The sequence below is a fragment of the Cheilinus undulatus genome, linkage group 3, assembly GCF_018320785.1.
Source record: "Cheilinus undulatus linkage group 3, ASM1832078v1, whole genome shotgun sequence".
Lineage (NCBI taxonomy): Eukaryota > Metazoa > Chordata > Actinopteri > Labriformes > Labridae > Cheilinus > Cheilinus undulatus.
This window is the reverse complement of record NC_054867.1, coordinates 3,268,034-3,333,384: the sequence shown is the minus strand read 5'-3', so window position 1 is coordinate 3,333,384 and position 65,351 is coordinate 3,268,034. Positions and strand designations below refer to the sequence as shown.

General features: G+C 40.1%; 5 protein-coding genes across 5 annotated transcripts; all 5 read left to right on the top strand.

The window, feature by feature from the left end:
• The first annotated feature begins 10,580 nt into the window (after window positions 1-10,580).
• On the top strand, window positions 10,581-14,292 carry LOC121506727 (odorant receptor 131-2-like). The gene is made up of 2 exons (XM_041782579.1): window positions 10,581-10,730; window positions 13,516-14,292. Exons 1-2 carry the CDS (start codon window positions 10,581-10,583, stop codon window positions 14,290-14,292), a joined length of 927 nt encoding a protein of 308 aa, XP_041638513.1.
• A 4,855-nt stretch (window positions 14,293-19,147) lies between these two features.
• On the top strand, window positions 19,148-26,466 carry LOC121506726 (odorant receptor 131-2-like). Its single transcript, XM_041782578.1, has 2 exons — window positions 19,148-19,288; window positions 25,639-26,466. Exons 1-2 carry the CDS (start codon window positions 19,148-19,150, stop codon window positions 26,464-26,466), a joined length of 969 nt encoding a protein of 322 aa, XP_041638512.1.
• A 10,965-nt stretch (window positions 26,467-37,431) lies between these two features.
• On the top strand, window positions 37,432-38,480 carry LOC121506725 (odorant receptor 131-2-like). The gene is made up of 2 exons (XM_041782577.1): window positions 37,432-37,581; window positions 37,656-38,480. The coding sequence occupies exon 2, from the start codon at window positions 37,665-37,667 to the stop codon at window positions 38,478-38,480; it is 816 nt and encodes a 271-aa protein (XP_041638511.1). The 5' UTR covers window positions 37,432-37,581; window positions 37,656-37,664.
• Window positions 38,481-41,348: 2,868 nt separating this feature from the next.
• LOC121506724 (odorant receptor 131-2-like) lies at window positions 41,349-44,887 on the top strand. The gene is made up of 2 exons (XM_041782576.1): window positions 41,349-41,501; window positions 44,081-44,887. Exons 1-2 carry the CDS (start codon window positions 41,349-41,351, stop codon window positions 44,885-44,887), a joined length of 960 nt encoding a protein of 319 aa, XP_041638510.1.
• A 6,018-nt stretch (window positions 44,888-50,905) lies between these two features.
• LOC121506723 (odorant receptor 131-2-like) lies at window positions 50,906-55,881 on the top strand. The gene is made up of 2 exons (XM_041782575.1): window positions 50,906-51,061; window positions 55,060-55,881. The coding sequence occupies exons 1-2, from the start codon at window positions 50,906-50,908 to the stop codon at window positions 55,879-55,881; spliced, it is 978 nt and encodes a 325-aa protein (XP_041638509.1).
• The last annotated feature ends 9,470 nt before the right edge of the window (window positions 55,882-65,351 follow it).

The following is a 65,351-nucleotide window of genomic DNA, read 5'->3' as shown; positions in this document are numbered from 1 at the left end:
TTTTTTAAATTTGTGACTCTCTGCATCATCATTGTGAGAAAGTCTGCCATCATTTAGTTCCAACTTTTCTCAGTTCTTTGGTTTCAGAGTGAAAGTCCAGTTAGAGAGAAGAAGTTGAACATGTTTGGAACAGAACTGCTCTCCTCTGGGGTAATGTTGGATAATTAAAAACAGGTCTGCAGAAAACATTTGGTTCAAACATCCACTTCAGTCCGTTGGCCCTCTGGGAACACTGCAGCTTGTTTTTAATTTAGTCACAAGGTAATAAATCACAGCTAACAGTCCAGAGGTTTCTATTAGAACGGGTCTTAATGACCAGAGAAACTCTCTGTAGACCTGGGTAATAAACCCCTCTGATGCTGAGCGTATGTGTCTATGCTGCATAACAAGTGCCATGTGGGGCTGACCTTTACTAACACACGCTAATGAGGGCTGATGGGAAAGAGGCTCGTTCTGGGTCCTGCAGCATCGTTTACTTCCTGTAAACACTGAGGAGAGAAAATGTCACCAGGTCCCAAAAGTCCTTCAGGAGCGAGAGACAACAGGAAGTTTACTCAGGGGAGACGCCGTAGTCACCCTGCTGAGGAGAAGTTTAGATTCTAAGAAAGTGACAAATGTTTCTGAGGAAAGTGACAGAAGAAGGGATTAAATCTCCAACTACGACCCCCTTTCCAAAAAAGTTGGGGCGCTGTGTCAAATGTAAATAAAAAAGAACGCAGTAACAGCAGAATCTAATAAACCAGATTCGGCATTTTTTCACAACAGAAAATTAAAAACAAATCAGATGTTGAAACTGAGACTTTTTACCATTTCATGAAAAAAAAATTGGTTCACAAATCTCGAAAAAGTAGGGTACTACTAATGAAAAACAGCTCAAAGAGCATTTTTCAACTAATCAGGTTGTAAAAACGGGTGGAAGTTTATCAAGCTGCAGGAAAAGCCCTAAATACTGGGAACAATTTCAGAAAAATGTTCTTAACAAACTGTGAAGACTTTGAATCTCTACCATCTACAGTCCATTATATCATCAAAGATTGAGAGAATGTGGAGAAATCTCTGAGAGCAAGGGACAAGGCTGCAGGGGCCCTCAGGGGCCCTAAGGGGCCACTGCATTAGAAACAGGCATGATTCTGTAGTGAAATCACAGCATGGGCTCAGGAACATTCCAGAAATCATCGCCTGTCAACACAGTTCATCCACCATCCACCAATGACAGTTAAAGCTGGATGATGGAGAGAAGAAGCCATATGTGAACAGGATCCAGAAACAGCGACGTCTTCTCTCGACCAAAGCTCATTTAACATGGACTGAGGAAACATGGAAAACTGTTCTGTGGTCAGAGGAAACCACAGATGGCATGTCCTGTGGACTAAAGAGGAGAGGGAGCATCCAGCTTGTTCTCCTGGCTCAGGTCTAAAGCCTGCATCTCTGATGGTATGGGGTTGCATTAGTGCCTATGGCGTGGGCAGCTCTAACATCTGGACAGGAACTATCAATGCTGGAAAGTAGAGAGAGGTTTAAGAGCAACATATGCTCCCATACAGACAACGTCTCTGTCAGGGAAGGCCTTGACTATTTCAGCAAGACCATGCTAAACCACATACCACATCCATCACAACAGCATGGCTTCATGGGAGAAGAGTCCAGGTCCTGAACTGGTCTGTCTGCAGTCCAGATGGTTCACCAATAGAAACATTAGGAGCATCAGAAAAGGAAAAATCCAGCAGAGAAGACCCAGGACTGTTGATTAGCAAGAATCAGAAACAAAACCAGAACGTTTAGAAAGCTGTTTTTTGAAAACACTGCCATCTTGTTGTTTCGTACTCTAGTTTCTGAGACTTCTATCACATGAGTTACAGTTCTAACTCGTATTGACGTGTAAGAAGGTAGTCTCAGCTGGACTAAGGTTGATTTTAAATCATGCTCGTTTGCTTAAAATGACAAAAGGAAAAAGGTTAAAAATGGACCACAACAACAAAAATTAAAATAAGAAAAGAAAACAAATTGTTTTTGTGTTTTATGAAATTTGGATTGAAAACTGAAAATATTTTAGCTTATTTATCTGATTTTCTGCAACCAACAGTCCAAATAAACCATTCAGTATTGTGTTTCAGTGTCAGGTGGGCCTTCAGTGTTAGGTCTTTAGTGACTGGTGAGCTTTATCAGTTCCTGCATGTGTCCACCATACCCTTCAAAATAAACTGACTCACTTAACACAAATTATATAAAATTGTCTTTACAAATAAACACAATAAATAAAAATAATAGATGTAATGTGTTCGATGTGTTAATGAAGTTGGAGATAGTTCCTTATAAAAGATGCAGTTCTTACTCTTCACCAACCACCACAGACCTGTCCTTCAGCAGAACTGTGATCTGAAAAAAATCACAAAAGGATCAGTGCTTTTATGCTAATTTTTCATGTTGCAATAATAAAGATAAAATTTTAATTTCCATCTGGCTTTTATTAAAAAGGTCATCACCGTGGGTTCATTATTGTCATCATAACATTAATCCCACTTTATTACCGATCTGCATTATTTATTGACAAAAACCAGCTGGATTCATAACAAAGAGACATCTTTGGTTACTGTTCAGACTGAGCGCCCCCTGGTGGTTGAATTACTGCACGTTCAACTTTAATACTTCTGAAAGCACGGAGTAAAACAACAACACTCATACACTCATGGCTGCCCACAGATCCAAATATAAAGCTGGACTCAGGGTCTCTGCTGTGGATCCATCAGCTGAGGTAAGACCACACTGTTCTTCGTTCTGTTAGTGTGCAGTAGTGCTGCCGTGTCTTTAATGTCTGCTGACGGCAACAGAACCACAGGTGAAGGTGTGTCTACTGTTTAATCTTGTAGAAGTGAAAGTCTTCCATCTTTAGTCTTTTGGACGATGAATTTCAGTAACTTTGGTTGTAGACTCAAATATGATCAGTTCAGACAGTATCAGACTGAGGCTGATGGTTCCACACAGAACAAGATTGATGCTTGTGGATGAATTCTGTTTAGGCAACATTTAAGGATCAAGATTTCTGATGAAAATGTAAAACAGTCCAGATCCATTTCTCATCCTACTGTTTTCTTTGTTTGGACTGCACGTGTTTCTAAAACATGATAGTTCACCAAAGTCTGTGTGATGTCATTTCAGCTCATTCATGTTTCTTTGACTCTGTTTTTAAGGATTTGAAGTCCATTTGCCTTGAGAATATTCTAGTTTTGGAGTTTAAAAACAACAATGATGGATTATTATTAGAGATGAATGCTGATCACAACCTGACCAGGTAATTTTTCAGTAAATGATCAAACTTGTTGATCCAAATTTACCCCATCTTCTTTGTCAGACGTAAAACTGCTCTAGTTGTTTAGTTTTGCTCTAGCTGACTTTACTCAGTCAATGATGCATTGTTACTCATTTTTGTAGTTCACTTTCCAGATACCGTATGAAGATGAAGCTACACCTTGTTTTAATATCATTTTAGTGGGAATTGTAAATGATCTTGGCTCTAGTTATGATTATAGCATCCCTGGGTCAGTTTTGACCTGCCAGGACAGCAAACACAGCAGTTTTTTTAATCTTGCATTATTTATTGTAAGAATTCCCCATAATGGGGATTTTCTAGAGGCGTGCCAATGATGGATGCCAAAAGCTAATTCTTAAAATAACAGTTTAACCAATGCTGATGCTTTTCTTCCACTTGTTTTGGTGCCAACATTCTCTCTCATCTTTGAGTAAAAGAACAGGCACGGCTGATGTTTGTCGAAGGGCCGATATCGACCAGTGCTGATGTTAAAATGATTTAAATGTGCATCCCTAGTGTCTACAAAGAGTGTGGCAGGGAAAAGTCTGTGCTACATATTTAATATTGAATGTCAAAATTGATCTCAGGGCATCAGAAAGTTTTATTTCAAGGTTCAACTCGTCTTAATGTGATGTTAAGAAATGGTTTGGTGACTTGCAGTGAAATGTGCATTTATAATCCTGAAAAATTAACTTTTCAAATGTTCAGAGAAGAGATCCCAGTGAACTTTTAACAAAGTGAGAAAAGCAGATAACACAGTTGGAAGACTACAGAGTAGAAGTGAGACTGGGCTGTTGTAGAGTCAGATACCATTGCTCTTTGGGAACTCTGAGTTTTCTGGTAAAGGCTTTCATGAATGTTAAGAGTTCAATATGGAAACTGCATCCATCCTACAGATAGTGACTGACATCAGTCTGAGCAGGAAGCAGAGTACATTTTTTTAAAGCATACTAAATAGGGGTTATCTCAAGTTGTGTAGCTTTGACTAAGTAGAAATGTCAGAACAGCATTTAGGTGATTATCAGGATCTGGATCCTATTTCAAAGCTGTTTTTTTCCTTCATTTGTTCTTTGATTGACAGAATAGGAATGATCCCTCTCCAGGCAGTTCTACTACAGGTACACCAGGCTCTAAAGACTAGTGTTAATGGAGTAATATTAATAACTTATATCAGAGGTGCTGGGATGCACAGCGGTGCAGGGGTTAGCACTGTTGCCTCACAGCAAGAAGGTCCCTGGTTCTCTTCCTAGTCAGGGCCTCTTTGTGCAGAGTTTGTATGTTCTCCCCATGCATGCACTGGTTCTCTCCGGGTACTCCGGCTTCCTCCCAACACCAAGAACAAAGTCGTTAGGTTAATTGGTGACTGTACATTGGCTGTAGGTGTAAGTGTGAGTGTGGTTGTCAGCCCTGCGATTGACTGGCGACCAGCAGGGTGTACCCCGCCCCTTGCCCAATGACAGCTGGGATAGGCACCTAGCACCTAGCCCATGGACAGTGGAGCGAATCTAAACTTAGTGGAGCCCACCCTACGTCGAGTCCATAAACACACCGTGCACGCAAACACGAGGACAAAAAAAAACACAACCTATAAAGCAGCCAACACACCAGCATCCTTACAGCATTACAGAAACCACTAGATTAATAAGGAAGTGGTCTCATACAATAACATTTAAGATGAATGTTGAACTGCCACAGAGCTGCCTCCTCCAGTCGCTAGGCCGAGTGAAGTCTATGGAAGTCTCCATAATATTCACCGTCACCCAAACACCCTTGTTTACGCGAGCACACATCAAAATATCTAGTCTCCTTTGCGTCATTGTGGAGCTTAAATAGGTTTTTTAAATGACAGAGGGATGAAAAAGACCTTTCAGCACTGGCAGTTGATATGGGAATGGTGGAGAACAGTTTTATCAGCCTGAGGTAGAAGAGTTTTAGTAACATTCATCGCTGCAGATGACTCAGCAAGGCTTTCATTCTCAGATGTCTGCATGACGCCCTGCAGAATCTAAAACTGTGAGCATAAACTTTCAAAGTTAAAATCCTCCATAGAGTGCCAGTGTGGAAGACGGGAAACTGACTGGTTCACCTTTTGCTGAGCGCATAATCAGGTGCTGCAAGTCAGCTACTACATGCACTCATCTCTGTAATTCACCATAAAGCAGATCCAAGACTTCAAAGTACAGTTTCCTGTAGTAATGCGTTGGGCTTGGGTAAGGCACACCGCCATCCAACCTTGCATGCCGTTTCTGTTGCCTTGGTAACACAGGAGCATCAGTGAGGTCTTTGGAGTCTGCCTCCACTTTTTGGTAAAACTCATTGAAAAGCACGATCACAACTCTTTCGCTGAATAAAGCCTGGTGTAGAATCCAGAGCTTTCTGTGCAACCTGCCATGATGTTTACGGTCTGCAGGGTCTTTGTGGGAGAAAAACACATCAGGGTCAGGTGTAGGCCAAAGAAAGTGCTGTTAAAATCCCCCCAGCTTTCCTGCCAGCATCACTGTATGAGTCCTCATTCATTTCTGTCATCAGAGAGGAAAAAAGCAGTTGTCAAGGATGGATTTCACTGAGCCCGTCCCCACTGTCCATCCTGTCTCACACAGGTGTTGCCTGGGCCAGTTTCATTTTTTTATGTTTAGGGGACTGCCTTACATTATGAACCACGTCCAGCGAATCCTATAATTTTGCCAAAATTTCATAGAACTCACCACGAATAGATTGAAAGTATCTGGCATAGAACTGAATGAGAAATTAAATGTATTAGTTGGTTTATTTTGGCTTGGCTCATGTCATTTCTGTCTGCTAGCCATCAGTAGATATCAGGACAATCCTGAGTTAGAAATTTCAGCAACTTGTAAAGATGGCTCTGATTTGGATCCTTTCTAACGCCATGCCCTGACCCATGAGATGAATAATGGATGTTATCTCCAGAACAAGACTGTCCCATTGGAGATCATTTATTTCTCTGCAGTCCATCAAGCTAGATGGAAATAAGCTGTTGTGACAAATTCATATTGTAAAATTCACTGCCTCCCTGGGATAGTTGTTGATTCTGAAATGTGCACACAGCAAACCAAAAACAGAGGAAGCATGTTCGATAGTTTTGCCTAATCCTGATCCCAGTCCTTTAATGGTCCAAAGGGAGTCTGACACAGGGTAAACCATGGAAATTCTTTCTTTGTCTGTGGACGTGGAATGTGGACTACTCTTCGCTGGGGCACATGGAGAGTGGGTGCCCAAAGCCAAGCCAGAGTCTGTAGAGTAGTGGGAAGAATGGCCTGAGTGGGCTGGAGGAAAGGCAGAGGCATCATGACTGTGAGCACTGACGTTTAATGTCTGTGTGCTGAGAGGCTCAGAGCGGCCTGATGAAGGAACTAATGCAGCGACACACTCAGCAGCAGGAGCAGCAGGAGTTACGGAGCTCTGTTCCAAATATTCCTCTCACTGTTTTCTGGATTGAGAGCAGTGCCCTTACCAGTGTTGGTCAAGTTACTTGGAAATAGTAATTATTTACTGATTAGTGATTACTTACCCAAGAAAGTAATCCAGTTACTTTACTAATTACTTATTTTGAAAAGTAATTAGTTACTTTACTAGTTACTTTACTTAGTTACTTTTCAAAAACATGATACACAACCTGAATACACTATAAAGCAATGCCTGCCTCTAATTCTCTTACATGCTAGGGCGGCCTTGTTGCGCTGTAAAGTGGGATTAGTCCAGTGAACTGTTACACCCATAAAACTTCTATTATTTACCGTCCAGATGTCAGTAGTGGTGGAAACAAAGTCTACATCTCCGAGTGCAGCCTTCAAATTAGCGTCCATTTGTCGTATTCTCTCTCAAAGTATGCTGCAAATGACTTTCTCTGCGGCAGCTTGACAACGCTTTTGGTCGGTATTTTTCCCACGACGCGTCGGAATGATTCAGAGTCTACAGTGGAAATGGGTAACATTTCTTTGACAATATAGCAAGCGACAAGCGTCTTCAGTTCAGTGGCACTAAGTCCTGTCGCCCTTAAGTCTATTTTCACCTGTTTAGCAGGAGAGGAGCCCTCGGAATTGGATGTGGTAGCTGCAGCGGTCATGCCAGTGGGGGTATTCAGGGGGTTTTTCAGTTCACTTGAAAAAAGTAATCGGATTACAGTAACACGTTACTGCTAACTGCCCATCAGTGGCCCTTACCAACTTTCGTTATTTTTCTGTATTTCATTGTTGCTAAGGAGAGCTGGGAGCGAGTTTAGCAGTGTTTGACCAATCGTTGGAGCGGCTTTAAGGTCGGAAATTTCACATCAAACATTACATCACGTGACACAATCAGGCAATTTTAGAAAAAATAATTTAATGCTCACTGATAGGTTTTGTTTGTGCGTGTGTGTGTGTGTGTGTGTGGGGGGGGGGGGCAGCACAGGAGGCCAACATGATTTATTTAGCTGCCGTTTCTTTCATGTTTGAGGTTTTCTTTCCTTGTTTTTTTTCTCTTTTGGCTAAATTTTTGTCAAGCCCGGGTCTAACGGTTCTGCAGTCCATGGTCTAGCCCAGGGGTGTCAAACTCAAGGCCCGGGGGCCAAATTCGGCCGGTGGTACATTTACACCTGAAAGATCATATCCTACTCTTACTATTACTGGCTCTAAAATAAAAGGTCTGCCGATTTCCTCCAGTTTAAATATGTAAACTTAACCTTGATGATATCAAATATCCTTAAGTCATAAAAATGTGAAAAAAAAATAAGGAATAAAGATAATACAAAAAAGAAATGTGAGAAAATAAATTATTTGTTTTCATGTCATATTTTCAATTTTGCATTGCACAGATATGACTTCAATCTCAATTATTTGGACTTATATTTCATATTTTGAAATTTATTGTTCAGATTTTTGCCTCTTATTTTGACTTTGTCTATTTATTGTTTTCACTTTTTATTCCATATTTTGAACTTTTCAATTCATAATTTTGACTTTTTCTCTAATATTTTGACCATTTCAATTAATTAATTAATTAGACCATTATTTTATATTTTGACCTTTTAGTTGCACCATTTTAAATTTTATGTCATATTTTTGCTTTGATTGTGACTTTCTTTTTCATATATTTGCTTTTTAAAAGCTTTATTTTAACATCAAGTTTTGTGTTTTGACCTTTTGAACTAATAAGTTTGACTTTTTATCTCAGACTGTGAGCATTTTAACTTATTATTTGGACTTTTTAAGTCTCAAAATCATGTATCATCAGTGCTAGTTTTCCCCCCATATTTTATTACTGGTGAATAAAATAGAGGTTAACAGTTTGGTTTAATGTGGACCCTGTTAGGCCCTCGGGTTAGGCCACCTCTGGTCTAGCCAGTTTCTAACCACAGGAGAACTTCATTGATTAAAGATATTTGGAGCTATTGGAGTGAAATACAGAACAGTCATAGACCAGAGCATTGCTAAACGTGAAGAGCTGAGTCAAAGCGTCACTACAGGAAGAGCCGTGTAGAGGAAAAGGACCGGTTCTTCTTACTGAGCTGAGCCAAATGATCTAGATGTTGTTGGACTGATAATACCTGGAGATCACAATGACAAAGAAAAAAAAAACACATCATAATGCCGTTATCTACTTTGACAAACAAACTTTGTATTTTCATATTTGGAACCCCCTACTCAGCATTTAAGGGCGAATTCACACCAGAGCTGTATGGTCCGCTTTTAATGAACTCTGGTCCGTTTTCCTGGATAGTCCGGTTCATTTGGAGTGGTGTAAAAGCTCACACAAACTCTGACTCTGGTCGGCTTGAAAACAGGGGGTCTCAGTCCTCTTCCAAACGATCTCTGGTGCGGTTTGTTTGAGGTGTGAAAGCAAAGTGGACCAACTTGTGAACCAAAGGCAGGAAGTGGCATAAAGTGCAATGATATATGGATTTATATGTGATTTAATACGCTCAAATACATGTCGGTACCTCGCTCTGCGTCTGTGTAGCAACACAGTGTAATCGGTGCTGATTTATTCGTCTCATGTAAAGAACAACATGCTGGACAGCTCACCACCTCGCTGGCTCCTTGTAACACCCCAGTGCAAGAGAAAGCCCAAGACAGCATGAATTTGGTGTTTTTTACTGTTTATGTGGAAGAAAAGACCGGCGGAAGGAGATGGATTTCCTGTTTCGTTTTCTTCTGCGCCTTCTTTTCTTCTTGATCGCCGTTTGCCTTTGACGACAGTGCCCCTAACAGGCAGAGGTTGCAGGTGTTCAGACCGTTTGGTCTGTTGACCGAGAGCAGTGTGAATGCGAACCAAACCCAAGGAAAGTGCAACAATGTTGCAATGTTCATCCAAAAATGGACCGAGTCCCTCGGACCATCAGGTGGGAAAACGACCTAAGTTAAGACATAGCTCCGCCCACCTCCTTCTCAGCATTACTGCTTGTTTTAAATTGAAGACTCTGCTAGATAAAGCCGTCATCTCATAAGGCGTATTTACTGACCTGAGGACCAATATTTTGTTTTCAATCTTTAGTTCCTCACAATTTGGCATTAAAGCGCAGCGACAATGGTCCCACTGCACATGTGCGCTGGAGCTGAGTTCAGAGGCCGTGTGCACCCTGGGACCGCATCCAGTGAGAACTGTGGGTACCTTTTCAGATGTTTCCAAGAAATGTTGGTGAATCTTTCTGTAAAATTGTATCTGGGAAGTTTTCAAAAAAATATTTCGGGAATCTTCCTGAATACTTTTTGGAATCAAGGAATTTTCTCTGACAAATTTTAGTGACCTTTTAAAAACACTTCCTGGATAACGAGGTTATTTTCTGCACTCTCTCTGTTCGGACATTTTTTTACCGTCTGAGGTCCAAGTTGCATTTTCCAAAAATGAATCTGTTTGACTGACTAGATAAATCTGGGTCCAGATTTCTTAATGAGGTTCTGTTTTTTGGTCTCAAGGTGAGAAATGCTGATTTACAGGACAGGAGGCATCCTGCTGTGGAAAAACCTGTGTGGTTATTTTTCTATTAGTGACAATACAGATAAGAAAACAGGAAAGAGCTACATTTTTCTGCCATGGAAATCCCCTCCAAACTGACCTCTAGATACATTATAACAGTGAGATCATGGTTTATATGTCATGAATGTATTTTCTTCAGTTATTTCTACAGCGATGTTGTCATTTCCACTGAAGCCTGATTCTCCAGAAAATGGCCTTTTCCAACCTGACTATTTCTGTTGCTGCAGTGATCCATTCCCATTAACTTGACTAAATCTAGTTATTTATTATTGTTACGGTCTTTCTGTCAGATCTTTGAGAGATGAACGTGTCGACAGCTAATGTGACCGTGGTTATCGAGTACAGAGACTCCTTCACTAAAGCGGTGACCAAGAATGTGATTGTCATCGTTCTCAGCATCTCGCTCCACTACATCAATGCCGGACTCATACACACCTTCAGAAAACACCAGGTATGACACACCTATCAGGCTATGAGCATGCTGTAATCAGTGTTGTCCAAGATAACACATCATTAAAGGTCACATATTATGCAAAAATCACTTTTTCAGGCTTTTCTAACACAAATATGTGCCCCTGGCCTGTCCACAATCCCCCAAGAATCAGACCCCCCCCAGCCATCTTTCAGAAAATGTGTGCTGAAACAAGCTGTTGTCAGATTTTCCCCTCATGATGTCATGTGGGGAGTTAGCCCCACCCCCAGGTTTGGTTGGCCCTCCCTGCTTGGCAGAAAGTTCCGCCCTCTTCTCCTGATCTTCCTCTCAAATGGGATCAGGAGAGCCACATCCATTTCCTGAGTGGGGTGTGGTCAGGGGTGGAGTCAGACAGCTCAGTAACATTTAAAGCCACAGACACAGAAACAGCTCGTTCTGAGCAGGGCTGAAACAGAGGGGTTCTTTGACATGAAAACTCCCAATACTGGAGTGTTTTTTCCAAGAGTACCTGGATGCATCCGGGGACCTCCACTTCCCACCGCCATATCTCATCTTCTAATACCGGGAGTCACTAAAACTGAACTTCTTCTTTGTAATTTTCTCCATGTGTTGCCACCATGTTAATAGAAGCAAGTCCGCCAAGTAAGGACATACAAGTAGACGAAAAATTGCAAGTTTTCGGGTTAACAAGCACAGCGCTAACATCTCATTAAATTCAATGAATAGATTTATGAAACATATTATGTCTGTACTCAGTGATACATGAATTTGTACCATAAATCTATTTATTAAATTCAATGAATAGATTTATGATACAAAATCACGTATCACTGAGTACAGACATAATATGCGACGGGAGACTGCCTGACATCGGCGTCACCTCCATGTTGCCAGAGCCAAGTCCACTACGTCAATACAGTAGACAAGGACTGTGCTCAGTCATACTTGAATTTGGATCATAAATCGATTTAGTAAAATTAATGTGATGTAATCGCTTTGCTTGTTAGTCTGAAAAGTAAGTCAAAACATGAGATAAAATTTGAAATATGAAGGTCAAAATACGATTTAAAATTTTGAATCCAACTAGGTTGAAATATGTGACAAAAGTCAAAATTATGAATTGAAAAGTCAAGATATGAAATATAAAGTCAAAATCATAGGTTTAAGTTGTAATTCCGAGATGCAAAATTGAAAGTATGAAATGAAAATACAAATAATTTTTTTCCCCCACATTCCTGACTTTTTATCTTATAATTTTTACTCTTTTTCAATTTTTATGACTAAACAAGAATATTTAAATCACCAGGATAAAAATTACTTTTTTATTGTGGAGGGAATCTGCAGACCTCATACTGGTGATATATACATATCCGCTATAACAAGGTACATATGGCTGTCTAGCATTTTCCTGTCTTTTTGTGGCTTAGATATACTATATTGCCCAAAAGTATTCACTCACCCCTACAAATAATTCAAATCAGGTGTTCCAATCACTTCCATGTCCACAGGTGTATAAAATCTTCACCTAGGCATGCAGACTGTTTCTACAAACATTTGTGAAAGAATGGCTCGCTCTCAGCAGCTCAGTGAATTCCAGCGTGGTACTGTGATACGATGCCACCTGTGCAACAAGTCCAGTGGTGAAATTTCCTGGCTCCTAAATATTCCACAGTCAACTGTCAGTGGTATTATAACAAAGTGGAAGCCACTGGGAATGACAGCAACTTAGCCACCAAGTGTTAGGTCACGTAAAATGACGGAGCGGGGTCAGCAGATGCAGAGGCGCATAGTGCACAGAGGTCGCCAACTTTCTGCAGAGTCAATCACTACAGACCTCCAAACTTCATGTGGCCTTCAGACAAGCTCAAGAACAGTGGTAGAGCGCTTCATGGAATGGGTTTCCATGGCCGAGCAGCTGCATCCAAGCCATACATCACCAAGTGCAATGCAAAGCGTGAGATGCAGTGGTGTAAAGCACCCCACCACTGGACTCTAGAGCAGTGGAGACATGTTCTTTGGAGTGACCAATCGCGCTTCTCAATCTGGCAATCTAATGGGCAAGTCTGGGTTTGGCGGTTGCCAACCCAGTAGAACGCCTTTGGGATGAATTAGAGCGGAGACTGAGAGCCAGACCTTCTCGTCAGACATCAGTGTGTGACCTCACAAATGTGCTTCTGGAAGAATGGTCAAAAAGTCCCATAAACACACTCCTAAACCTTGTGGAAAGCCTTCCCAGAAGAGTTGAAGCTGTTATAGCTGCAAAGGGTGGACAGACGTTGTATGAAACCCTATGGATTAAGAATGGGATGTCACTTAAATTCATATGTGAGTCAAGGCAGGCGAGCCAATACTTTGGGCAATACAGTGTGTGTGTAATGCTCACAGAAAAAATGAGAGAGCCCTCTATTCTCTAGATTCTCTGTTCATGAGACATGGTAGGCAGTCTGAAAGCAATGTTTTGTTAATATGCCGAGATAATCAAGACGTGGCACTGCCAGGATGCCTGGGCTGAAAGTTAAGACTAAAATGTGAGGACTTTTATGGACTAAAACTAGACTTAAATGTTTTGAGTTTTTGTCGACTTAAACTAGACTAAAACTAAAAGGATAGAAATGACTAAAATGTGACTAAAACTAAAATGCATTTCATTTATAGACTAAAACTAAGGCTAAAATTAAAAATAGCTGCCAAAATTAACACTGCCACACACCAGTCTGAACAGGCTTTAGCTTAACTAACTTTCACTTCCCTCTTACCACAGTGTCGGTTCATGATTCTCCTGTTTTTCCTCCCTGTTCTCTAGATTTTCTACATGAATCCCAGGTACATCCTGTTTCTACACCTGGTGGTCAATGACATGATCCAGGTTACACTGACCGTCATCCTGTTCATCAGCAGCTACACGCTCTACAAAATCAATGTCTCCATGTGTTGCGTCTTCATCCTACTGACTCTCTTTGTCACTGAGAACACGCCTCTGAACCTGGCCTGCATGGCGGTAGAGTGCTACATCGCCATCTGCATGCCGCTTCACCACATTCAGATCTGCACCATCAGAAGAACATTAGTTCTGATCGGTTTAATCTGGATTACGAGCGTGTTGTCTGTCCTTCCTGATCTCTTCATTTCTTTGGCCACTGAGCCACTGGATTTCTTTAACAGTCGGGTCTTCTGCCTCAGAGAAACTGTCTTCAGAAATCCCCACATTATCAGGAAGAGAGACATCACTTATATCCTCTATCTGGTCATAGTTTGGCTCGTTATCTTCTTCACGTATTTCAGGATCCTGTTCACAGCTAAAACAGCAAGCAAAGACGCTAAAAAAGCCAGAAACACAATCGTCCTCCATGGTTTCCAGCTGCTGCTGTGCATGGCCATGTACACAGAGCCTCTGTTAAGAATGGCTCTGATACAACTGTTCCCCAAGAACTATGCAGACACCCTGTTTGCCTCTTATATTATCGTACACATCCTTCCCAGATCCATCAGTCCCATCATTTATGGCGTACGAGACAAGACTTTTAGGAAATACCTGAAGAGGTATCTGTTGTGTAGAGAGAACACGGTAAACACGGACTAATGCTTCAAAAGAAGAAGAGATTATAAAAGTTAATGTGTTCCAAATTGACTCCCAACCTATGACAACTATATCTGTTATTATCATTCTTTGGAGTGAAGTTAAAACACATACACTATATTGCCAAAAGTATTCACTCACCCATCCAAATAATTGAAATCAGGTGTTCCAATCACTTCCATGGCCACAGGTGTATAAAATCAAGCATCTGGCAGACACCAGGCATGCAGGCTGTTTCTACAAACATTTGTGAAAGAATGACAGAGCGGGGTCAGCAAATGCTGAGGCACATAGTGCACAGAGGTCTCTAACTTTCTGCGGTGTCAATCACTACAGACCTCCAAACTTCATGTGGCCTTCAGATTAGCTCAAGAACAGTGGTAGAGAGCTTCATGGAATGGGTTTCCATGGCCGAGCAGCTGCATCCAAGCCATACATCACCAAGTGCAATGCAAAGCGTGAGATGCAGTGGTGTACAGCACACCGCCACTGGACTCTGGAACAGTGGAGACGCGTTCTTTGGAGTGAAAAATCATGCTGCTCCATCTGGCAATCTGATGGACGAGTCTGGGTTTGGCGGTTGCCAGGAGAACAGTGCTTGTCTGACTGAATTGTGCCAAGTGTAAAGTTTGGTGGAGGGGGGATTATGGTGTGGGCTTGTTTTTCAGGAGCTGGGCTTGGCCCCTTAGTTCCAGTCAAAGGAACTCTGAATGCTTCAGCATCCCAAGAGATTTTGGACAATTCCATGCTCCCAGCTTTGTGGGAACAGTTTGGGGATGGCCCCTTCCCGTTCCAACATGACTGTGCACCAGTGCACAAAGCAAGGTCCATAAAGACATGGAGGAGAGAGTTTGGTGTGATGAACTTGACTGGCCTGCACAGAGTCCTGACCTCAACCTGATAGAACACCTTTGGGATGAATCAGAGCGGAGACTGAGAGCCAGGCCTTCTCGTCCAAAAACAGTGCATGACCTCACAAATGCGCTTCTGGAAGAATGGTCAAAAATTCCCATAAAACACTCCTAAACCTTGTGGAAAGCCTTCCTAGAAGATTTGAAGCTGTTATAGCAGCAAAGGGTGGACCGACGTCATATTAAACCCTATGGATTAAGAATGGGATGTCACTTAAGTTGATATGTGAGTCAAGGCATGAGAGCCAATACTTTTGGCAATATAGTGTATTTCCATTATCATACCATATGTACTGTACCATAGACCCCTCTACCCCCATTCTGGAATAATTTCTGACTACAAGCTTGAGCTGAGCCAAGCTACTACAGCCAACACTGATTAAATAACATAGTGGACAACCAAACATAAAACGTTTGAGGTCTAGCTGGAAAGTTGTCTCATTTTTTCCTCCACATTCTGACAAAAAAGTCAGAATTCTGAGATTAAAGTCTAAAACCTTGGTGAGAAAATTTCCCTGAGGGAGTACACATAACTTCACTTTGTGCCAGAGATGGCATCACTCAGTTTAAGGTGTTCCATCGTCTCCATTTCTGAAAAGTCAAGCTCTCTAAAATGTTCCCAGAGGTGGACTCTACTTGTGAGAGTCCAAGCTCTCGCCTGCATCGTTGGCCTCATCCAAACATTTACTGGTGCTCAATCTTCCAAACTCTGATATTTTCAGAAGCATACTCCACCCTGATCCAGTGATTGCTGTCTCAGCCACAGTTAGGGAAAAAAACAGGAACCTTTCAGGGACTAATCTCAGAATAACAGAATGTGTAACTTTGTTAGCATGTGGGCTGATTCTTGTCAACTGGACGTCCCAGCATACTAACTGGAACCGATGAATGAGAGAACACTGCAAGCAGCTAAATATGATAAGGTAAATAAGTATCTTGTTTTGAAAGGCGACAAATGCCAATTCCATCAGAAAGTCATGCTATTCATTTCAGAATATCTCTTTTCTCATCGATCCTCCTGAGAATCACTTATCATCACCATTGAAATTTAGCGGCATGAACATAAAATGCTTCGCTAGATCAGTTCTGTTATCACAAAGATATCCGCTAAGAATAATTAATTTGCCACTGACAAATTCAACTCCTTGAATTTCTCATGAATTATAGCACGCAAGTAAAGAGAGCCTTTTCAGGCCTTCCTCTGTCTTTTAAAAGTTTTATAAAGAAAACTTCTGTCTGCCAGTTTCCTGACTCCTCCATCAGCTAAACATCAGGCTCAAATGCAGCTGATGGAGGAGGAGGAGAGTTATCGGACCGAGGTCTATGTGTGAAAACTAAAAAAAAGATATATACAGTCATTTCTTAGGAGCAGAAATATGAGAAAGGGAAATAAAAACAACCTTTATGAAAAAGCTCTCATTTTCCTAGCTGTGTTAGTAAGCAGGGCGTGTGCACTTTATGAGATAATCCATGAGAAATTCTAGCCTGAATTAGCTTTAGCAACATGAGATTTTGCAAACAATGCTAAATCTAATGTAGGTATATTGACAAAGTAGCTATGTAGCTGCTTTAGCTATGTAGCTACAATAGCTCTGTTAGCTTTATCTAAGTTGGCTTTAGAAATTTGAAATTTAGCAAACAAAGCTAAAGCTTATATAGCTATGCCAACAGAGTAGCTATGTAGCTGCTTTGTGAGCTGAGGTTTTGCTTTGTTAGCACCTTAGCTACAATAGCTCTTTTATCTATAGCTAAGTGAGCTTTAACAATGTGAGCTTTACCAAACAAATTTAAAGCTCATACAGCTACATAGCTATGGAGCTACATTAGCTCCATAGCTATGTTAGCTCCCTAGCTATGTTGGCTCCATAACTATTTTAGCTCCATAGCTATTTTAGCTCCATTATCTATACCTTTCTGAGTTTTAGTAATGTGAACTTTAGCAAATAAAGCTATGAAGCTGCTTTGTGCAATTAGCTCTTGCTGCATTAGCTCCATAGCTATGTTAGCTCCATTATATATACCTTACAAAGCTTTAGCAATGTGAACTTAGGCCAACAACGTTAAAGCCAATGTAGCTATGTAGACAGCTTATCTATGTAGCTGACATAGCTGCTTTGTGAGATTAGCTATGTTAGCTTATGTTAGCTCCTTGTTTTTTGCCCACTTCCGCTAAGGACCAGGAAATGAAGGGTGGTCTTTAATGGAATGTTTACCAGATGATGGATTTAACTGGGTCCATTGGTCAGGCATTCTACTGAGGCTATGTTGAAATTTGCAGTAACAGAAGAACTGTTGTGATTGGATCTGAAGTCAGCTAAGGCGGGGGACGAGGAGTCTTTTCCTGTGCAGCTCAGAGACATAATAAACCTTTGCATATCAAAAGGTCATTTGTTTGTGTTTTATTTCAAAATAGGTAACGGTGCAACAGTAGCTTAAGTAGCTGCTTTGTGAGCTTAGCTTTAGCCATTATCTATGTAGCTTATGCAGCTAATGGAACTATGTGAGCTACGCTGGCTGTGTTAGAATGTTTTCATGGAGGATGAGCTTCTTTCCTGTAAGCAGACCATTTATTCAACTTTGTCAAATATTTGTAATCAGGGTTTTCACGTTTAACTATTGGTATCCTAACCGTTACCTCAAACCTAAATAGTCGTGTGTTGTGATTTTATTGCTCAGGTTTAAATGTGTATTTTGGTTCTGAAAGAGACGGGGTCTCAGATGAATGGTCTGCAGCCAGACTGTCTTGTGGTTCACAGTCATAAAAACAACTTTGATTTGAGTCTATTCTATCACCAAAGAAACAAAAAGGCCTCACAGGAGCTCCTAAAGTCCATGTGACCCGCCATTTATAAAGTCTGATATTCACTGAAGTCTTCCTGTCCATGTGCTGGTCTGGGTGAAGGTAAGTTCCTCCTTCTACTGACTCATCTCTGAAAATGTCACACAGTGTTTTTCAAACTCAAAGAAGAAAATGAAACCAATCCTGTTCAGTTATCATGAATTCATGCCTCTGAGATACAGAGAAATCCAGTCTGTCGGTCATGTGAAAGGTTCTGCCTGACTCTTTATCTGTTGCTCAGTTTGATTCATATTTACTGCTTTCCAAAGATATTTGACTTATTTCTATTTCTCAAACAAGATTTAAACTGTCATAGTTCTAATGGATAAACTGTAAAGCACATTTTAGACTGATTTGATATTTCTGTCATGTTTCTCCATGATCACATGTTTACACATGAATCTGAATACATTACTATCTGCTCCTTTTAGTACATTTTTAAACTCCTGTTTGATGCTCTGATCTTCCTTCTTCCTCCTCACATGCTTCTGCTAACAGAATTAGACATTTAATCTCACCAAATGCTCCTGCAAGCTTTGATTTCACATTTTTTAAATGAATGAAAAGTACACCAGTCATGTTTCATGAAACATGCTGGCTAAGATTAACACCATTGTATTGTAAATGTATTACCCTGTTGGTGCTCTGTGCTATGCCCTTAGACGTACTATTAAGATATCTTCTGTGTTCATTATGGCCTTTTTCAGCAGGAAGAGTCCACATTCTCAGGGCGCTTTTATCAGCACGTACTGTTGCACAGTTACAGCAGTAAAGTGTCTGCTTGGTCTGATGTAAATACTCTGTGTGCTTGAAATTTTTCACCATGAACACATAGTAACAGTGTAAAGAAATCCTGTCAAGGCATTAGCTGCAAATCTTTACTTTTACCTTGAAAAGCATTTTTAAAAATAGTTCCTCCTCCACCACAGTTTTTGGTAAAATAACAGATTGCATTGGTTTTGTATCATAAATTGGCACAACCGGCCCAAAAAGACTGCATGAGTAAACACAGACCCTATAATGACTCACATAGGTACCTCTGGTAAAGATAACACATTTATAATTCTAATAATGCTGTTTTCTTCCTTTTCAGACATAACCTTTAGACATGTCTGCTAATGTGACAGTGGTCGTTCGGTATCAGGAGCCCTTCGCTAAAGCAATAGTCAAGAACATGATCGTGGTGGTCCTGGGGGTCTCCATCAACTACATCAATGCCAGCCTCTTCCACACCTTCAGCAAACACCAGGTATGACATTCTCTGTAGACCCTTGGAGGGGATGGGGACTCGAGTCCGCGACTTGGACTCGAGTCACACTCAAGTCGCACACATCAGTGACTTGAGACTTGACTTGGACTTGTGTGCTAAAGACTCAAGACTCGACTTGGACTCTTGATTTGGGATTTGTGCACAATCTTTGGTTTTTAATTTTTCCATCATGATCCCTTGTCCCCCGTCACTCTTTTCCCCTTTCCTCCTCTTCTGTTCGATGGTTTGTGCATCTTTTACGCAGCACCAACAGCCACTCTCCTCCTTGTCTTCATTCATGCTGCATCACAATGACACACAAACACGACGCTCACGCACACACCTACTCTGAAACTCATGCTGCAGACTTCAGTCTGTTAAGGGCAAAAGTTTCACAATACCTAAACTCTTTTCTCCTGCATTAAAGCTCCTCTCTGACCACGGAGGATCAGCGTCAGCACTGTTTGTGTGTGTGCGCGCTCTAGCTGTGTATGTCTCTGTGTCACCCGCATGAGCCATGGGTGTGTGTAATGTATGATGTATGGTATACAGTTTGGTAAATATTCCCTTAATATCATCTGTTTATGGGGAACAAATTAATGTTAGAATCTCTGCATTGTCGCTTATTGATAATGAACCGACATAAAAGATGATAGGATAATTAAAACTTAAATACGGTTTAAGAAGTCAGAAACAGACACAGATGGATACGAGGCTGTAATAGATAAATGAGTAACTAAGGAGTCCAGGAGATTTCAGCTGAATAAAGTCAAATTTAGCTTGATTTTACCCATAAAAAGAAATTTACGCCATTAATAATGACAGAAGTTTCTATAGGAGAATGGAGAAATACTCAGCATACTCTATTTAAAATTTGTATGACAATTAGAAATGCTCATTGAGTTTATATTTTATTTCAGGATAAACAGTTCATTTACGTTTGTTTGTTTTTTTTGTGTTATTATAAAATTACTAACATTAAAGAAATATATCTGACAAATAACAAGAACATTCAGTCTCCAATGTCTCAGTGGTGATAATACAGTCCAGGATTTACCCCACCCTACTGATGGTGATGATACAGTAGAGGATTTACCCCACCCTACTGATGGTGATGATACAGTCCAGGATTTACCCCACCCTACTGATGGTGATGATACAGTCCAGGATTTACCCCACCCTACTGATGATGGTAACACAGTCCAGGATTTACCCCACCCTACTGATGGTGATGATACAGTCCAGGATTTACCCCACCCTACTGATGGTGATGATACAGTCCAGGATTTACCCCACCCTACTGATGGTGATGATACAGTAGAGGATTTACCCCACCCTACTGATGGTGATGATACAGTCCAGGATTTACCTACTGATGATGATAACACAGTCCAGGATTTACCCCACCCTACTGATGATGATAACACAGTCCAGGATTTACCCCACCCTACTGATGATGATAACACAGTCCAGGATTTACCCCACCCTACTGATGGTGATGATACAGTCCAGGATTTACCCCACCCTACTGATGGTGATGATACAGTCCAGGATTTACCCCACCCTACTGATGGTGATGATACAGTCCAGGATTTACCCCACCCTACTGATGGTGATGATACAGTCCAGGATTTACCCCACCCTACTGATGGTGATGATACAGTCCAGGATTTACCCCACCCTACTGATGGTGATGATACAGTAGAGGATTTACCCCACCCTACTGATGGTGATGATACAGTCCAGGATTTACCCCACCCTACTGATGGGGATGAAACAGTCCAGGATTTAAATTTCTTACATAGAATAATGCAGTGGTCTAAGCAGACTGTACATCAGAGATCATAGAACGCTCATTACATTCTTCAGAGACTGAGACTTTAATTGGACTTGCAAAAAATTACTAGTGTGTATCTCTGACCCTTGGTTCTACGCCAGTGTGTCAAGACCAATCGGCAACCTCCGGTCCTTAAAAATGAAGCCAATGCAGAATTGGAAAAAATTGCTATACCACAACTGTCCACTTAAGGCTGGCTGCAGGAACACCGCAAGTTCTGTCTGCACACATGGTAAACAGCTGGTTTTGACACACAAAATAAACTAGTTTACAGCCTGGTTCAAAACACCAAACGTGTCTCATTAGCTAGTATCTTATTGTGCTCCCACTGTACTGGGGGTGAATTTTTTTGTACCACGATTATTTGGATTATATTTAGGATAAACCTCACTTCACGGTGATTGGCGCATCTCATTTGATTGACAGATAGCTCGGCAGGCAGAGGCTCCGTTCCTGTCAACCAGAATGCTAGCTAGCAGGCTAACAGGAAGTTGTGCTTAGTGGGCGGGCTGTTAGGTTGATCTAAAGTTCGGTTGAGACCACGATTTCAATATAGAAGCATCCACAGATTGGCTTCAAGAGCCGTTTTACTCCGCCTATTGTAAGCAGACGACTGACGTCATACAGGGTTTGTCCAATTCTTTCAACAGTCTACAGTCAGGACCCAAAAGTGGGTTGTGTTGCAGATGTCTGCCTTAAGAAAATCTGGTGGAAGGTCTATGATATGCTTTTATTTTGAAGAATGTGTCTCTATGTCTTTGTTTTGTCCCATTTCAAGTCCAACCCCTTCCCTTTTCATTACAAACACTTGGTTATGGTTGGAAATTCTCAGAAGTTTTGATTCCATCCTACTCAAAGGGCAGGGATTATTTTGTGTCGATAGGTAACTTTAAATCTGAGCAGACCAAAATTAAATGCGGAGTCCCCCAGGGCTCCATCCTGGGGCCTCTTCTGTTTAACATCTACAGGCTTCCACTTGCTCAGATCATAGAAAACAACAAAATAAATTACCATAACTATGCAGATGACACACAGCTCTACATTTCAATGTCCCCAGCTGACTATAGCCCCTGACAAGCTCTGGGTAAATGCATGGAAAAAATTACTGAGTGGATGTGCCATAATTTTCTCCAGTTAAACAGAGAAAAAACTGAGGTAGTTGTTTTTGGACCCAAGGAGGAATCCCTTAAAATCAGCATGCAGCTCCAGTCACTTCAGTTAAAAACCTCAGACCAGGCCAGAAATCTGGGTGTTGTCATGGATTCAGACCTTAATTTCAAAATCCACATAAAAACAATTACAAAGTCAGCTTATTATCACCTCAAGAATATTTCTAGGATTAAAGGACTAATGTCACAGCAGGACCTTGAAAAATTGGTCTATGCATTTATCTTTAGTCGAGTTGACTACTGTAACAGTATCTATACTGGTCTGCCTAAAAAGTCAATCAGACAGCTGCAGCTGATCCAGAACACTGCTGCGCGAGTCCTCACTAAGACCAAGAGAGTGGACCATATCAGTCCTGTTCTGAGGTCTCTACACTGGCTCCCTGTCTCTCAGAGAATAGATTTTAAGTTCCTCCTGTTAGCTTATAAAGCACGGAATGGTTTAGGCCTAAAATACATCAGAGACCTTCTAGTCCAGTATGAACCATCCAGACCACTCAGATCATCTGGTGCAGGTCTACTCTGTGTCCCTAAAGTCAGAACCAAACATGGAGAATCAGTGTTCAGTTACTATGCTCCATATCTCTGGAACAAACTCCCAGGAAACATCAGGTCTGCTGAGAGTTTGAGGTCTTTTGAATCAAGGTTGAAGACTCACCTGTTCACTGCTGCCTTTGACTAAAAAAAATGTTTTACTTTTCAAATTTTCCATTTTTGCTCCAACTCTGCACTGTAGCTTTTACTTTAATATCTGTTTTTATCTTTATTGTTTTTTTTTTTTTTTTTGTAGTTGTTTTGTTTTGTTTTGTTTTGTTTTGTTTTGAAAAATGTTTTAATGTGTGTTTTTATCTTTTTTGGATTTTATCTGCTGTTCTACATATAAAGTTCAGACTTATGGCACTAGGGATGTGTCTATCTTGTGTGGGTCTTATTTGCTGTTTTTAATCACCTTTTACATGCTTCGTTTAAAATGTTTTCACTGTGTTTCTTTTTCCCTTTGTCAATGTATTTTAATGAACTGTGTGAAGCACTTTGAATTCCCTTGTTGCTGAAATGTGCTATACAAATAAACTTGCTTTGCCTTGCCTTGTGATTGGTTGGTAAGGATGGCTGGTGGGTCTTGGTTCCATGCCATTTAAGAACCACTGCTTTAGAAAGCACATGAAAGTTATTCATTTATTTTTCAAAATCAGTAAAACAATCATAAACGCCGTTCAAAATGATGGCTTGTAACTTTGACGTAAGGTTTATTTGGAAGCATGTGCTGCAATGTTGGATGTCAGGGTTGCTGGATTTACCATCATCATGTCAGATAAGTGGCACAGACTTTTTAGAGATGATCAGTCTGTAAAGTAGGGATGGGTAGAGTTGAGTGCGATTTTCGTCTGATTCAGCCATGAATTTTGAGTCACTTGAATCACTTTGAAGTCGGGCTGACTTGCAGTCAGATTGGGCGTTGTTTGCCATGCTGGGGGGTACGATGCCTGATGACAGTTCGACTATGACCCGACGAGCTGCTCCTGCCTTGTCAGATGGATTTCTGGCATGTTTGATATTTTGGTCATACGACTCCAGACAATCCCACACTCAGAGCAGAAATGTGAGCAGAATAAAGAGCTTTGGGGGATTTTTCCTTTGTAAACTTTCAGACAATGTCCTAAATCACCATGACAACAGCTGGAATGACTTTCTGATGCCCCCACAGTCCCACTATGATAAAGGAAATAATCCTACCAGCAGACCTGCAGCTGACACAGAGGTGATGCTGTTTGTGTGTGTGGGAGAGAGAGAGGAGATATGACTGGAGTGTGTTAGACTTTTTAAAAAGGAAACTATGATTTCTGTCACAGTCTGTCCTGACTCAACTCACAGTGGGAGCACATAAAACATGTGCGATGGTTGTGCATCGTAAGTGATTCAGACCAACAGTACAGTTGACATTCTGCCACGACTGTCTAATGATCTGCTTGAAATCAAACAGTATACAACCAGTTTTAGGTGGCTGAGAGAGGTAGCTGTTAGCGCTATAAACCGGAAATCAGTTCTTCTTCGCTGCTGGAAAACATGTCATGCATGGCCTACTGTTTCCAGAGCAGCATCAAAGAACCAGAGGACATGCCGCGGCAGAAAAGATTAGTGACTGCGTGACATTTTTCATGAATGTGATCATTAAAACAGCTTCCAGACCAGCGCTCTCATACACAACAAAAAGTAATGTCCTCTCTGGTTTGAGGATGAACTGATTCTCTAGGACACAGGTGTCAAACTCAAGGCCCGGGGGCCAAATCCGGCCCGTGGAACAGTTAAATCCGGCCCGCAAGATGATTTCCTCAAGTATAAAAATCTGACCTTTTCTTGATGATTTAAGATTTCCTTGTTCAGCCACAAAATCTGAAAAAGTAAGGAGTAAAAATATGTAGATAAGAAGTCAGGAATGTGGGAAAAGAAATTCATTAGTGTTTTAATTTCACATTTTCAATTTCGCATCTCACAGTCAGGACTCAAACTTAGGATTTTGACTTTTAGTTGTTATACTTTGAGCATTCCAACTCATAATTTTGACCTCTAATAAAATATTTTGAGCTTTACGATTCATAATTCAAATTTTTAAGTGATATTTTGACCTTTTTAACCAATTATTTTGTATTTTACCTCTTATTTTCAACTCCAAACTTTGACTTCATAATCCCATAGTTTAACCTTTTTAGACTCACAATTTGAAATTTGAATCATATTTTGACTTTTAATTTTATGATTACAAATTTTATTTCATATTTTGACCTTTTAAAATCATGATTTTGACTTTCTTTCTTATATATTTGCCTATAAAAAACATTATTTTTCAATTTCAATTTCATGTTTTGACCTTTTTGAACTAATAAATTTACATTTCTCAGATTGTGAGCCTTTAAACTTTTCTTTTTTACTTTTTAAATGTCAAAATCGTTTATCATCAGTGCTACCTTTTTTTTTTTTTTTCATGTTTTATCACTGGTGAAACAAGGTTGACAGTTTACGGTTAGAAAGGTGACGCTGTTTGGTCCTCAGGTTAGTCCTGAATCCAGAATCCGACCCCTGCTGTCATTGAGTTTGACACCCCTGGCCTGTATGTATTCCTAGACACCTGGCTCTCCCACTCTGACACAGAGCCAGCCAGAGCTTCTAACCATAGTGCACTGTAATGTCTGGGGCCGGGCTATTTCCTGGAGAGGTTGTCTCAATGTCGCTTGAACCAACACAGCATGAACTAACATCTTTACCTCCTGAAACCGGTTTAAGCTGTTATCTATGGTTGTTAATGTTATTTTGATAATTATTGAAAACCATACTTTTGCTCTACTTTACAGATCTTCTACAGAAATCCTCGCTACATCCTTTTCATTCACCTGGTGGTCAATGACATGATCCAAGTGACGCTGACTATAACCATGTTCATCATCAGCTACACCATTTATCAAATCTATGTCTCCATCTGCTGGGCCATAATCCTGTTGGCTCTCTTGGCCACTGAGAACACGCCTCTGAACCTGGCCTGCATGGCGGTGGAGTGCTACATCGCCGTCTGTATGCCGCTTCGCCACACGCAGATCTGCACCACCAGGAGAACGTTGCTTCTGATTGGTTTAATCTGGATTACGAGCATGGCGTCTGTCCTTCCTGATCTCTTCATCACTTTGGCCACTGAGTCGCCAGACTTCTACAGATCCAGAATCTTGTGCCTCAGAGAAAACGCCTTCCCGAATCCGCTACTCGTCAAGAAGAGAGATGCCATACATTCAGTTTTTCTGGTGACAGTTTGGATCACCATTTTCTACACATACTTCAAGATCCTGTTTACTGCAAAGGCAGCAAGCAAAGATGCTAAAAAGGCCAGAAACACCATCCTCCTGCACGGGTTCCAGCTGCTGCTGGGAATCTCAAAATACATAGCCCCCCCAGTATTGAGTGGTCTAAAGCGATGGTTTCCTCAGCATTATGTAGACTATCTCTTTGCTTATTATATCATTGTACAAATCCTGCCTAGATCCATCAGTCCTGTCATTTATGGTGTTCGAGACAACACCTTCAGGAGGTACCTGAAAAGGTATCTGATTTGTAAATCACTGTATAGTAACCGTTCAGAAGCTTCAGGTAATGAGTTCCAAAAAAAGGCCAAAGATTTGACCACCTCCTAGCATCACTCCTTCTGTTGGAGTGTTTCCACAAACTGTGACCGAGCATGTTTCCTCCCCCCTCCTCAGCCAGTTTTAAAAAACAAATCTCAATAATCTAAACTCAGTACCCCATCATGACAAAGTGAAAACTGATTTTTTGGCAGATCTATTAAAAATAGAACTGAAATCTCACATTGACACGTGTTCAGACCCTAACAACTCTGTAACTGTAGCTCAGGTTCCTCCATGTCTCTGGTCTCTGCTGAGATGTTTCTACACCTTGACAGGAGTCCACCTGTGCTAAATTAACCTGACTGGACATGATTCTAAAGGCTCACACCTCTCTATAGAAGGCCTCACAGCTGACAATGATATCAGAGCAGAAACCAAGGGTCAGAGGTCAGAGGAGCTGCAGAACTGCAGAGACGGGATTGTTGACAGGAACAGATGTGGGGAAGACTACAGAAACATTTCTGCTGCTCTGAAGGTTCCCAAGAGAACAGTGGCCTTCATAACTCTCACATGAAAGAAGTTTGGCACAACCAGGACTCTTCCAAGCCTGACGAAACTGAGCAAAGGGGGGCGCAGCTGGTCTAGTGGTTTAAGGCGCACCCTATGTAGGCGGTTGGCCCAGGTTTAAATCCAGCCTGTGGCACTTTCCTGCATGTCTCACCCCAGCTCTCTCATCTATCCACTGTCCTCCTCTGTCAAAAAGCCCCACCCTCCCCTAACAACAACAACAAAATCTGAGCAATTGGGGGAGAAGGACCTCAGTGAGAGAGGAGACCAAGAACCTGATGGTCACTGACTGAGAAGAACGACCATCACTGCAGCCCCCACTGATCTGGGCTTTATAACAGAGTAGATAGAAGACTCTCGTCAGAGAGAAACACATGACAGCCTGTTTGGCTTTAAACTGAGTTATTTTGTTTTTGTTTTTTTGCAAATTCCAAGAGAGCTTTCATTTCACATGAAATGTGAAACTCAAAGCTAGAGTTGGCTTAAAAAAAAAAGAAAAATGAAATCAAAGCGGGCGCCAGGAAATACAATTGTCAAAGTCTATGAACAATTTCAAATATTCTGTTTTTGACAGCACTCAGGATATCCAAAATGTTTGATAGGATTGTTTCAGGGTTATTCGGGAATTTTCACTGTCAATTGTCCTGAAATCTTTGAGGAATTTTATCCCTGAACTTTTTCAGGAAACTTTAATTTCCCCCAGAAAGGTTAAAAATGTGACTTCACTTTTTGGGAGTTTTCAGTGACAAACTTTTGGTAAATACAACTGCAATTATCAGGACTTTTTTCAGAAGCTTTCAGCAGTCTTTTCCAGGTGGTTTCCAGGATTATTATAAGATTTTTTTGTTGGGTGATGACAATAAAGACTAGTCTATTCTATTTTCCTCAGTCTCTTGATTTTTCACATGCTGTAACGTCTGAGCAGCCCCGTGTTTCATTTATTGAATCTGACTGGAAAATCAAATATCAGAAATGTGGGTCACAACTGCTCAATGTCACGACTTGCCTCACAGCAAGAAGGTTGCTGGTTCGCTTCCCGAACAGGACCTTTCTGTGCGGAGTTTGCATGTTCTCCCTGTGCACCATGGGTTCTCTCCGGGTACTCCGTATTCCACCCACCACCAAAAACATGCTCATTAGGTTAATTGATCACTCTAAATTGGCCGTAGGTGTGAATGTGAGCGTGTCTGGTTGTCTGTCTCTATGTGTTGTCTGTCTCTATATGTCAGCCCTGCGATTGACTGGCGACCAGTCCAGGGTGTACCCCGCCTCTCGCCCAATGACAGCTGGGATAGGCTCCAGCCCACCCCTGACCCGGAACGGAATAAGGGGTATAGAAAATGGATGGATGGATGGATGGACTGCTCATTGAGGATTTGTTGGTGGTTTCTGAGGAGGATTGAGAACCGCTGTTCTAGGGGGCTCTTCAAATGGACTAAACTTGATAAAGTTCTTCTTAGGGTTCCCTTCCAGTGGATCAGATGTGACAAATCGCCTTGCATGGTTCCCTTTTAGTGGAAAAACATGAATAAGTGTCCTCTGAGGAAAAGGTTCTCAACCTTTTCAGCCTGTGACTCCCAGAATAAAGGTGTCAGAGAGTGGGGACCCCCACTGTACCTGAGGGTGGTTGAACAGACAGTAAAGTTAAGCTGTGATATCCTTATTTTACATTTAACCTGAAAAAATAACCACTCTTATCAATGAGAAAAATCTGTTTATAAATCATTTGTGTAGTACACTGCCTGGCCAAAAAAAAAGTCACCACCCGGATTTAACTAAGCAAATAGGTATGAGCCTCCTATTGGATAATTACTGCATGGGCGATTGTCTTTCAGCTGGCAACAAGTTATTTAACCCCAGCTGATGCAATGACTAACTTCTCATTTCTTAAATAATGGAATTATTCTTCCCTAATGGCACGGGCATATTCCAAGATGACAATGCCAGGATTCATCGGGCTCAAATTGTGAAAGAGTGGTTCAGGGAGCATGAGACATCATTTATACACATGGATTGGCCACCACAGAGTCCAGACCTTAACCCAATTGAGAATCTTTGGGATGTGCTGGAGAAGGCTTTGCGCAGTGGTCAGACTCTCCCATCATCAATATTAAAATTAATGCAACACTGGATGGAAATAAATCTTGTGACATTGCAGAAGCTTATCGAAACAATGCCACAGTGAATGTGTGCTGTAATCAAAGCTAAAGGCAGTCCAATGAAATATTAGAGTGTGTGACCTTTTTTTTTTTGGTGGTGACTTTTTTTTTTTGGCCAGGCAGTGTATATAGCCTTCTTAAAAAATGTAAATCTATTTTGTAAGAACAAAAAGAATTAAAATGGGTTAATGATTGAAAAAAAATGGTCAATAATGGCAAAAATGATGGAAAAGGTGGTGAAGTTGGATCTTAAAAGTAGCAGAAATGGGTTAGAAGTGGCAAAAAATAACTAGTGGTAACAGTAGCAAGGATAAAGAGTGGCAGAAAAGGCTTTAAATTGGCAAAAATGGGTGGAAATCTGGTGAAATAGGAAGAAAATCAATATAAACTGGCAAAATAGTGCTAACCGAGAAAAAAAAAACAGGCAGATATTGGCAGAAGTTGGTCAAACTGCCAAAAATGGGCATATCAGATGGTGAAATATGGTTAAAATGGGGAAAAAAATGGGCATAAAATGTGGTAAAATTGGGTTAATAGTAGCAATAAGGAAACATTTGGCTCTATGTGGCAAGAATTGGTTTAGAAGTGGCAAAAACAGACAGAAAAAAGTGGTGGAAAGGGTTTAAAATGGCAAAAAATATGTTAAAATTTGTGGGGGAAAAATGATGAAAACTGGTTAAAATTAGTCAAAATTGGTGTAAAGTGGCAACAGTGGAATTCTACAAATACTCTCCGTTTTTTTTTTTTTTTAAGGGATTCTGGAGACCCCCTCTTAGAGTGTCCCATGACCTAAAAGGGGGTCCCGACCCTAAGATTGAGAACCACTGCGCTAAGGTGTCCTTCCTGTGAACTTCACATAAAAAGTCACGTTCATGATGGCCTATAAGGAGTAAATGTGCCCTCCTAAGGGGTCAAACATGGTGAAGTGCACTCATGAGTGGCCTTCATGTTAACAAACTGGGACGCAGTTTTTGGCCTCCAGTGGTTAAAACGTGATAATGTGCCTTAGATCTGTTTGGCTGTTTAAATGTGAACCTGAGCTAAATTGTCTAGTTTTAAGTGAATTTGTTGTCTCTGTTGAAGCCCACTGACCTAAACATCCAATCAGGAGACAACGCCACGCTGAGGTGAGAGAACACACATATGAACGCTGCATCGCTAAACGGAGGCTTTCTGGTTCTGGTTCCTCATATAACTGAACTTAAATCTAAATATCCTTTTAATATGAAAATTAGAACTGGTCTTAATCAGAGGACAGATTTTATAAACCAGGCCTAAACATCTGTCATCTTTTATTTCTTTACCCTCTGCTTTTCAAACATCCTGAATCAGCCATGGACCCCAAAACGACCAAATTTGGTCCATTCTCTAATCCAAAAAAATGTTTTATTTCCCTGTTTCTATATGTTTTTAGAGATATTTCCACTATGGCAGGGGTTGTCAACCTTTTTAGCCGACGACCCCCAAAATGAAGATGCCAGAGACCGGGGACCCCCGCTGCACCTGAAGGTGGGTGAACAGACATGAACATTCAAGAAGAGTCATGTGGAGAGAAGGCCGTCCATAAAGGGGGATAAAGGGGAGAGCTTTCTGGGGCCCAGACAAATGTTAGGGACCATGGAGGCCAGGAAAATCATGGTCCACTGTAAAGTTAAGCTGTGATATCCTTATTTTATATTTAACCTGGGTAATAACAATCTTAAAAAATCAAAAATATTTTTTTATTTCTCTTGTGCCGTAGTAACTAGCCTTCTTAAAAATGTAAATCCCTTTCTTTTAAAACAGAATTAAAATGGGTTAAAAATGGTAAACATCCACACAAGTGGATTTTGAAAGAAGCAGAAATGGCAAAAAATTACATAAAAGAGCCACAAATCAGCAAAAAAAAAAAAGGCAAAGGAAAGAGCATAAAAAGTGGTAAAAGTGGATTAAATAGTAGCCAAATGAGTTTAACATAGAAAAGATGGGTGGAAAAATTAGTCAAACAGGCAAAATGGGCATAAAAAATAATGAAATGTGGTTAAAACAGGTGCAGGTGGAAACTAGCATTTTTGCTAAAACTTGGCACATAACATATTATCATTGTATGTGATTAATGTTTTTTTTGTGCATTGTCCCTGATCAAATAAAATAAATTAAAATGAAATCAAATTAAGAAACGAGTTAAAATGGGCCTAAAAAATGGTTAACAGGAAATAAAAAAATGGAAAGAATTGGTCCAGAAGTGACAAAACTTTGCAATAAAAAAGGGTGGAAAGGGTTTAAAATCTACATAAATGAGTTTTAAGTGGCAAAAATGTGTTAAAATGGGCAAAATTGGTGTGAAATGGCAAATGAGTAATTAAAAAAATAATCTTTTTTAAGGCATTGGGGCCCCCTCTCAGTGTCTTGCGACCCCCAATGGGGTCCCGACCCCAACTTTGAGAATCACTGCACTATGGCACTAGTTTGACTGACAGGACTCAATCAGTCCCAGAAGACTGGTTCCCAGTATCCACTGCAAGGAATCCCAGTACCAACCTCTGCTGGTTTCAGCACTCATCGCCCGTCTTTATATAAAGCCATTAAACTTGAACTCAGGCCCATTCTGCTACCAGACCGCAGGAAGTGGAGAGTCAGTGTCCCCGTCTGAGGTAGGAAATCTTCATCACAGCCATCCCAGTCTGAATGTCCTTTATTATTCTGGTCTGCTCCCATTATTTTATTCTCTTCTTTGTAGCTGCTATGGATGAGAGCGGTGGTTAAAACTGAGTTTAAAGGAGAGTTTGTAGTTCAGTTCCTCATTTTATAGTTCATTCAAACACCGTCATGTTCAAAGCATTTCAACGACTCCCAAAGATCACTGCTGCATTAATCTGAAACTTTTTTAGGCTTTACAGGAGTCTGCTGCAAACAAAGATCCTGTTAACAGTAAAGGAGTAATGATAATAATAGAATAAATAAGTCAGAAACTATAATGAATAAGAGGCTTCCCTGTAACTCTGCAAAATTCACATATGGAGCTACGTCAGTAAGCATGCTGAATTCATTCACAGGTTTTAGTGAATTTTTGGTCATTCTGATGCTTTAGATGAGGAGATATGCAGAGTGTTAAAACATTGTAGTGCACTAATATTCTTGATATATACTAAGGCTGTGCACAATGGATTCCTGCTTCAGTGTGTCACTTTTCCTCTAATATTATTCATTTTGTAAGCACGTTCCAGAATAATTCAACATATTAGAGTAGAAGCAGTGAGCTTGAATGGTTTTCTGCCTCCTGTCTGTTTCACTGCCTTACTGAGAGGATTTTTAAGCTGTTTCTGTGTTCATTATCAGTTTTTTGATCCCAAAGTGCAAAACTTTCTTTGTAACTTATCGAGGGTGTTTGAGCCATTTTGCTGCTCTTTTGGGAATTTTTTGTTTTCTTTTGATAATTATTATTATGTTGACCGTTAGGCTAACAACATGAATTTTGGAGTGTAAGTTTTTTAAAAAATAGGATTTTGACATTTTAATTTCAGAACCTGGTTCATAATAAGCTCTTTAAACCTTTTATACCCCTCTGAAACCACAATTGTTGACTCTCCAGTCGTAGAAGCAAAAACAAATATGCCTTTAATTATGTTAAGCTTTCAACACTGCTTCAGATTCACACTTTTCCGTATTCATCAACAATTTTCAGCAATTTTCCAATATTTGGCATGAGGAGGGAATGGTATGCTTTTTTCCTGGTTTTCTATGGGACATTTCTGCACCAAACTATTGAAATCCTCAAATCATTTTAAAGAATTAAAACATAAATATCAAAGTTGTTGCTCAGGATTAACAGTGTCAGTAAGGCCGTGATAATTCCCTTCAAGGAAATCCAATTAGCATGTAGTATGTAAAAAATATATCATTTATTTATTTCACATTACTAACATTAGGCTTTTTTATACTTAAACTTTAAGGGTTAAATTCCTCAAAATAAATTAATGTGCTATATTTCTGATCAGGTCTTGATTTAAAAATTAATGCAAAAGATGTGGAAAGTTTTCTTTATTGCACAGTATTTTTTATTGCTGTTTTTGTACGGTGTCCATTTTTAGCCACTTATATTCTGAATGTAAATTTTTATAAAAATCTTAGAATATAGGAAAATAATCAAAGTTGTGGCTCATTATTATCATATTCAAGGCTGTGATAATCCCCAACATTTTTTTGTTTTTACTTTACTATCATTGAGGTTTTTGCACTTAAACTGGCATTGAAAGGATTAAATTCCCAGAAATTAATCCATATTTGACATTAATGATCAGGTCTGATCTTGTTTAAATATTAATGCAAAAGAAGTTAAAAAATGTTAATGTGAAGTATTTCTATTCTGCTATTTTTGGCCACAAACATCCAGAATGTAACCGTTTCTTTGGAGGTTAAATTAATTTATCTACTTTCACTGAATGAAAATCATCAACCCTAAACTTCAAGCATGTTTTTAAAAGTAGTAATTTTCTTTTTGGCAATACTCGATGCAAACACTTTATAATGGAAGCTAAACATCCATATGTAAAACTACATTCAGTGATTTGTTTCCCACTAACAATGAAACATTCCTTTAAACATGAAGCAGCCTCCACTGGATTTAAAGTGTTTTTAGTGGCTGTTGGGACTTTAATGTCTGATTTTGTTAACTGACTTGCTGGTTGCAGCTGTTGTAGCGCTCTAAGCAGCCTGTATGAATATACGGTATATCAGTGTAGTATACACCAGTACCTGGACTACAAGAGGCCAGTCATTTACACATGGACAGAGCTTTGCAGACTTTGTATGAGGAAAACCACATCCAGATTCCTGCTGGTCTAAGGCAGAAACAAAAAAAGGTTTGATGGCTGTGGTCAGCCTTTGGGTCTGCTTCAACTCTGAGCACCTCAGGTGACTTCAGACAGCTGTTCTTCATTCTTACCTGAACAGGAACCCACAGGGTTTCAAGCACGGGAGGAGAGTTTACAGTATGTCAGGAGTTCAAGCCTGACATTACAGGCTACAGGTAGAGGTGGGCGATACTAATGTTTTTTAATTTGATACGATTCCCATACTTTTTGAGGTAACTTTATCGATACTGATATATATTTTTGAAGAAAGAATAAAATATTGGACTTTCAAACTTTCAAAAGTTACACATTTCAGGCAGTTCAAAAGGCGAATGCAGGTTTCAGAAATTCATTTAGGGAGAAACTTCAGTTAAATTAAAATGTTTAAGCAGGTAAAACATTTTAATATAATAAAATATAGCACAAACTTGTATAAAAAATTGAAACAGCCACAATATAACCAATTCCTTTTCTTTTTAAAAAAAATGCAGATAGATATTGGCTGCCTATACCCACTAATTTGAAACAAAAATGTAAGAAATACAAGTCATCAAAGATTTTCATAGAAATATTTATCTTGTTATGTTTCTACAACTCAGTCTTTATATATTTTATGGTATCAGCATGTGGTCTCAGTATTTTTTTATGTTTTCTTACAATTTTGAAATTAACTTAGGGACCACACTGAGTGAGAAAGACAGCCGGGTGCACATCACAGACATCAATCTATATACAAAATGACTTCATATGCGAGTGAGTGGAGCATAGACTTAAGAAAGAATTGGACAAACCCCGTGTGACGTCAGACGTCTGCTTACAATAGGCGGAGTAAAACAGCTTTTGAAGCCAATCCGTGGAGGCTTCCATATTGAAATCGCGGTCTCAACCGAACTTTGGATCAACCTAACAGCCCGCCCACTGACTTCCTGTCAGCCTGCTAGCTAGCATTCCGGTTGACAGGAACGGAGCCTCTGCCTGCCGAGCTATCTGTCAATCAAATGAGACGTGCCAATCACTGTGAAGTGAGCTTTATCCTAAATATAATCCAAATGATCACCACCCATACAGTGGAAGCACAATAAGACACTAGCTAATGAGACAAGTTTGGTGTTTTGAACCAGGCTGTAAACCAGTTTATTTTTAGTGTCAAAACCGGCTGTTTAACATGTGCAGACAGAACTTCCGGTGTTCCTGCAGCCAGCCTCAAGTGGACCGTCGCAGTATAGCAATTTTTTTGCACTTGGAGTGGAGTTGCTGAAATCTGTTACTCATTAATGATTGGTCCTCAAAGTCACATGGTACAGCAGGATCGACATGTTCGACTGGTCCTTAAAGTCACGTGACACGGGCGAGCAAGTAAGGCCAAAACAGTCTGGAAGAGAGAGAGGCAGGGAGGCACTCAGCAGAGAAGCGGTGGTGAGACACGTTTTATAGTACTCATTCGGTATCTTTACCAGAGGGATCAATACTGACAGAATACTTGGAAATATTGATGTGTCGATACTCCCACCACTATCCTGTAGGCACAAAGCTTCATAGGGGAAAATGGAGAAGGAAACAATCCCGACACAGAAACTGAGTTCATAATGCTGGACAAAGATGTGTGTCCCCGCTCCAAGGCTAGCAGTAGTATGTCATGTTAAATAGTTGGTTTGAAAAATGCTGAAAGAAAACTCTAAACTGGGGAGAAAGGCAGTAAAATAGTATCAATAAAAGTAAGATTTGTAGGTGACCCATCCAACAATAACTATCATGCTAAAATACTCTCTCAAGCAATGCTTCTTTTTGCTTTATTTTGTAGACCTATAGTGGATCTGATTTGAGCTAACGTAACTTTACTTCCTGTTTGGATCAGACTTTGAATTTGAAAAAAGAAAAAAAAACAGCTGGTTGAAAGTTGTGACAGAAATTGAACAATGAGAAAAGGAGCTTCCTAAGTGTTACAGAGTGAATTTAAATCCATTGTAAAGTTTAGCTAACATTACTTTATTTAGGGCCCTCGCACTGACAATGAAGTCAGGACACTATTAGAACTGTGTTATTGTTATTCTGACAGAAGAATCACTAACTTGAGGCTTAACATTCCCCAAAATGCACCAATTTTGACAGCAAATTGTGGAAATTCTCATATTTTGGTGGAATGCATAGGTTCTTCACATAAGGAGCCCACTAGGGCCCCTGAAATCAGTCATAAAGAGCTAAATGCATGTGGAGGGGGGGCAGAGTCAAGGTCAACACATGTGTGTCCCTCAGCAGCCAAGGTCAAGCTGAACAGCCTTCTTTAGTCCAGGCCTTTTCATGCAGATGCCAGGTGGTTTTTAGGCCCCAGGGGCTCAAGGCAACCCTACTACCTGCCCAGACGGTACCAGATTTACCCGCCACACCCACCTCTTACTCCAACATTTTTTTTTTTTTTTTTGTGGCGGATTATTTTTTTATTATTATTATTAATAATTTTTTTGGTAGTATGCTGGGACATCCAGATCATGGCCTGGGTTGTGTCAATCCACTTTCCCCCACTATGACTTCACTTCAGCCTCACTTTGACCCAATCATGCCAAAGTCCTACAAAGTACTGAATAAATCAGGTTTACATTTTTTAAAAAGTTTCAGGGACCATCTTCTAAAAAGTAGAGGATGCACAATACAAACAGCTAAAGGTCAAATTTTGGCGTTTTCACAGATGGACGGGTTGCCAGTTTTAATGAACTCGTCCCGGTGATTTTTATGAATTTACTCCAGATTTTTTTTGCCCATTCTTGACAAGAGGAGATCCAAAGATGTGTGAACCCTGACTTTTTCTTCTACAGATGGATTCGCCCATTTCTGTGTTTCTCACTGGTGAATCCATCTTGCAAAGCTCCCGTTTGAACCGTTTGGGCCTGGTTAGAAAGTGACCACACCAATCAGCAATGGGGGCAGTACTTTCAGGGACGGCGGACTCATGACGTAAACAAGCAGCAACAAGAGGCCAGCGCAAATATGATGGAAGAGAATAGCGTGGATGCTGCTAAAGCACCAGTTTTATCAAAACTTGATGACATTTCTTTGTTGAAAGAAGAACAAAGACCAGCAGTGAGTTGTTTTCTTTTCAAAAACGACAAAAGTCGTGTACTGACATGTCTACAGTCGCCATGGTTCACATTATGCAGTTCTCTATGGAGTTCACTCCTCGGTAGCAGCTATCTCACATGTTTTGTTGCTCTGACTGGCCCGTAAAGATGTGACAGACAGAAAGTTCATCCAGTCACACTCCGGTTTTTTTCAAAGGCTCTGCCCTTTCCCAAACACTGTCTATGAGAGTTTTACCAGATGGATATGTGAAACAAATCCATCTGGCGTGTCAGGTTAATGATATTAATGACAGCAAAAGAATATTTGTCATGAATTTGAATTTTAAGTTTGCTGCACTCGTCCTCACCTTGAAATCTGTCTTGATGTTCTTCATCAGATGGTTGAAGATGACTTCAGTGAATTCCTCATCTGATGTCCATAACGTGACGGTGTCTGTGAGTCTTTGGGACTCTTTCAGCACAGCTGTGGCTAAAAATGTGATTGTTTTGGCTCTGGGCATCACCATCAACTACATCAACAGCACCCTGATACACACCTTCAGGAAACACCAGGTCAGGGAGTGGCTGTTTAGAGAATAAGACGAGTGTTTCCTCTGACGAATGAGTTTCTCTCTTCTCTCCTCCAGATATTCTACATGAACCCCCGTTACGTCCTCTTCATCCACCTGGTGGTGAATGATATGATCCAGCTCACTACAACAATCAGCCTGTTTGTCTTCAGTTACATCTTCTACAGGATCAACGCCTCCCTCTGCTGCCTCATTATAACTCTGGCCGTCTTAACGACCCTCAACACACCGCTGAATTTAGCCGTCATGGCGGTGGAGTGCTACGTCGCTGTTTGTTTACCTCTCAGACACGCTGAGCTGTGTACCATCAGAAGAACGTATTTCCTGATTGGAGGGATTTGGGCTCTGAGCACCACCACCGTACTGCCTGATGTCTTTGTCTTCCTAGCCACTGAGCCTGTGTCACGTTTCTATTCTGTGGTTTTCTGTTCCTCCAGTAACATCTTCAGACACCCCATCCATGTGAAGAAGAAGGATGTAGTCTACACCGTGTTCCTGATCAGTGTTTGGCTCATTCTCCTCTACACTTACATTATGATCTTCATCGCCGCTAAAGGAGCAAAATCCGCTGATGGAGATGCAAAGAAGACAAGGAATACAATCCTGCTCCACGGGTTTCAGCTGCTGTTATCCATCCTCTCATACGTCTACAGTCAGATCGTGAAATCTATGTCCTACCTGTTTCCTAAATATTATCTTCATGCAGTCTTTGTTGCCTACATCATCATACAGATCCTTCCCAGGTTCATCAGTCCGATTGTGTACGGGCTCAGAGATAAGACGTTCAGACAGCATTTAAAGAAATATCTGCTCTGCCCAGAGAGAACGAGCATCCAGCCCTGGACAGAAGCAAAGGACACGTCAATGGGCGGACTAAGATGAAGGTTTTTAATGTTTCTGTCTGTGAATGTGATTGAAAATAAAGAACACTTGACTTATGGTGTTCTAGTTATGTTCAATAATTGTAGAGAAGAACCCGGGCATAAGCCTCTGTTGACTCCCTTTTGGTGTCTAAAAGGGGGGGGTGGCTACGTCATGTGTTTTGTTGCTCTGATTGGCCTGTAGAGATGTGACAGAACGTTCATCCAATCACCCTCCAAGTTTTTTTTCGAAGGCTCTGCCCTTTCCTAAACGATGTGTATGAGAGGTTTACCAGATGGATGTGTGAAACAAATCCATCAGTTGGCCAGGTTATGGACTTGCAGGATTAACTCAGAATCTTCCATTGACCAGCGATGCAGCCTACTGCCCGGTTTTGGTTGTATCTCTGCCCATGTCAGCCTAGAATGTTTTGATCAAGTTCTTATCTCTGACTGCGTAGAATGCAGTTTGATGCTATAATGCTACAGTTTTGTACAACTGCTTATGCTATCCCTTTTAGCCTTATGTAAACTATATTCATTTGTAATGTGATCATTCTAGTTATTAATAGTTCACTAGTAAGATGATGGTGATAGTCCATGAACTAAAGTACATTTGTGTCCTTTAAGTCTTCCTTCTTTGCTTGATATAAAATGGTTCTTTTTATGGACTAGAACGATTTTTGGCTGACTGCTGAGGTCAGTCCTACACATGGCAGTGTCTGTGTCTGAGTAGGTAAGTAACTGACTGAGTGACACTAATTTCTAAGCCTTACACTACAGAGTTGTGTTTGCTTGGACTGAATGCTGGCAGTGACAGCTGCCTTCACTGTGTTCATGAGAGCCATACATACAGAGTTGCATTATGGGTGGGGTTTACTAGTGCTGAAAGCCCTCTAATGACTGACTGCGCTGCTCTAAATACTCAGATATAGCTTTAGCCTCTGTTTAACCAGAACTGGGCCACATTTCTTTATGACAAAGAATAAAATAACCCTATAAGCTTTTCACGTTGGGAAAGATGTTTCACTCTTCTGCTGACCTGCTTGGCATGGTATTGTGTTAACTGGGGGGGAAAGGTCACTTGTGTCAGTGCTTGTGTACAACAGCTGCTCGTGTAGCGATTAGCTCTGAATTAATCACAGCAGCACTTAGTCAAAACTGACATTTCTTTATTAACACAAGTGCAGAGAGAAACACTGAAAGCTTTCTGTGACAGAAAAAAATGTTCTCACTCTACTCCCAGTCTGTTACGGCATGGCTTTCAGATCATGGTGGTGGGCTTGTCCCGAATTGTCTGGTGCTAGCTGTTAGCTTGGATGTCACTGTAGGACTGCTGCTGTTTACTCCGAACTGGACCTCTGTTCTTGTACTTGATTCAGACTCGTGATTTCAGACTCCTGCACAATCTTCGTTTCTTAATGTTTCCATCATGATCTCCTGTCACTCTTTCTCCTGTCGTCCCTTTCTCTTTGACTGTTTGTCAACTTTCCCACAGCAGCATTGGCTACTCTCCTCTCATCCTCATCTGCTTTCATGCTGCATAAGAGTGATACACACAAACGTGACACTCACGCACATACACCTACACTGAAACACACGCAAACGTGTTGGTAGTGTAGACTCAGGCTTCTATCTGTTGAGGGCAAAAGTTTCAGAATACTGGAGGATAAACAGCAGAACTTTCTCCTCTTTAAGCTCCTCTCTGACCACGGAGGATCAGCCCGTCAGCGCTGTGTGTGTGTGCGAGCCAGCTGTGTGTGTCTGTGTTGCCTGTGTGAGCCAAGGGTGTGCACAATGTTAAAGAAATATTTAGTAAATATTCTGTTAATACTATATGTTTATGGGGAACAAATAAATATTAAAAATTCTGCATTTGCATTAAGAGAACACTATACTTAAACATTTAGCACGTTTTCATTTGCAGGGAAAATGATAAATATGCTGTTTATTGATAATTAACTATATAAAAAAGAATAGGAACACTAAAGTAGAAATTCAGCTTAATGTTACACATATAAAGACCCTTACACACCTGTGTGAGGAGAATTAGAAATGTTCATGAAACCTGCTGCAGTTTTTATTTTATTGTAGAATAAACCGTTCATGAACAGTTAGTGTTTTATTGTTAATATAAAATTAAAAAATAAAATGAATTTGGCTCAAAAAATAACAATAATGACAAAATCCCTCTGCCAGTCAGGCATTTCAACAGACATCCCAGATAGTTGCGGTCAGCCATATACTAGGTTTTTACCTGGTCTTGTTCATGAATTATTGTGATTTTCAGCCTTACTCAAATAAAGATTTCTCTTCTCATATGGGAGTTTTAGGTCCGCTGACAGTCACAGCATCAGTATGAGTGATATCAGCTCTGACGTCCTGTTTCATATAAAGCTGTGGAGCGTTGGTCTCTCGTTCAGTGAGAGTGGAGGCTGAAGTGAGTACTCCCAGATAAAAAAGCTCACTCCTTCACATTCATGCAGTATGCTGCAGTGATGTTTGTGCTTCTATTCCATGTGATTTTTACCTGCATATTCAGGCCATAATAGAGTGCTGATTACTGTCTACATTTGATATTTATTCTGCCTTAGTTTGTTTTATTTTATGAATATTTCTAGAGAAGCTGGTCACTTACTTTTTATTGGCCTGCTGGTATAAATATAAAGAATCTTATGATTGTCAAAAATGTCGGGCTAATGTAAATATAGCAGCTGTTAAGGACAGAAGCAGCAGTGGATTCTTGTTTTCCTAGTTCATTAGTTGAAGATGAACTCGCTTGCTGTGATGATCATGGTCAGGGTGGATTTGAAGATTAGAAGAACTGAGTTAATGTTATGTACATCTTTATGTCCCTTCATGCAGACCTGCACATTCTCACATTAACTCGATGAATTCTTCCTCTGCCTTCAACATGTCGAGTGGTTCAAGTTACCGAGATTCTTTCCAAACAGCCGTGGCCAAAAACGTGATCGTTCTGGCTGTTGGTCTGACCATCAGCTACATCAATGGAACCCTGATTCACACCTTCAGAAAGCACCAGGTGAGAACCCGCTATTACAGTCTGAGTTACACAGAAATCAGGTATGGAGCTGTATGCTACATGTCATCTGATGCTTCTGCTGTAAAAAGGAACAATAAGCTCCCTGCTTCTGTCAGAATAACATAATGACATGTTAGGATGGGAAGGTGAAAGTTTTTGATTGATGAAACTAAACTGCTGCTGTACTTAAGGTGAGAAACACTGCAACACACGTGATTTTTATATTAACTGGTTAGTAGGCTTCAGCGTCTGACAAACTGTCTCTTTGTTTTTTCTAATGCAACAGCTGCTCACAGAACAACTATCAACCTTTCACAATAGTACAGAGCAGGATCACCAGGATCTGGGATTAGGTCGTACAGCCTTTGAGCCATGAACAGGGAGGAAATAATTAGAAACAGAAATCACATTAATCTACTGATCTGAATTAATTTATCTTGATACCTGACAAGTTATGGGTTCTAATTATCTGTTATTTCTGTTTTAAATGTAAACCCAGTTATATCAAACTGACTTCTCAGGATATAAGGGCCAGGGTTCATAAAGATGATGCTAAATATTAGATGTGAGGTCAAAATAATGTGATGTTGACTTATAATATGTAGTGTGTGTATATATATATATATATATATATATATATATATATATACTGCCGCATTCGCTGTGGCGTTGTTTCGATAAGCTTCTGCAATGTCACAAGATTTATTTCCATCCAGTGTTGCATTAATTTTAATATTGATGATGGGAGAGTCTGACCACTGTGCAAAGCCTTCTCCAGCACATCCCAAAGATTCTCAATGGGGTTAAGGTCTGGACTCTGTGGTGGCCAATCCATGTGTGAAAATGATGTCTCATGCTCCCTGAACCACTCTTTCACAATTGGAGCCCGATGAATCCTGGCATTGTCATCTTGGAATATGCCCGTGCCATTAGGGAAGAAAAAATCCATTGTTTAAGAAATGGGTGAAGAGACTTCTTCATTGAAATAGACTGTTACATGTTAATTCTTCCCACAGATGGTTTAAAACCATCGATACGCTCGATAAACGCACCAATATCTAACATTACTAAGAGTCAAAGCTCGACATCTGATCCAAGGGCAGAAAATAAATGAGGTTTAAGTATGATGTGATTGATTACAGAGTCCTCCTCTGACCAACGGTGTTTCCTTACAGTTCATTTGTCATCTTGTAAATCCCTGCATGGCTGCGGGGTCATCAGCTCAGCTTTTAAATGTTCCCAGAACTATTATTTCTCTAAATGTGAGAAAAGTGTGAGAGGGTGGAGAGATAAAAAAACACAGCTGGTCCTGCTTTGAAAAGGAATAACTAAGACGCCAGAGTCCACGCTGTCAGCCATCTACCAGGAGATTTTAGATCCTGTCATGCTTCAATCTGCTGAGGAGCTTTAGGAGATCCTGATCTCCTTTTCACCATCCCACAGTGAAGCCAGAACTGCCAGAAACTGGTTTGCTGACCCTGGTGTTACTGGGTTTGATTGGCCAACTGGTCTGACCTGAATCCCATAGAGGATCTCTGGAAGATGAGAGACGACAGACTCAGCAATCCAGACCAGCTGAAGGCTGTTATCTGAGAACCTGGACTTCATAACCCCCCAGCAGGACCACGGACTGATCGGCTCTATGACACGAGCAGAGACCCAGAAATTCATGAGAAAGGAGCTCAGACCAAGTACTGAGAGATAAATGAGCAGAATTTTCCAGAAGGTCAACATTTCTGCGTCATTAATCCTTTTCTGGGCTGATGTTTTTTCAATATTCTAATATTTTGAGAGTTTTCATTTTTGTGAGCTGTAATCATCAAGATTAAAACAAAACAAAAAAAAATCTTGAAATATTTCACTTTGTATGAGATAAATCTATAAAAGTTTAATTAAAAAAAATCAGAAATTCAAATAAATTTTGTGATATTCTGTTTAGGGACATACAGTGTGTGTATAACTCTGTAAAACCTTACCTTTGTTGAATAATATTACTAATACTAATCCAATGCTAAGTCAACATTTTGAGACAGATTTTAAACTGGATTCGGGGTCAGTAGCAGTGCCCTGTGTAATAAGGCAATTCTTAAAAATAGAAAGAATTCTTTTTTTTTTTTTTTAAAGGTTTATTTTTGGGCATTTTGTGCCTTTATTTGATAGAGGAGAGGATAGTGGATAGAGTCGGAAACAGGAAAAGGAGCGGGGAGAGGCATGCGGTGAGGGGCCTCAGGCCGGATTCAAGCCCGGGCCGCCCGCGTACATGGGGCGCATGCCTTATCCTTTCTAACAAAAATACTAAATCCTCAATTCAATAACAGCAGTGGAAGGTTGTGAGCTGAGGTGGGCTGGTTGACAGTCCAGGACTGAAAATGACCCCCTTCTGGCCCTGTATGCAGCTGTAGTGTAGAAACCCAATCATCAGGTAGAGACAGTGAAGAGACAGTCTTAACCATGTGCTGAGTTGAGTTGGTCCACCTGACCTAAACATGAATCCAAACACCGCCTGGGGTCAGCACACCATCGTAGCAGTGTTGCTGCAGCAACCGTCTGGCTTTAATCTTTCTTCTTCTCTCCTCCAGATATTCTACGTGAACCCCCGTTACGTCCTCTTCATCCACCTGGTGGTGAATGATATGATCCAGCTCACTACAACAATCAGCCTGTTTGTCTTCAGTTACATCTTCTACAGGATCAACGCCTCCCTCTGCTGCCTCATTATAACTCTGGCCGTCTTTACGACCCTCAACACACCGCTGAATTTAGCCGTCATGGCGGTGGAGTGCTACGTCGCTGTTTGTTTACCTCTCAGACACGCTGAGCTGTGTACCATCAGAAGAACGTACTTCCTGATTGGAGGGATTTGGGCTCTGAGCGCCGTCTCCACACTGCCTGATGTCTTTGTCTTCCTAGCCACTGAGCCTGTTCACGTTTTCCATTCAGCCATATTCTGTGAAAAGGATAACCTGTTCAGACACCCCATCCACGTGAAGAAGAAAGATGTTTACATCATCTACCTGACTGGTGTTTGGCTCACTCTCTTCTACACTTACATCATGATCTTTCAGGCTGCTAAAGGAGCGAAATCTTCTAAATCAGCTGATGGAGATGCAAAGAAGGCCAGGAACACGATCCTGCTCCATGGGTTTCAGCTGCTGTTGTCTATGCTAACCTTTGTAGCACATGTGATCAAAAAAGCTCTGTTGAGCTGGTTTCCTAAACATGCAGTGCATGTCATCTTTGTTTCCTACATCATCATCCAGGTCCTTCCCCGGTTCATCAGTCCAATCATCTACGGGCTCAGAGATAAGACGTTCAGACAGCATTTAAAGAAGTACATTCTGTGTGCAGTGAGACGGAGGGTCAAACCACAGCTGCAGAAAAAATGAAGCTTCAAAACTGGACAGCAGTGATGGAGGGATCAGTACTGAATGAGTTCTGATGCTGCCTGTTAATAACCATTTAGTTAGAATAAGCTGCAAGGATCTGTCATTTTCCTTTGAATCTTTATAATCTGCACAAACTACTGAAGAGAAAGACTGCTCTATCATTTTAGTGGTTTTGAAGCTGATTCAGCTAGACATGCCAGTGTGATCATGTACAGGAAAATAAATTAATCAATGAATAAATGAGTATAAAATCATATATAAGCTGGTGTTTGTCTTTATTATGCTGTGTCACTACGTATGTCCAATCTAAGCTCATCAAACTGAATCATGTTAAAGCTACAATATGTTGAATGTTTGCACTAAAATCTCCATGTTATTTTAAAAACTCTTAATTCCACTTTTCATGTGTATGGAAAGAAGTATTTGGCCGCCTGGCCATTACAATAACAGGGACTTTAATTTGGAGTTGTCCCCCTTTTGCACCCATACCCACCTCCAATCTTCTTGGAGGCTTTCCTCAACATTTTGGAGTGTTTCTGTAGGAATTTGTGCCCATTCATTCTGTAGATCAGTGTTACTCAACCCTGCTCAAGCAAAGAGCCAAAGTACCTTTGCAAAAATACCTTTGCAAGAGCCACAATGTAAGTGGTGAAAAGTGGCAAAAATAAGTTAAATGTGGCAACTAATGGTCAAACAGCAGGAAAAAAAGTGGCAGAGAGGGGTGAAAAGGGCATAAAATGGCAAAAGGTGGATGAAAAGTGGCAAAAATGGGTGAGAAGTTACCAACAATTGGTTACAGGTTGAGTGCATAAGTGAGTAAAATGGGCAAAAATGAGGGAAAAGTTGTTGAAAAATGTTGAAAACAGTGGCATTTAATGGCATAACGTGGCTTACATGGACAAAAAAAGGGGGGGGGGGTTGCAAACAGGCAAAAAACTGGTGGCAAAAATGGGATAGAAGTAGTAAAAATGGGCAAAAGTGATGATTTGTGTAATAAGTGGTTGTAATTGGAACCCAGGAGCAGAGGCAGAGACGGTAGGAAGCAAATTTAAAGGTTTTACTGGGGAAAAGACAGGAGTAAGGGAGGGGGAATCCAAGGTCCAGGGAGAGCAAGAGGGATCCAGGGAAATGTGAGGGCTGCAGACGTGAGGGTAGGCAGTGGAGGCTGTGAGAGAGTCCGGTGCGAGAGTGTGGCAGCGTGGCAGAGAGAGCAGGGTTAGTCACAGGTCACTGGAGCACAGAGAAATCTCAAAAATACTTCAACAGTGTTAGCTGAGTCGCTAGAGAGCCAAGATACCACTTAGGAGTGGGATTACTCTGGCACTGGAGATGACTCTGAGCAGAGCTTAAGAGTGCGCAGTGATTGCAGTGATTTGGTGCAGGTGCGTAGGTGCCGGGGAAATCAGTGCCGGTGAACGCCCAATCTTTGTGAAGACAACAGAAAACACTCCAAGCAGGAAACAGTCCACAGGAACTTATCAAAATAAAACCAGAAAATGTGCAGTCACCACACAAAAAGTGGCAAAAAGAAATGGCAAAAGTGGGCTTAAAGCACTTTAAATGGATTAAAAGTGGCAAAATAATTTAAAAAAAATTGCAGATAAGAGCAATGGAAATTTACACACACAAAAAGGTTGAAAATTAAAGCTTACCGTATTAATGTGGGATTCAAACTGATTAATGTGACTAATAATGGATCATTTTGAGGTCATACTTTCACTTAGTAAAGGTTTTCTGGGGAATAACATTTCAAATTAAGACAAGAGAGCCACGGGTTTAGTATCACTGCTGTAGAGCATTTATGAGGTCAGGCACTGATGTTGGACCAGAAGGCCTGTTCCAGTTCATCCCAAAGGTGCTGGATGGGGTTGAGGTCAGGACTCTGTGTGGACCAGTCCAGTTCTTCATCAGACCAGGTCTTTCGAGTCTTTCTTTGTGCTCTGGGCCACAGTCATGCTGGTATAGTAAAGAGCCTTCCCTAAACTGTTGCCACACAGTTGGAAGCATAGCACTGTCCAAAATGTCTTAGTCTGCTGAAGTATTAAGACTGGCCTTCACTGGAGATAAGGGGTCTAGACCAGACCCTGAAAAACAGCCCCACACCATCATCCCTCTTCAACCAAACTTCACAGCTGGCCTGGTTGGGAACAGCTTGGATGCTGCCATTGAGTCCTTGCTTCTGAATGGTGAGAGGTTGTAGAGCAGTTCATCTACCATGGCAGTCTAATCCTTTCATCTGCTGACTGTAAAACTGGATCCGCTGCAGACTTGGACTCACACATAGGGTGAAGGGTTCGTTGAGCAAGACAGTGTAGTCTTCCAGTTCTCCAGGCATGCAGACAAAAATCAGTGTTTCTGTCTGATTCTTCCAGTCTCTTGTGAGTCCAGGATGCTGACTGATGGCCAGAGGGGCTGTCTGGACTCCTTTGTTCTCTTGGTGGTATGTGAACACTGTCTTCTTAACAAACAAACAACCAGACCAGAATCCATTAGAAAGGAGGGTCTCTGTCCGCTTTATTTAGACTCTGGTGCAGTGAATTTGAATTTATGATTTTTTTTTATTTAACCTAGCTGAAGCATCGGGTTTACTGGATTAAAGCAGCTACAGTCAGAGGGATAGGTATTAAAAAGCACAGGTAGACCTCCAATGGCTCCACCTGTGCTAAATTAACCTGATTGGACATGATTCTAAAGACTCACACCTCTCTATAGAAGGCCTCACAGCTGATGATGATATCAGAGTGAAACCAAGGGTCAAAGGTCAAAGGAGCTTCAGAGCTGCAGAGACAGGATTGTTGAGAGGCACCGATCTGAGGAAGACTACAGAAAAATCATCATCATATCCACTTAGGTCTCATCCTGCAGCGAGAGCAAAGGGTCACCGAGAGGTCAGTGGGTCACAGAGCTACAACATGATGGAAAAAGTTAACTTTTGGGGACATTTAGCCAAAGAATTTTACATAAAACCACAGATCCTTCCCAGCCAGCATTTCCATGTGGGCTCCCATATGGGTCCCATGTGGGTTTGTCCATGGGTTCCATGTTGGCCCCACTGGGCTTGCCCATGTGAACTGCAAGTGTGGATCAGCCCATATGAGACCCATATTGGCCCCATCTACAGATTCTTTCATTTGCCCATGTTTACTACAAGTACACTGTACAATCCAATTAGTTATCCTTACTTTAAAAAAAAAGCATGCAAACCAATTGCCTTGAAAAAAAAACAAGTAACTTTAACTTTTTGACTCTAGTACACTCAAAAAAAATGATTTTCGACTGTCATAGGTATTACTTGAACAAATTAACTTGGTTTTACTTAATTTAACAAATTTCCAACCTTTAGTTATTCTAAATAGATAAAACCAATGTGATTCTTTCAGTTTGAGTGAATTCAAATGAATTACATAAAACCAGTGAGATTTGTTTACATAACAGTTTGGTCAGTAGGTGGCAGTATGCATCTGTAATGTATTTGGTATATATATTATGGTCTACAGGTAAGACCAAAGAACAAGAATAATTGTTTCTTTGGAGGAATGTTGACTCCTTGTTTGGAAATTTTGTCTCTCCCAGTCAGCATTTACTTGATACTTAAACTTTTTAGCAATCATTACTTATTCTTTTATGTTTTGTCAAAAAACGTTGACATTACCAAATCAGATTAGTTGTTTGTACTATTCAGCTGAAAGATGCAAAGATCAAGTTAAGCTGAGATAACTTAGTATGTTTAGTTCTTTGAGGGGAGGGGCCAGTTGAAAATTTTCAAAAAACCATGGGTGAGACTGTCAGTGCATCTGTTGGAACCGGCAGGCAATGGTTGTAAAATGATTTGCATGTGTGTCAAAGCTAATTCTTTACCTAGCTGTGTCTCCACCCTACCAAGGAGGGAGTGACTGATCTGGGTCATCACTGGGATCTAGCATTCTTTTTAAAAGGGTATTCTCTAATGAGAGATGTGGCTAATGGTCTGAAATTTCTGGGTGCTTTTCTAGTTTCATATTGTGGCAAGCAGTGATGGGAAATGGATCCTTAACAAGTTGAATGACCTTGACAAGCTCTTGCACAGGAAGCATCAGCAGCTACACTATTTATTCTGAATTATAGACACATACAAACAGGGTGGTCTCCAACATTGACCCCCTCACTCATGGTGTCACACTTCAAAAAACCCCTCACTAAACATGCATAATTTTTTATAATGTTCACATTCATTGCAAAGTTGTTATTATGCATGTTTGGTCTATTAGTTCATGTTTTTGCAGTAAGAATTGTTTTTAGAAGTGTGACACCATGAGTGAGGGGGTCAATGTTGCAGACCACCCTGTTTGACTGTGAGGTACAGCGTAAACTGTAGCTGCTGCTGCTTGTTGTGCAAAAGCTTGTCAAAGTCAGTCAACTAGTCTGTGAGCCATTTCCTACCACTGCTTGCTTTAATATGAAACTAGAAAAACATCCACAAAACATAGACTTCCACCACTAGCTGTATCTCTCAATAGTGGAAAGCCTTTCAAAAACATTGCTGGATCCAGACAGTGAACCAGATTAGTCACGCTCACCCTGGTAGGGTGGAGACATGGTGAGACAAAGTATTAGCTTTGCCACATGTGGATGTCATGATGGAGGCATTGCCTGCCGGTGCCAACAGATGGAGCGCAGCACAGTCGTCCTATGTGGAATTTGTGAGTTAGTAAGAGAGGAGACCAAGAACTTGATGGTCACTCTGACTGCACAGATCCTGTATGGAAGTTCTAGAAGGACAACATCACTGCAGCCCTCCACTTTTCTGGATCCATGACAGAGCGGGGAGATGACGACTCTCCTCAGTGTAAAACACATGAAAACCTGCTTGGAGGTGGCAAAAAACTTAATGTGAAAGCCAAGCAGTCAGTGTTGATTTTATCAACTAACACTATTAATAAAAATGTTTGTAGACAGCCTTTTCCATGGCAAAACTAGACCAAGACTAACAAGAATAGATCTGTTATGAATAAAACTGACTAAAACTAAGTTTAGTTTTCGTCAAGATGACTAAAACTAGACTAAAATGTAATGTAGTTTTCGTCTGTGATATTTCTCCACTGTGGGTAAATCTGTTAAAACACATCTGTATCTCTTCTGTCTGTCAGCTGTAGAAAGCAGGGACCCCAGGTTTGGCAGAGAATTCACTACCATCATCTGGTACCAGATTTAGGCAAGAGAATAAATGCTTGGACTAAAGATAAAGATAAAATGTTTTGGACTTTCCAAACAGGGTAGAAAAGACTAAAATGTAACTAAAACTTAAAGACGTGTCATCAAAAGACAACTCAAATTATAAATAACTGTCAAAATGAAGACTACAAGCAGTCTTTTATCTGTTTTGAGTTTTTTGTCTGAGGTCTGACTAGTTTTTGAGCGCACTGAATATAAAGTTATAATTCCATTCTGTGTTTGTCTGCTGCACTTATTAAACTTAAAAACGTGACATCCCCTCCTTCAAAACACACTGAGACCAATTTAAGGACAAAACAACACGGGTCAGCGTAATCCCAGACGTCTTCACAGGACGTATAAAAACTCAACAGCATGAGCAGATGGAGCTGAGGAGAGAGAGGCTCCCTGCAGGTACGCACACACCTGTCAGTGTTTCCTGTCTGCTCTGATGGTGATACTGCTAAAAAGCTGTGCTGTTTTATGGACAGATCTGTGATTTTGATGAGTAATTAATGGATATTTGTGTCTTTGTCACTCCGGCACAAACGTAGTGTTTAATAAGACATACTGGATAATCTTCAGTGTTCTGTGGTTGGGAAGATGCTCGGGAGTTTACTAGAACATAGAAAGCTCTTCTGCTCTCTCAAGCTCATGAAATGTAACAGTTTATGCATGTGTTAAAGAAATACATGAAGCAGTTTATCCCCAGGATGAAGGTTAACTTCATTTTTGATTCTGAATTTTGTTATCTTCATCATCCTGAGGGCAGATGCAAATCTCTGTGGTGCTTGTTTCAGATAAAGTGGATTCTTCAGTACTGCAGACATGAACCTCTCATCCCTGAACGGCTCCTCGTCTGTGGGAGGATACCAGCGTGACACGTTTACCATGGCTGTGACCAAGAATGTGATCGTCACCGCCCTCTGCATCTCCATCAACTACATCAACGGCACTCTGGTGCACACCTTCAGGAAGCACCAGGTAAGAATCCTGTCTGCTCCTCATGCTGCAGATCGTTTGTTCTGTGCACCAATAGAAAATCAAAAAACAACATGCTGCAGCTCTCTGCCTCTCTTTGAGTCTTCTGACACTCATAAATGCTGTCTCCTTAAAGATATCTGCTCTGAAAGTTTATGCAGTCATTTAGACAGGAAGGGATGCTTCCCATTGTTCTAGGATGGAAAAACTTCAGCAGAGATAAATCCACTGATTCTGCTTTACACAACATAATAACACATTCTGCATGTTCATATCAGCAGAAATCTGAACCAATACTGATATGATAATAATATATAATACTACTGTTTATCATCGTTTAAGCTGTCATCTGCTGATTTCGATATTATGTAAGTTATAATGCATGCTGATGCATCCCTATAAAATGTCTTTTCCTCTCATTATTCATTCATAAACACAAAGACTGCACAATAAAATCACTATTAGAACGAGATGATGTGAAAACATCTGCTGATTTATAAAATCACTCAATCATATAAATCGCATCAATCAGCAGAATGCACAAATGTCAAATAATGCTGCAGCTTATAAGATGGTGTACAAAGTTTTGATCGGTTTTCCAGTCAGAATCAGCGGACTTATCTCAGCTGAAGGTTTTTCTTTTCTCATCCTCGTTCTTTATCATTTAAAGTCAGCTCTAAGGACAGAAGTTTCAGCTTTTCATGATTTTTGCTCTTGAAAACACGTTTTAGTGCTGTCCTGGATTAAAGCTTACAGGCTCTGTCACTGATGAATCACTACATCTGTGGTTACAGGAGAGCTGCATCCCTACAGAGGAGGATTAAGGCCAAAGATTTTTATATTCTGAGATTAAAGTCAGAGTTCTGAGATAAAAACTTTTCCACAAAACCTTTTTTCAATCTGAATTCTGAAAAATACATTTGAGACAACACTTTTTCTGCCAATTCAGAGAAAAAAGTCTGACTGTTTTTCTCTCAGAATCAGAAAAAAGCTGTAAATAAAAAAGAGCACACAGCCCTGTGGAGTGCCGGTGCTGAGGCTTAGGGCTGTGGTTGAGTGGCGGCCCACTCCCACCGTTTGGGAGAGACCGTCGACAGTGTGGGGTGGCGTTAGACTTCTTAGATTACTGTGTTATGTACAGTGCTTAACAAATGTATTAGACCACCTGTCATATCTGTCTCAGAGACCATCCAGCATCATGAAGTGCTTTAATGCGGACTCTTTCATTTTCAGTGAGCTCTCCACGTTTTACCATTTTGAACAGGAATGAAGAATTTCAAACTGAATTCACTCAAATTTGAGCCGGCTCACTGGGCTTCTCTGAGAAGTCAAAAATGAATCAAGCATAACAGTCAACCACTAAAACAAATTTTTCTGTTCAGGAATGCAAGTAAATAACTATAATTTGACAAATGAATCAAGAAATATTAATGTGCTTTACTATTTTTTCAGTTTTTTTGTAAATCAGTAAATTTGAAAATTCATTTATAACAATAATAATTCTATTTTAGCATTAAGAATATCATTTGGGTTAAGGAGCTTCTACATATTGGTGTATTAACTGTTGCAGAGACATAAAAAACTAGAATGGCCATCTGAGGCGGCAGATCCACGCCGAAGCAGCGCCACCGAGGAAGTCACGCTCCCATTGATTACTATGGTGTTCAAAATTCAACGTCCGAGAAAAACCAAACGGGTGTGCGGATCATCACCAAAATCTATTTGATTCTTCCCTGTCACTATCCCAACATTCCCTGAAAGTTTGGTGAAGATCCAACTTTCCGTTGTTGAGTTATCTTGTACACATACAAAGAAAGAAAGAAAGAAAGAAAGATACGGAACCCTTTACCTAACCCCCTGCCGATTTCATCGGCATGGGTAATGATTTTGGTAATTACCAACGCTGTTAATTTAGGGCAGTTGTGGCATAAACCTTACTTTGGTTGGGGTTAGGGTGGTCTAATACATTTGTTAAGCACTGTATACTAATAAACTAATAACTTTACACGTTAGAGTACCTTTGAATATTAAATTCCAAATATGAAAACTCTTTAACCGCTCGTTCTGCTCGTAGGTTGTAATAGCCATAGACATTATAATGACTGCAGGTCTGCCTTTAAACTCTAATGCCATTGTGCAGCCTAATCTATGGCTCCTATTCTGTATCTCTACTGCCTGATAACACCACTAACAGATGTTAAAGCCTTTACAGCTCTTTAATGGGCTCACAGTCTGACAACAAGCCGAGCAGAGGCAGACAGAATCACACAGACTGTGGGTAATAACCAGAGGTGAAGGTAAATCATTACATTAACTCCAATTACTCTAACTTGTTAGCTTTTTTATCTACTTGTACTTTTTTGAGTAGTTTTTAAAATCACTAATTTTACCTTCGCTGAAGTATATTTTGAGTGAAGTATTTGTACTCAATTACATTTTAAAATCATCGAATACTGAGTAAAAACATAAACACTGACAGCCACAACAATGAGGTCACAGCTTTCTGCCTACACAAGAACAAACAGTGGGTTTGGCTTTCACAACATGACAGTCAGTACATGCACATAGCAGAGAATGATTCCATGTTTCCTCCTGAACAGCTGCTGCATTGTTCTTTAGGTTAGAGCACACCTTCTGATAAATAACCCTGTAAGAAGTCTGCATTTTCTTGTATTGCACATTAAGGACCAGTCATTTCTCACTGTAAAACCCTTTGAGCATCAAAAGTAGCTACTCAGGACTTTGAGTATATTTGAAATGACTGACTCTTTACTTTTACTTTTAATTCTACTCAGTGACTACTTCATGAATTAAACAAGATGTTTGTTTTCTTTTTAGTAAAATTCATCCTATGTGGTGCCGCATAACAAAATACAGATTCTTCAATTCAGAACAAGAAGTAGAATTGAGGAGATGGCTGCAGAGGTAGACAGAGCTTGACTTCCTGGAAATGCTGAGTGTGTGTGCAGGTCCAACCCTCTGTAGACACACACACAGCGTGTAGTGTCAGGTCATATGTGCTGCACACCAGGCATGATAAATATTCATCCATTTTCTATACTGCTTATGTTGTTGGGAGTTGTGGGGGGAGTTGGGGGCTGGAGCCTATCCCAGCTGTCACTGGGTGAGAGACGAGGTACACCCTGGACTGGTCGCCAGTGAATCACAGGGCTGACATATAGAGACAGACAACCAGGCACGCTCACACTCACACCTACGGGCAATTTAGAGTCACCAATTAACCTCACAAGCTTGTTTTTGGTGGTGGGAGGAAGCCGGAGCGCCCGGAGAGAACCCGCGCATGCACAGGGAGAACATGCAAACTCTGCACAGAAAGGTCCTGACCAGAAAGCGAACCTGGGACCTTCTTGATGTGAGCAACAGCACTAATCCCTGTGCCGCCGTGCAGCCCATGCTATAAATATGATCAAGGAAATGTAAATAAAGCATTGACCAAACATAGACTTTACCTGGACATCACACATCAACCCTCAAGATATCTGTTTTTGGAGATCGGTGCGGTCAGTAAGTGTGCAGGGTCTGCCTCTCTCTTTCTCCACACACACACACACACACACACACACACACCGATCAGGAACTTCCTCACTCAGATCAGCAGTAAAACATATAATGTCTGATATTTAAATGTGATTTATAAAAGAAAGGCTACTGATGATAACGGTAAGCATAAATGAACAGATGAGCCATTTGTGAAAGGACGGGGGTGCTGGGGTGTGTGTAAGGGGGGATCATTTCAGATTTTGCTGAAAGACACGGGTCTGTGGTGTGCTATCCTTGATGAGGATCACTGTGCTGTTGAACGGGTTTCTTTATAGTTTGATTTGGCTAGAATTATATCAAAGTTTATCATTCTGTGGCACCGTTTATTATTTTGGTATGAAATAAAACCTTTGTATGCTGTGAGTCACCAGCACCAGCATACGATACACTAAAGTATATTTACTGATGAAAGTACTCGATGATCTTATTTTTTCCTCCAGATCTTCAACTCTAACCCTCGTTACATCCTCTTCATCCACCTGGTGATCAACGACATGGTGCAGCTACTCCTGTCCACCCTCCTCCACATCATCAGCTACGCCCTCCACACCATCAACGTCTCCCTCTGCATCGTCCTGCTCATCATCACCATCCTCGCCACCCTCAACACCCCGCTCAACCTGGCCAGCATGGCGGTGGAGTGCTACATCGCCGTCTGCATCCCCCTCCGCTACGCCCAGATGTGCACGGTGAGGAAAACCTACATCCTGATTGGTCTGATCTGGGTGGTGAGCTCTTTCTCCATCCTGCCGGACCTCTTCATCCTGCTGGCTACAGAGCCACTGGAGTTTTTTCACTCCAGGCAGTTCTGTGCCAGAGATTATGTATTCAGAAGCTCCTACAGTCTGAAGAAGAGAGACGCCTCACACATCGTCTGTCTGGCCTTTGTGTGGCTCACCCTCCTTTACACTTACTTCAGGATCCTGTTTGCGGCCAGAGGAGCCACTTTAGACTTCAAAAAGGCCAGAAACACCATCCTGCTGCACGGGTTCCAGCTGCTGTTGTGTATGCTGACTTATGTCAGACCCATGTTTGAACAAGGTCTGCTCTACCTACTACCCAGACGGTTCCTGGCTGTACGATTCGCTTCTTATGTCGTTGTGCAGATCCTGCCCCGCTTTGTCAGCCCCATCGTCTACGGACTACGAGACCAGCACTTCAGGAAGTATGTGAGGAGGTACCTGCTCTGTAAAGTCAGCATTAAGACCCAGTCTGAAACGGTCACCGTATCCAGCATGAGGCTGACCCTGAAACTGCAGTGAGCACGTCTCTGTCTAAAGACCAGGGGACAACGATGCAATGACTGCTGGTGATCAATACATTGATTGGTTCATTATATGTGCAAAGAAAGAGAAAGTAAAAGCCTTGATCATTTTTTAAGCTTATGCTTTATTTTCAAATTCCTCCACTCACCAGTCGACAGTTCCTGTCCAGCTGCGTGTCGACATGAACTTTTTAACAAGCTAGCAGTAAACAAGTTACTAATAAGAAGCATTATGGTTTCTTTTTTTGTAAGTTTGGGTCCCAAAGAGAGAAAACAACGTCCCATTTGGTTCTGAGTATAAAAAGCATTCTCCCCCATGGAGGTTTTCTCTTTTATTGATGTTATCAATCAGGGGTGTCAAACTCAATCACAGCAGGGGCCAGATCCTGAACTGAGGTCTAACCTTAGGGCCTAACAGCCTGAACAATTAAACAGAAACTGTCATCCTAATTTTCAACAGTAATGAATTGAAGGCTCTAAATCAGAGATAAAAAAAAAATCAAACTTATTTGTTCAGAGAGTCAACACATGAAATCATAAGTCAAAATCAAGTTTTTAAAAGGCAAATTTATAAGCCAGAGTTGAAATCATGAATTTAAAAGGTCAAAATATGAGGTCAAAATTGAAAATTAGGACTTTTCATGGTAAAAATATGAGACAAAATTTAAAATCATGAGTTTAAAAGGTTAAAAAAAATGATACAGTTTAAATTTTGAGACTCAAAGGTCAAAATGTGGGATTTGAGTTCAAATTTAGGAGTTGTTTAAAAGGTTAACATGTAAAATAAAATTTTAAATCATGATTTTAAAAGGTCAAATATGAGATAGAATTTTAAATAATAAGTCCAAAAGGTCAAAATATTGGATACTAAGACAAACTTAAGAGTGGGAATGTTCAAAACATGAAATTAAATTAAATATCATGAGTTTAAATGTCACAGTATGACTTAAAATGTTAAATTGTGAACCTAAAAATATGAAATGAAAACACAAACTTTTCCCACGTCACTGACCTTTTTATCTTTTTATTTCTATTCTTTCTTTTTTTTTATTTATTTTTTTTTTTTTTTTTCAAAATTTTGTGACTGAAGTATATCTTAAATAATCAAGGTTAAGTTTTTACATTTTTAGACCAGAGGAACTCTGCAGACCTCATACTGGTGGGACAGTTATAGTTAAAATATTTGACCTTGCGGGCCGGGTGTAACTGTACCATGGGCCGAATTTGGCCCCCAGGCCTTGAGTTTGAAACCCCTGTTATAAATCAATCATGTTCAATATGATTTCATTTTTTAACCGAAAAAGACAAAAAGGTCTTTAAAATTTGAGCGAAAACAGATTTCTACAAAGTAATGTCAATTTCATTTAAAAAATGCAATGTGAAGTAAGTGACTGCAGAAATATTCAGCCTCTTTAAAGTGACTGACCTGATTCAACAGAGGTCCAGCACACTGGTGCTAATAGTCTCAGAGTTAGTGAAATAGAGATCAGCTGAATGCAGTCAATGTGTCTCAGTGATTGTAGTGTAAAGACACCTGTGTCTGATTAATCAGTATTCCTGGCTACCATTACACCATGGAGACAAAAGAACACTCAAAGCAACTCAGAGTAAAGCTTGCTGAAAAGTAGAAGTCAGGGGATGGCTAAAGAAACATTTCTAAGTCTCTGAACATCCCCAGAGTTCAGTTAAATCCATCATGAAGAAATGAAGGAATATGTCACATGTGTTAATCTGCCTAGATCAGACCGTCCTCACAAACTGAGTGGGCGTGCAAGAAGGAGGCTAGTGAGAGAGGACACCAAGACACCTACGACTACTCTGAAGGAGTTCCAAGCTTCAGCAGCTGAGATGGAGAGACTCTGCAGACAACAACTGTTGGCCGGGTTCTTCACCAGTCAGAGCTTTATGGGAGAGTGGCAAAGAGAAAGACACTGTTGAAGAAAACTCAGATTCACTCTGGACTAGAGTTCACCAAAAGGCATGTGGGAGACTCCATGGTCAAGAGGAAGAAAGTTCTTTGGTCTGATGAGACCAGAATGGAGCCAAACACACCATCCCCACTGTGGAGCACGGTGGTGGCAGCATCATGCTGTGGGGATGCTTCTCAACAGCATCATGCTGTGGGGATGCTTCTCAGCAGCATCATGCTGTGGGGATGCTTCTCAGCAGCCGGCCCTGGAAAGCTTGTGAAGGTAGAGGGAAAATGAATGAGACAAAATGTAGGAAAATCCTGGAGGACAGTCTTATCTAATCAGACAGAGATTTATTTTCCAGTAAGTCAATGAGCCAAAGCAAACAGAGAAAGCTACACAGAAATAGTTTAAAGACAACAAGGAGAATGTTCTGGAGTGGCCCAGACCTCAAGCTAACAGAGAATTCGTGTCTGAATCTGACGTGGGTGAATATTTATGCATTCACTTATTAAACATTACAGATTTTAATTTAATTGACATTGTGGCGATCTGTTTTTATTTATTTATTTATTCATTTATTGTCTTAAATGTCAAATTATATTATTGATATGACTGATTTATAAAATCAATACAAAGATAAAACCTCCAAAGGTGTGAATACTTTTATAGATTCTGTAGATGAACAGATAAAATGAATTCAGCTGTCCTTACTGTAGGATTCTAGTTGCATTGCTCCTTAGGAGATTGTTTTCCCTGCTGTTGAACAAAGGAAGTGAGTGTGTTGTTGACCAAATAAGGATGACTTTGTGCCCCTTTATCAGGATACTCTGTAGAAGGTCTCAGTACACTACAAAGCTAACCAAATGACCAGCTGCTAGACCAAATGCTAAATATGATCCCTAATGTCAGAAAAATGTGGTATCCTTGGTTCTTCATTTCATATTGCTGAAGCATTTAGGATTTAAAGGTGTGCAGATGTAGGCAGCTGGTGGTGTTCTTATTATTAAATGCATTTTTAGATAATTTTACTTTAATGAAGGCTAAATGTGTATCCATCCATTCATTTTCTAATTCACTTATCCCGTTTGGTGTCGCCCAGCTGTCAGTGGGCAGGAGGCCGGTTCACCCTGGACTGGTCACCAGTCAATCTCAGGGTGGCATAAAGAGACAAACAACCAGTCACTCTTACACTCACACCGGCGGGCAATTTAGAGTCACCAGCTAACCTAATGAGCATGACTTCGGTCTGGGAGGAAGCCAGAGAGCCTACATGCAAACTCAGGAAGGCTCTGACCAAGATTTGAACCAGGAACAGCACTAACCCTGCAGCACCATGCAGCCCTTGAGCCTGTACGGCATTTTACTATTCATCTGTCTAACACCTTTATTGGATAGAGGAGGAAAGTGGGGGAGAGACATGCAGCAATGGGCCTCAGGCCAGATTCGAACCCGGGCTGCCCGCATACATGGTGCCATTCAGCTACCAGGGCACCCCCAGGGTCACCGTTTTAACCATAAACTGTCAACCTTGTTTCACTGGTAATAATATATATTGTTTTTATTTATTTTTTAACTTAGCCCTGATGATAAACGATTTTGACGTTTGAAAAGTTAAAAAGATAAGTTTAAAGGCTCCCAATCTGAGAAAAGTAAATTCATTAGTTCAAAAAGGTCAAAACATGAAATTGAAATTGAAAAATAATGTTTTTTATGGTCAATATATTAGAGAGTCAAAATCATGAGTTTAAAGATCAAAATATGAAATAAAATTTGTAATCATGAAATTAAAAGTCAAAATATGATTCAAAATTTTAAATTGTGAGTCTAAAAGGTAAAATTATGGGATTATGAATTCAAAGTTTGGAGCTGAAAACATGAGGTAAAATACAAAATGATTGGTTATAAAGGTCCAAATATCACCTAACAGTTAGAATTATGAATCTTAAAGCTCAGAATATTATACGAGAAATCAAAATTATGAGTTGAAATGTTTAAAGTATGAAATGAAAAGTCAAAATCCTAAGTTTGAGTCCTGATTGTGAGATGCTAAATTGAAAATGTGAAATTTAAACACAAATTCATTTCTTTTCCCACATTCCTGACTGCTTATCTAAATATTTTTACTCCTTACTTTTTCAGATTTGATGAAAAAAAGGAGATCTTAAATCATCAGGATAAGTTCACATTTTTATACTTGAGGAAATCTGCAGACCTCAGACTGATGGGCCAGTTAGAACAGAAATATGAGATCATCTTGAGGGCCGGATTAAACTGTTCCCTAGGCCGGATTTGGCCCCAAGGCCTTGAGTTTGACACCTGTGTCCTAGAGAATCAGTTCATCCTTGAACCAGAGAGGACATTACTGTAGACTTTGAAGAAACCCCCTCTTTAGATGTTGCACTCACAAGTCTGCCCTCCTTTAACATGATCCCTGCAGCCTTGGCTAGGCGTGCAATATAACCATCCTTAACCATCCAATCAGATAACAGGCAGCGGAGGTCAAGGGTCATCATCACTGAAGTCACTTTGAGGTTCATTTGTGCTCATGAAGAGAGTCTCCAGCACTCAGGCCCACAGGTGGAGGTTGCTGCTCTCAGAGAGGACCAGCAACATACAAAGATGTTTCAACGGATCTACCAGGTAAATCCAAGGAAGAACCTGAAGCACAAGAATCACTTAATAAGGTTTAATCAGGTACAGAGGACTAACATTTCAATGTGCACTGAGTCTTCATCAGAGTCAAATGTTTCTCATTTATGCTCCTTTACTAGACCTGATCTGTGTATTTTACACCACCAGCCTCCTCTGTCAGCACACTCACACTGGTCTGTTTGGAGGTGTCTGCCTCACACTGCTCTGTTTGGAGGTGCCAGCACACTCACACTGGTCTGTTTAGAGGTGCCAGCACACTCACACTGGTCCGTTTGGAGGTGTCTGCTTCACACTGGTCTGTTTGGAGGTGCCAGCACACTCACACTGGTCTGGTTGGAGGTGTCTGTATCTCACTGGTCTGTTTGGAGGTGTCTGAATCTCACTGCTCTGTTTGGAGGTGTCTGTCTCTCACTGGTTTGTTTGGAGGTGTCTGCCTCACACTGGTCTGTTTGGAGGTGTCTGCCTCACACTGCTCTGTTTGGAGGTGCCAGCACACTCACACTGGTCTGTTTAGAGGTGCCAGCACACTCACACTGGTCCGTTTGGAGGTGTCTGCTTCACACTGGTCTGTTTGGAGGTGCCAGCACACTCACACTGGTCTGGTTGGAGGTGTCTGTATCTCACTGGTCTGTTTGGAGGTGTCTGAATCTCACTGCTCTGTTTGGAGGTGTCTGCCTCACACTGGTCTGTTTGGAGGTGTCTGCCTCACACTGGTCTGTTTGGAGGTGTCTGCCTCACACTGGTCTGTTTGGAGGTGTCTGCCTCACACTGGCCTCTGAAACTCCCTGAACCCTGCTCTGTCCATCCTCCACCCAGCCGTTCTGCTGTCTGAGCGAGCACAGATATGAGCCGGCATGCAGAAATATGAATAAATTGGACACACAGTAAGGACCCCCCGGTCTGTGTGGATGTAAAGGTAAATAAATAAATGAGACACTCGTGTTCATCTTTGATCAGACTTCTTAAACTCTGTGAATAAAGAAAAGGAGGAAAACAGCCTCCTGTTCACATCATCATCATCATCTTCATCATGCTTCGCCTCTCCTCTGATGATGAGGATGATGTCAACAACCAGCCTGAAGTGTTGATAAAGGCTCACCTGAGAGCAGCTGTCTGTCAGTCTGACCTGGACTCAGGTAGGTGCAGCATGAATGAGACAGAAGAACAATCTGATCTCCTATGATAACCTTTTATTTACTAATGAATGTGATATTTATTCTCTAACGTCAGTCTGCTCACTCTGATTTATTAACATGGACGTTGATTTAAGGTGAAGCTCAGCAGCGCTGTGATCAGTTCTGATGTTTTGAATGTTTCTACAGAGATTTAATCTCTTTGACATAAATAGATGCTCCATTTATGATAAAACATTGCAGTAAAGAATATTTTATGTATTTATTTCCTCCAGTTATGAAATCGATCCTGAACTCTAGCTGATAAAGTCGTGTTTAGTTGAACTTTCACAGATAATATCAGGAGTTAGAATCTTGTTTGGATATTCTGCTCTTTTTTACTGAGAACTAAATATTTGTTATTTAAAGTTGGTGTTATTGTAAAGAGCGTGATGTTATTTACTCAGAAAAATGGACATTTCTTAGTGACATGATGCTGAAACTTTGTAAACGTTCGTCATACTCATCAGAATATTCAGAAACACTTTTGGTAAAACTTTTTGGGTTTGTTGGTATTTTTGTGCCTGTTAGGAAAACTTGATCTTATTTGATGTAAAGCTGGAATTTTTTGGTCAAACTTGGTGAAACATTTTTAAAGAAAATGTGAAATCATTTCTTATGGAAACCTGGTATTTTATAGTTCTGCTGTACTTTGCATAAATGACGGATAAGAAATGTGTTTTTTTTTAGATCTGTTGGCATCATTGTTAGAAACTCAGATCTCTCAGTGACAGAATTCATAAACTTTACTGTTTGAAACATGTGGATCATTTCAGGTGAGCTTATGTTACAGAAAGATCTTTATTGGCAATCCTGCATTTGTTTAGAAAACTTGATAAAATTATTTAGAGAAATGTGATATTTGTTGGTAAAAGTTTGCAGGAGATGGTTTGTGAAGACAGATGAATATTTGTTAGTTTTGTTCTGGACATAACTGTTGGCTAACAGGCAAGGTTATATAGTTTTGGATTTTTCATTATTTTTTATTTTTATTTCGTTTTCACTTTCTGTGTTCGAATTCAGTTTCATTTTTATTTATTTTGACTGCTGGTTTGTTAGTTTAGTTTAGTTTTTATTAGTTGTGACTGCTGGTTTGTTAGTTTAGTTTAGTTTTTATTAGTTGTGACTGCTGGTTTGTTAGTTTAGTTTAGTTTTTATTAGTTCTGACTGCTGGTTTGTTAGTTTAGTTTAGTTTTTATTAGTTGTGACTGCTGGTTTGTTAGTTTAGTTTAGTTTTTATTAGTTGTGACTGCTGGTTTGTTAGTTTAGTTTAGTTTTTATTAGTTGTGACTGCTGGTTTGTTAGTTTAGTTTAGTTTTTATTAGTTCTGACTGCTGGTTTGTTAGTTTAGTTTAGTTTTTATTCGTTCTGACTGCTGGTTTGTTAGTTTAGTTTAGTTTTTATTAGTTGTGACTGCTGGTTTGTTAGTTTAGTTTAGTTTTTATTAGTTGTGACTGCTGGTTTGTTAGTTTAGTTTAGTTTTTATTAGTTGTGACTGCTGGTTTGTTAGTTTAGTTTAGTTTTTATTAGTTCTGACTGCTGGTTTGTTAGTTTAGTTTAGTTTTTATTAGTTGTGACTGCTGGTTTGTTAGTTTAGTTTAGTTTTTATTCGTTGTGACTGCTGGTTTGTTAGTTTAGTTTAGTTTTTATTAGTGTTGACTGCTGGTTTGTTAGTTTAGTTTAGTTTTTATTAGTTGTGACTGCTGGTTTGTTAGTTTAGTTTAGTTTTTATTAGTTGTGACTGCTGGTTTGTTAGTTTAGTTTAGTTTTTATTCGTTCTGACTGCTGGTTTGTTAGTTTAGTTTAGTTTTTATTCGTTCTGACTGCTGGTTTGTTAGTTTAGTTTAGTTTTTATTCGTTCTGACTGCTGGTTTGTTAGTTTAGTTTAGTTTTTATTAGTTGTGACTGCTGGTTTGTTAGTTTAGTTTAGTTTTTATTAGTTGTGACTGCTGGTTTGTTAGTTTAGTTTAGTTTTTATTAGTTGTGACTGCTGGTTTGTTAGTTTAGTTTAGTTTTTATTAGTTCTGACTGCTGGTTTGTTAGTTTAGTTTAGTTTTTATTAGTTCTGACTGCTGGTTTGTTAGTTTAGTTTAGTTTTTATTAGTTGTGACTGCTGGTTTGTTAGTTTAGTTTAGTTTTTATTAGTTGTGACTGCTGGTTTGTTAGTTTAGTTTAGTTTTTATTAGTTCTGACTGCTGGTTTGTTAGTTTAGTTTAGTTTTTATTAGTTCTGACTGCTGGTTTGTTAGTTTAGTTTAGTTTTTATTAGTTGTGACTGCTGGTTTGTTAGTTTAGTTTAGTTTTTATTAGTTGTGACTGCTGGTTTGTTAGTTTAGTTTAGTTTTTATTAGTTCTGACTGCTGGTTTGTTAGTTTAGTTTAGTTTTTATTAGTTCTGACTGCTGGTTTGTTAGTTTAGTTTAGTTTTTATTAGTTGTGACTGCTGGTTTGTTAGTTTAGTTTAGTTTTTATTAGTTCTGACTGCTGGTTTGTTAGTTTAGTTTAGTTTTTATTAGTTCTGACTGCTGGTTTGTTAGTTTAGTTTAGTTTTTATTAGTTCTGACTGCTGGTTTGTTAGTTTAGTTTAGTTTTTATTAGTTCTGACTGCTGGTTTGTTAGTTTAGTTTAGTTTTTATTAGTTGTGACTGCTGGTTTGTTAGTTTAGTTTAGTTTTTATTAGTTGTGACTGCTGGTTTGTTAGTTTAGTTTAGTTTTTATTAGTTCTGACTGCTGGTTTGTTAGTTTAGTTTAGTTTTTATTAGTTGTGACTGCTGGTTTGTTAGTTTAGTTTAGTTTTTATTAGTTCTGACTGCTGGTTTGTTAGTTTAGTTTAGTTTTTATTAGTTCTGACTGCTGGTTTGTTAGTTTAGTTTAGTTTTTATTAGTTGTGACTGCTGGTTTGTTAGTTTAGTTTAGTTTTTATTAGTTGTGACTGCTGGTTTGTTAGTTTAGTTTAGTTTTTATTAGTTGTGACTGCTGGTTTGTTAGTTTAGTTTAGTTTTTATTAGTTGTGACTGCTGGTTTGTTAGTTTAGTTTAGTTTTTATTAGTTCTGACTGCTGGTTAGTTTACTTTAGTTTAGTTCTTATTAGTTTCTGACTGCTGGTTTGTTAGTTTAGTTTAGTTTTTATTAGTTGTGACTGCTGGTTTGTTAGTTTAGTTTAGTTTTTATTAGTTGTGACTGCTGGTTTGTTAGTTTAGTTTAGTTTTTATTAGTTGTGACTGCTGGTTTGTTAGTTTAGTTTAGTTTTTATTAGTTCTGACTGCTGGTTTGTTAGTTTAGTTTAGTTTTTATTAGTTCTGACTGCTGGTTTGTTAGTTTAGTTTAGTTTTTATTAGTTGTGACTGCTGGTTTGTTAGTTTAGTTTAGTTTTTATTAGTTGTGACTGCTGGTTTGTTAGTTTAGTTTAGTTTTTATTAGTTGTGACTGCTGGTTTGTTAGTTTAGTTTAGTTTTTATTAGTTCTGACTGCTGGTTTGTTAGTTTAGTTTAGTTTTTATTAGTTCTGACTGCTGGTTTGTTAGTTTAGTTTAGTTTTTATTAGTTGTGACTGCTGGTTTGTTAGTTTAGTTTAGTTTTTATTAGTTGTGACTGCTGGTTTGTTAGTTTAGTTTAGTTTTTATTAGTTGTGACTGCTGGTTTGTTAGTTTAGTTTAGTTTTTATTAGTTCTGACTGCTGGTTTGTTAGTTTAGTTTAGTTTTTATTAGTTCTGACTGCTGGTTTGTTAGTTTAG

Excerpts from the sequence above, each read along its gene's own strand:
- LOC121506724 (XM_041782576.1), top strand. The coding sequence starts at position 41,349 with ATGAATTCTTCCTCTGCCTTCAACATGTCGAGTGGTTCAAGTTACCGA. Across the intron at positions 41,502-44,080 it reads ACACCTTCAGAAAGCACCAG|ATATTCTACGTGAACCCCCG; the intron begins GTGAGAACCCGC and ends TCTCTCCTCCAG.
- LOC121506727 (XM_041782579.1), top strand. The coding sequence starts at position 10,581 with ATGAACGTGTCGACAGCTAATGTGACCGTGGTTATCGAGTACAGAGAC. Across the intron at positions 10,731-13,515 it reads ACACCTTCAGAAAACACCAG|ATTTTCTACATGAATCCCAG; the intron begins GTATGACACACC and ends CCTGTTCTCTAG.
- LOC121506725 (XM_041782577.1), top strand. The coding sequence starts at position 37,665 with ATGAACCCCCGTTACGTCCTCTTCATCCACCTGGTGGTGAATGATATG.
- LOC121506723 (XM_041782575.1), top strand. The coding sequence starts at position 50,906 with ATGAACCTCTCATCCCTGAACGGCTCCTCGTCTGTGGGAGGATACCAG. Across the intron at positions 51,062-55,059 it reads ACACCTTCAGGAAGCACCAG|ATCTTCAACTCTAACCCTCG; the intron begins GTAAGAATCCTG and ends TTTTTCCTCCAG.
- LOC121506726 (XM_041782578.1), top strand. The coding sequence starts at position 19,148 with ATGTCTGCTAATGTGACAGTGGTCGTTCGGTATCAGGAGCCCTTCGCT. Across the intron at positions 19,289-25,638 it reads ACACCTTCAGCAAACACCAG|ATCTTCTACAGAAATCCTCG; the intron begins GTATGACATTCT and ends TCTACTTTACAG.